Source organism: Rana temporaria, chromosome 3, assembly GCF_905171775.1.
Source record: "Rana temporaria chromosome 3, aRanTem1.1, whole genome shotgun sequence".
Taxonomy (NCBI): domain Eukaryota; kingdom Metazoa; phylum Chordata; class Amphibia; order Anura; family Ranidae; genus Rana; species Rana temporaria.
Window position 1 is genome coordinate 445,395,746 of NC_053491.1, and position 72,089 is coordinate 445,467,834.

At 48.1% G+C, this 72,089-nt stretch overlaps 1 protein-coding gene across 1 annotated transcript; it reads left to right on the forward strand.

Annotated features, from left to right (window-relative positions):
- The first annotated feature begins 12,787 nt into the window (after positions 1–12,787).
- Positions 12,788–26,786, forward strand: LOC120933355 (serine/arginine repetitive matrix protein 1-like). Its single transcript, XM_040346539.1, has 2 exons — positions 12,788–13,115; positions 24,644–26,786. The coding sequence occupies exon 2, from the start codon at positions 24,728–24,730 to the stop codon at positions 25,730–25,732; it is 1,005 nt and encodes a 334-aa protein (XP_040202473.1). The 5' UTR covers positions 12,788–13,115; positions 24,644–24,727; the 3' UTR covers positions 25,733–26,786.
- The last annotated feature ends 45,303 nt before the right edge of the window (positions 26,787–72,089 follow it).

Sequence of the window (72,089 nt, forward strand, 5' to 3'; positions counted from 1 at the left end):
GTAGACTTGATTAGCACCTCAACAGTCTATGTGTCCCCACATGAATGAATACTGTCCTATTGACCTGTTGGGGTCAGAATAAACCACTTGTAATATTTCAAGATATCCTGCAATACATGAATTATCATTACTGTCCCATCTCATGTAATTCATGATATAATTTCTCAGTCATCCTATGCCCCTATTGGACATAGGATGACCCTAGACCCAAGAGTCATTAGTGAAGCTGGCACAGGAGTACATTGCATCCTTCAAAAGTCTCTGGTTATCACGGGCCATTCCGTTACAGAAGTGAATGCCTATTCCTGGAAACGTGCAATGTCTGTGATCGCACTGTCATAGGACAGGCACAATCGATTAACATGGAAATCTGGTTTTGAGCAATGAAGGGATTTGCTGCAATTCACACTTGAGTGTAATGCATTCACGGCAATTTTGAGAGTTTTGCATGTTTTTTGAGTGTTTTTAAGAGTGACATGCCATACAAGGGGTTCTTTTGGATTAGGTTTGTGTGTTTTTTGGCCCCATAACTTTTTATTGTGGGAGCACCTGAGAAACCTGCATAACAGGTATTTTTGTACATTTTTTAGGTGCTCCATTTAACCTTTTTCTCTGCCACCAACACAATTTCCCGTATACACACGATCATTTTTCGGGTTGTAAAAAATTAAGTCTTTTTTTTTTTATGTCACTAAAAATGATCGTGTGTGGGCTTCAGAGCATTTTTCGGGTTCTGAAAAACGGGCAAAAAAAGATTCGAACATCCTCTATTTTTTCACGACGTTTTTAACGTTGTCGTATTTCGGGTTGTAAAAAATGGTCGTGTGTGGGCTTTAACGACGTGAAAAATCCGCGCATGCTCAGAAGCAAGTTATGAGACGGGAGCGCTCATTCTGGTAAAACTAGCGTTCGTAATGGAGTAAGCACATTCATCACGCTGTAACAGACAGAAAAACGTGAATCGTCTTTTACTAACACGGAATCAGCTAAAGCAGCCCCAAGGGTGGCGCCATCCGAATGGAACTTCCCCTTTATAGTCCTGTCGTACGTGTTATACGTCACCGTGCTTTGCTAGAGCATTTTTCACTATCGTGTGTAGGCAAGGCCGTTTTAATGATCAAGTTGAAAAAAACGTAGTTTTTTCTAGAGCCTGAAAAATTTAGTTTTTTACAACCCGAAAAATGATCGTGTGTACGCGGCATAAGGCTTACATCAGCAGCAGTGTATTAAACACACAGCCGCAACTGTGTTTACACCTGTCAAGCCGACTGTCGGCTTTCACTTCCACACACTCCCCAACTGACCATATATCCCGATCTCCATTGTCCAACCTGTGGGTCAGCATGGCCTCTGCCTGGGACCAGCACATCCATTCACTGAGCTCCCCTCCAGTAAATGAACACAGAAGCAGTGCTTGATCAGCTTCACTGGGGTCCCTAGGCGACATTAGGGATCTAATAAACTTCTAATGTCTCTTAATCACTTCAGCCCAGGAAAAATTGGCTGCCCAATGACCCGGACCATTTTTTTGTGATTCGGGACTGCGTCGCTTTAACTGACAATTGCGCGGTCGTGCGACGTGGCACCAAAACAAAATGGACGTCCTTTTTTCCCCACAAATAGAGCTTTCTTTTGGTGCTATTTGATCACCTCTGTGTTTTTTTGGGGTTTTTTTTGCGCTATAAACAAAAAAAGAGCGACAATTTTGAAAAAATAGTTTTTACTTTATGCTATAATATGTATCCCAAAATATATATATATATATATATATAAAATTCCCACAGTTTAGGCCGATTTGTATTCTTCTACATATTTTTGGTAAAAAAAAAATGCAATAAGCGTATATTAGTTGGTTTGCGCAAAAGTTATAGCGTCTACAAAATAGGGGATAGTTTTTATGGCATTTTTATTATTATTTTTTTTACTAGTAATTGCGGCGATCTGCGATTTTTACCGTGACTGCAATATTGCGGTGGACTCATCAGACACTTTTGACACTATTTTGGGACCATTGTCATTTATTGCTATAAAAATGCACTGATTACTGTGTAAATGACACTGGCAGGGAAGGGGTTAAACACTAGGGGGCGATGAAGGGGTTAAATGTGTCCTAGGGAGCAGGGCAGACATAATAGCATCATGGGCCCCTGGGCAAAGTAATGCTCTGGGGCCCCTACAATGACAGTGCAGGTAAACAGACATCAAGTAGGTAGGAGGCAGACTGCCTCCCCTGTACATCTGTCTTTCTCAGTGCCATCATGGTGCCCCAAATTTCGAGGCAGCGTGGGCTCAAGGACAAGCTGCTTTGGGCAAAGTACAGGGGGCCCCCATGCAGTTGGGGCCCCTGGGCAGTGCCCAGGTGTGCCCTCTCATTACTGTAAAGCCCCATACACACCATCAGATTATCTGCAGATTTTTGTCTTCAGATTTACCAAAACCATGTAGTACAAGGGCCTGCCTGATTGCATACAAATTGAAACTCTTAAGGTTTGACCTCCTATTAGATGGTTTTGGTAAATCTGAAGACAAAAATCTGCAGATAATCTGATGGTGTGTATGGGGCTTAAGACAGCCCTGCTAAGGAGTGATTCTAACTGTGGGGGGGGGGGCTGGGCTACAAGTGACACGACACTGATCACTGCTCCCAATCACAAGGAGCAGTTGATCACTGTCCTGTCACTAAGCAGAACAGGGAAATGCCTTGTTTACATAGACATCTCTCCGTTCTGCCTCTTCGTCCCGGGGGCACGGTCACGGAGCTAGCGGCGGGCACGTGTGCACCCGCTAGGCGGCATATTCAAAGCAACGTACACGTACGTTGCTTTGCCTGCCTGTGCCATTCTGCCGACGTATATAGTGGTGAGGCAGTGGCTAAAAGAGGACCTGTCACCAGAAATATGCCATAAAGATGAGTTAAAAAAAATGAAATAACAAACAAGAAAATTAAAAACATGAATGCATGCGTTCGGTGGACTAGATACATGCATGGAAATTGCATTACATTTTAAATATCGCCATGCACCCTGAACAATAATAATTCTAGGACCATCATTCAGGGCTACCTTACTGTAAAACTGATGAACTATAAGGACTTTTAAAATGTTGCCTGTAGCCATTTCAGAGGTGTGCAAAATTTGATGGATTGACATGTTTGGTATTTATTTACTCATTGCAACCTCATTGTTTTTATTTTACCATGAATTGGGTAAAATATTGTGTTTGTGGACAACAAAATTAACTTTTGTACATTTTTACTACAAATATGTCCACCACTTGCTCAATCTCAATGGATGTTACAGTAATTGTTAGATGAACAGAAGGAAGGATGGATGGTCGGATTACAGTAATGGAGGGAGCGATAGAAGGAAAGAATTAAGGAAAGAAGGATGGGTGGAAGGAACAAAGAAGGGACAGACAGATGGATGGTAGGAGGGAGGGAGGGATAGAAGGCAGGAAGGGAAGAAGGAAGGAAGAATGAACAGATGAATCAAGGAAGGGATGGAATGAAAGAAGGAAGGATTGAAGAAGGAAGAAGGGAGGATGGATGGAAGGATGGACAGATGCATGAAAGACAGGAAAGATGAAAATAAGGAAGGATGGTCAGATGGAGATAGCAAGAGAGGAAAGTTAGGAAGGAAGCAAAAAGAAAAGATGGACAGATGGATGGAAGGAAGGAATGGGGCATAGCTGAATGCACAAATGGATCGAAGGAAAGATGGGTGGAGGGAGGGATGGATATATGGATGGAGGCATGGCTGGACTGACAGACGGAGGCATGGATGGATGGATATTTGGATAGATAGATGGATGGATGTATATATGGATGGATGGAGGCATGGATGGATATATGGATGGATGGATAACGGGACGGATGGACTGAGGCATGGATGGACTGATGGGGGATGGATAAATGGATGGAGGGATGGATGGGTGGAAGGAGAAGGAGGGGTAATAGTGTAGTAGGAAGGAATTGAAGGGACAGGGGGAGGCTGGCATGGATGGATGGATATATGGAGGCATGGATGGATGGAAGGAGGGGTAGGTGGATGGATGGATGGCTGGGTAATGGGCTGGATGAAGAGAGGGGATGGGAGGGGTCATAGTAGGAGAAAGGGAAGTGTAGGGACATAGAGGAGGCTGGCATGGATGGATGGGTATCTGGAGGCATGGATGGATAGAGGGATGGATGGAAGGAGGAGTAGCTGCATGGATGGATGGATGGAGGGAGTAATATAAGTCATAGTAGGAGGAAGGGACATAGAGGAGGTTGGCACCTTGCACAGGACAGAGTAGTAGGGGATGGATGATGGGATGGAGGGAGGGGTAGATGGATAGAGGGGTGGATGGGATGGATGAAGGGAGGGAAGAGTCATAGTAGGAGGAAGGGAAGGGAAGGGACACAGAGGAGGATGGCACTGGATGGAGTAGTAGGGGATGGATGGAAGGATGGATAGAGGGAGAGGTAGGTGGATGGAGGGATGGATGGATGGAGGAGTAGGAGGAGTCATTGTAGAAGGATGGCACCTCGCACAGGACGGAGTAGTAGGGGATGGATGATTGGATGGATGGGAAGGATTTGATGGAGAGAGGGGTAGGTGGATGGATGATGGGATGGATGGATGGAGGAGTCATAGTAGAAGGAAGGGAAGGGACACACACGGAGGAGGCTGGCACCTCACACAGGACGGATTAGTATGGGGATGGATGATGGGATGGATGGGATGGAGGGAGGGGTAGGTGGATGGAGGGATGGATGGATGGGATGGATGGAGGAGTAGGAGGAGCCATAGTAGGAGGAAGGGAAGGGACACACACAGAGGAGGCTGGCACCTCGCACAGGACGGAGTACTATGGGGATGGATGATGGGATGGATGGGATGGAGGGAGGGGTAGATGGATGGAGGGGTGGATGGATGGGATGGATGATGGGATGGAGGGAGGGATGGATGGATGGAGGGGTAGGTGGATGGAGGAATGGATGGAGGAGTAGGAGGAGTCATAGTAGAAGGAAGGGAAGGGACACACACAGAGGAGGCTGGCACCTCGCACAGGACGGAGTAGTAGGGTATGGATGGATGGATGATGGGATGGATGGGATGGAGGGAGGGGTAGATGGATGGAGGGATGGGTGGATGGATGGAGGAGTAGGAGGAGTCATAGTAGGAGGAAGGGAAGGGACACACACAGAGGAGGCTGGCACCTCGCACAGGACGGAGTAGTAGGGTATGGATGGATGGATGATGGGATGGATGGGATGGAGGGAGGGGTAGATGGATGGAGGGATGGGTGGATGGATGGGATGGATGGAGGAGTAGGAGGAGTCATAGTAGGAGGAAGGGAAGGGACACACACAGAGGAGGCTGGCACCTCGCACAGGACGGAGTAGTAGGGGATGGATGATGGGATGGATGGGATGGAGGGTGGGGTAGGTGGATGGATGGGATGGATGGAGGAGTAGGAGGAGGCATAGTAGGAGTAAGGGAAGGGTCACACACAGAGGAGGCTGGCACCTCGCACAGGACGGAGTAGTAGGGGATGGATGGATGGATGATGGGATGGATGGGATGGAGGGAGGGGTAGATGGATGGAGGGATGGGTGGATGGATGGGATGGATGGAGAAGTAGGAGGAGTCATAGTAGGAGAAAGGGAAGGGACACACACAGAGGAGGCTGGCACCTCGCACAGGACGGAGTAGTAGGGTATGGATGGATGGATGATGGGATGGATGGGATGGAGGGAGGGGTAGATGGATGGAGGGATGGGTGAATGGATGGGATGGATGGAGGAGTAGGAGGAGTCATAGTAGGAGGAAGGGAAGGGACACACACATAGGAGGCTGGCACCTCGCACAGGACGGAGTAGTAGGGGATGGATGATGGGATGGATGGGATGGAGGGAGGGGTAGATGGATGGAGGGGTGGATGGATGGGATGGAGGGGTGGATGGATGGGATGGATGGGGAAGTAGGAGGAGTCATAGTAGGAGTAAGGGAAGGGTCACACACAGAGGAGGCTGGCACCTCGCACAGGACGGAGTAGTAGGGTATGGATGGATGGATGATGGGATGGATGGGATGGAGGGAGGGCTAGATGGATGGAGGGATGGGTGGATGGATGGGATGGATGGAGAAGTAGGAGGAGTCATAGTAGGAGGAAGGGAAGGGACACACACAGAGGAGGCTGGCACCTCGCACAGGACGGAGTAGTAGGGTATGGATGGATGGATGATGGGATGGATGGGATGGAGGGAGGGGTAGATGGATGGAGGGATGGGTGGATGGGATGGAGGGGTGGATGGATGGGATGGATGGAGGAGTAGGAGGAGTAGGATGGAGGGGTAGGTGGATGGAGGAATGGATGGAGGAGTAGGAGGAGTCATAGTAGAAGGAAGGGAAGGGACACACACAGAGGAGGCTGGCACCTCGCACAGGACGGAGTAGTAGGGTATGGATGGATGGATGATGGGATGGATGGGATGGAGGGAGGGGTAGATGGATGGAGGGATGGGTGGATGGATGGGATGGATGGAGGAGTAGGAGGAGTCATAGTAGGAGGAAGGGAAGGGACACACACAGAGGAGGCTGGCACCTCGCACAGGACGGAGTAGTAGGGTATGGATGGATGGATGATGGGATGGATGGGATGGAGGGAGGGGTAGATGGATGGAGGGATGGGTGGATGGATGGGATGGATGGAGGAGTAGGAGGAGTCATAGTAGGAGGAAGGGAAGGGACACACACAGAGGAGGCTGGCACCTCGCACAGGACGGAGTAGTAGGGGATGGATGGATGGATGATGGGATGGATGGGATGGATGGAGGGGTGGATGGATGGGATGGAGGGGTGGATGGATGGGGTGGATGGGGAAGTAGGAGGAGTCATAGTAGGAGGAAGGGAAGGGACACACACAGAGGAGGCTGGCACCTCGCACAGGACGGAGTAGTAGGGGATGGATGGATGATGGGATGGATGGGATGGAGGGAGGGGTAGATGGATGGAGGGATGGGTGGATGGATGGGATGGATGGAGGAGTAGGAGGAGTCATAGTAGGAGGAAGGGAAGGGACACACACAGAGGAGGCTGGCACCTCGCACAGGACGGAGTAGTAGGGTATGGATGGATGGATGATGGGATGGATGGGATGGAGGGAGGGGTGGATGGATGGGATGGATGGATGGAGAAGTAGGAGGAGTCACAGTAGGAGGAAGGGAAGAGACACACACAGAGGAGGCTGGCACCTCGCACAGGACGGAGTAGTAGGGTATGGATGGATGGATGATGGGATGGATGGGATGGAGGGAGGGGTAGGTGGATGGGATGGAGGGGTGGATGGATGGGATGGATGGATGGAGAAGTAGGAGGAGTCACAGTAGGAGGAAGGGAAGAGACACACACAGAGGAGGCTGGCACCTCGCACAGGACGGAGTAGTAGGGTATGGATGGATGGATGATGGGATGGATGGGATGGAGGGGTGGATGGATGGGATGGATGGATGGAGAAGTAGGAGGAGTCACAGTAGGAGGAAGGGAAGAGACACACACAGAGGAGGCTGGCACCTCGCACAGGACGGAGTAGTAGGGGATGGATGGATGATGGGATGGATGGGATGGAGGGAGGGATAGATGGATGGAGGGATGGGTGGATGGATGGGATGGAGGGGTGGATGGATGGGGAAGTAGGAGGAGTCATAGTAGGAGGAAGGGAAGGGACACACACAGAGGAGGCTGGCACCTCGCACAGGACGGAGTAGTAGGGTATGGATGGATGGATGATGGGATGGATGGGATGGAGGGAGGGGTAGATGGATGGAGGGATGGAGGGGTGGATGGATGGGATGGATGGAGGAGTGGGAGGAGTCATAGTAGGAGGAAGGGAAGAGACACACACAGAGGAGGCTGGCACCTCGCACAGGACGGAGTAGTAGGGTATGGATGGATGGATGATGGGATGGATGGGATGGAGGGAGGGGTAGATGGAGGGATGGAGGGGTGGATGGATGGGATGGATGGAGGAGTGGGAGGAGTCATAGTAGGAGGAAGGGAAGAGACACACACAGAGGAGGCTGGCACCTCGCACAGGACGGAGTAGTAGGGGATGGATGGATGGATGATGGGATGGATGGGATGGAGGGAGGGGTAGGTGGATGGATGGGTGGATGGATGGGATGGATGGAGGAGTGGGAGGAGTCATAGTAGGAGGAAGGGAAGAGACACACACAGAGGAGGCTGGCACCTCGCACAGGACGGAGTAGTAGGGGATGGATGGATGATGGGATGGATGGGATGGAGGGAGGGATAGATGGATGGAGGGATGGGTGGATGGATGGGATGGAGGGGTGGATGGATGGGGAAGTAGGAGGAGTCATAGTAGGAGGAAGGGAAGGGACACACACAGAGGAGGCTGGCACCTCGCACAGGACGGAGTAGTAGGGTATGGATGGATGGATGATGGGATGGATGGGATGGAGGGAGGGGTAGATGGATGGAGGGATGGATGGATGGGATGGATGATGGGATGGAGGGAGGGGTAGATGGATGGAGGGGTAGGTGGATGGATGGGATGGATGGAGAAGTAGGAGGAGTCATAGTAGGAGGAAGGGAAGGGACACACACAGAGGAGGCTGGCACCTCGCACAGGACGGAGTAGTAGGGTATGGATGGATGGATGATGGGATGGATGGGATGGAGGGAGGGGTAGATGGATGGAGGGATGGGTGGATGGATGGGATGGATGGAGAAGTAGGAGGAGTCATAGTAGGAGGAAGGGAAGGGACACACACAGAGGAGGCTGGCACCTCGCACAGGACGGAGTAGTAGGGTATGGATGGATGGATGATGGGATGGATGGGATGGAGGGAGGGGTAGATGGATGGAGGGGTGGATGGATGGGATGGAGGGGTGGATGGATGGGATGGATGGGGAAGTAGGAGGAGTCATAGTAGGAGGAAGGGAAGGAACACACACAGAGGAGGCTGGCACCTCGCACAGGACGGAGTAGTAGGGGATGGATGGATGGATGGATGGGATGGAGGGTGGGGTAGGTGGATGGATGGGATGGATGGAGGAGTAGGAGGAGTCATAGTAGGAGTAAGGGAAGGGTCACACACAGAGGAGGCTGGCACCTCGCACAGGACGGAGTAGTAGGGTATGGATGGATGGATGATGGGATGGATGGGATGGAGGGAGGGCTAGATGGATGGAGGGATGGGTGGATGGATGGGATGGATGGAGAAGTAGGAGGAGTCATAGTAGGAGGAAGGGAAGGGACACACACAGAGGAGGCTGGCACCTCGCACAGGACGGAGTAGTAGGGTATGGATGGATGGATGATGGGATGGATGGGATGGAGGGAGGGGTAGATGGATGGAGGGATGGGTGGATGGATGGGATGGATGGAGGAGTAGGAGGAGTCATAGTAGGAGGAAGGGAAGGGACACACACATAGGAGGCTGGCACCTCGCACAGGACGGAGTAGTAGGGGATGGATGGATGATGGGATGGATGGGATGGATGGATGGGATGGATGGGGAAGTAGGAGGAGTCATAGTAGAAGGAAGGGAAGGGACACACACAGAGGAGGCTGGCACCTCGCACAGGACGGAGTAGTAGGGGATGGATGGATGGATGATGGGATGGATGGGATGGAGGGAGGGTGGATGGATGGGATGGAGGGAGGGTGGATGGATGGGATGGAGGGATGGGTGGATGGATGGGATGGATGGAGAAGTAGGAGGAGTCATAGTAGGAGGAAGGGAAGGGACACACACAGAGGAGGCTGGCACCTCGCACAGGACGGAGTAGTAGGGGATGGATGGATGATGGGATGGATGGGATGGATGGATGGGATGGATGGGGAAGTAGGAGGAGTCATAGTAGAAGGAAGGGAAGGGACACACACAGAGGAGGCTGGCACCTCGCACAGGACGGAGTAGTAGGGGATGGATGGATGGATGATGGGATGGATGGGATGGAGGGAGGGTGGATGGATGGGATGGAGGGAGGGTGGATGGATGGGATGGAGGGATGGGTGGATGGATGGGATGGATGGAGAAGTAGGAGGAGTCATAGTAGGAGGAAGGGAAGGGACACACACAGAGGAGGCTGGCACCTCGCACAGGACGGAGTAGTAGGGTATGGATGGATGGATGATGGGATGGATGGGATGGAGGGAGGGGTAGATGGATGGAGGGATGGGTGGATGGGATGGAGGGGTGGATGGATGGGATGGATGGAGGAGTAGGAGGAGTAGGATGGAGGGGTAGGTGGATGGAGGAATGGATGGAGGAGTAGGAGGAGTCATAGTAGAAGGAAGGGAAGGGACACACACAGAGGAGGCTGGCACCTCGCACAGGACGGAGTAGTAGGGTATGGATGGATGGATGATGGGATGGATGGGATGGAGGGAGGGGTAGATGGATGGAGGGATGGGTGGATGGATGGGATGGATGGAGGAGTAGGAGGAGTCATAGTAGGAGGAAGGGAAGGGACACACACAGAGGAGGCTGGCACCTCGCACAGGACGGAGTAGTAGGGTATGGATGGATGGATGATGGGATGGATGGGATGGAGGGAGGGGTAGATGGATGGAGGGATGGGTGGATGGATGGGATGGATGGAGGAGTAGGAGGAGTCATAGTAGGAGGAAGGGAAGGGACACACACAGAGGAGGCTGGCACCTCGCACAGGACGGAGTAGTAGGGGATGGATGGATGGATGATGGGATGGATGGGATGGATGGAGGGGTGGATGGATGGGATGGAGGGGTGGATGGATGGGATGGATGGGGAAGTAGGAGGAGTCATAGTAGGAGGAAGGGAAGGGACACACACAGAGGAGGCTGGCACCTCGCACAGGACGGAGTAGTAGGGGATGGATGGATGATGGGATGGATGGGATGGAGGGAGGGGTAGATGGATGGAGGGATGGGTGGATGGATGGGATGGATGGAGGAGTAGGAGGAGTCATAGTAGGAGGAAGGGAAGGGACACACACAGAGGAGGCTGGCACCTCGCACAGGACGGAGTAGTAGGGTATGGATGGATGGATGATGGGATGGATGGGATGGAGGGAGGGGTAGGTGGATGGGATGGAGGGGTGGATGGATGGGATGGATGGATGGAGAAGTAGGAGGAGTCACAGTAGGAGGAAGGGAAGAGACACACACAGAGGAGGCTGGCACCTCGCACAGGACGGAGTAGTAGGGTATGGATGGATGGATGATGGGATGGATGGGATGGAGGGAGGGGTAGGTGGATGGGATGGAGGGGTGGATGGATGGGATGGATGGATGGAGAAGTAGGAGGAGTCACAGTAGGAGGAAGGGAAGAGACACACACAGAGGAGGCTGGCACCTCGCACAGGACGGAGTAGTAGGGTATGGATGGATGGATGATGGGATGGATGGGATGGAGGGAGGGGTAGGTGGATGGGATGGAGGGGTGGATGGATGGGATGGATGGATGGAGAAGTAGGAGGAGTCACAGTAGGAGGAAGGGAAGAGACACACACAGAGGAGGCTGGCACCTCGCACAGGACGGAGTAGTAGGGTATGGATGGATGGATGGATGGGATGGATGGGATGGAGGGAGGGGTAGGTGGATGGAGGGGTGGATGGATGGGATGGATGGAGGAGTAGGAGGAGTCATAGTAGGAGGAAGGGAAGGGACACACACAGAGGAGGCTGGCACCTCGCACAGGACGGAGTAGTAGGGTATGGATGGATGGATGATGGGATGGATGGGATGGAGGGAGGGGTAGGTGGATGGGATGGAGGGGTGGATGGATGGGATGGATGGATGGAGAAGTAGGAGGAGTCACAGTAGGAGGAAGGGAAGAGACACACACAGAGGAGGCTGGCACCTCGCACAGGACGGAGTAGTAGGGTATGGATGGATGGATGATGGGATGGATGGGATGGAGGGGTGGATGGATGGGATGGATGGATGGAGAAGTAGGAGGAGTCACAGTAGGAGGAAGGGAAGAGACAAACACAGAGGAGGCTGGCACCTCGCACAGGACGGAGTAGTAGGGGATGGATGGATGATGGGATGGATGGGATGGAGGGAGGGATAGATGGATGGAGGGATGGGTGGATGGATGGGATGGAGGGGTGGATGGATGGGGAAGTAGGAGGAGTCATAGTAGGAGGAAGGGAAGGGACACACACAGAGGAGGCTGGCACCTCGCACAGGACGGAGTAGTAGGGTATGGATGGATGGATGATGGGATGGATGGGATGGAGGGAGGGGTAGATGGATGGAGGGATGGAGGGGTGGATGGATGGGATGGATGGAGGAGTGGGAGGAGTCATAGTAGGAGGAAGGGAAGAGACACACACAGAGGAGGCTGGCACCTCGCACAGGACGGAGTAGTAGGGTATGGATGGATGGATGATGGGATGGATGGGATGGAGGGAGGGGTAGATGGATGGAGGGATGGAGGGGTGGATGGATGGGATGGATGGAGGAGTGGGAGGAGTCATAGTAGGAGGAAGGGAAGAGACACACACAGAGGAGGCTGGCACCTCGCACAGGACGGAGTAGTAGGGGATGGATGGATGGATGATGGGATGGATGGGATGGAGGGAGGGGTAGGTGGATGGAGGGATGGATGGGATGGATGGATGGAGGAGTGGGAGGAGTCATAGTAGGAGGAAGGGAAGAGACACACACAGAGGAGGCTGGCACCTCGCACAGGACGGAGTAGTAGGGGATGGATGGATGGGATGGAGGGAGGGGTAGGTGGATGGAGGGATGGGTGGATGGATGGGATGGATGGATGGAGAAGTAGGAGGAGTCATAGTAGGAGGAAGGGAAGGGACACACACAGAGGAGGCTGGCACCTCGCACAGGACGGAGTAGTAGGAGGGTGAAGTAAGGTGAACGCTTAGCCTGATGTGAACTCCGGGGCAGGCGGAGAAGACTCTCCTCTCTCTCTCTCTCTCTCTCTCTCTCTCTCTCTCTCCTCTCCTCTCTCTCCTCTCTCTGTATACACACAGTGTACAGTGTACAGTGCGGAGGGGACGGCGGACAGACAGCAGCATTACCGGTTATGGGAAGAGCCTGAGCCCGATCACCGGAGACCACCGGACACACCGGATACCTGGCCGGCACACAGGTACAGTATGAGGGGAGAGGAGGACCGGGGAAGGCGGCCGTTCCACGTCCTGGGCTGTGTGCTGCAGAGCTGACACTCTAATACAGAGCGATCAGGGCACAGGATCTACACAGTCATAGGGAGGTATAGGGGGCATGGTGCATTCTGAGCTGAAGAGCTCACACTCTAGGAAGCTTTGGGCAAGGGAAACATGCAGTCTTTCTAATCAGATTCTGGGAAATGAGAGACAGTACAGGGGTCTACTGGGCTGAAGAGCTGACACTCTAATTTAGAGAAAGGTTTTGCTGAAGAGAGTATAAGAGAGACAGTATTGTAGAGTCTACTGTCCTGAAGAGCTGACACTCTAATACAGAGGAAGGTTCACACGTTCAGGTCTTGTTTTGAGTAATGAAAACAGGAGATTAGAATAGCGGTCCTGAAGAGCTGACACTCTAATAGAAAAGAAGGTTCGCAAGCTCAGGTCTTTTGAATAAGGGAAACATAGGAGATTACAATAGAGGCAGTACTGTCCTGAAGAGCTGACACTCTAATACAGAAGGAAGGTTCACAAACTCAGGTCTTTTGAATAATGAAAACATAGGAGATTATAATAGAGGCAGTGCTGTCCTGAAGAGCTGACACTCTAATAGAGAAGAAGGTTCACAAGCTCAGGTCTATAAATAATGGAAACATAGGAGATTATAATAGAGGCAGTACTGTCCTGAAGAGCTGACACTCTAATACAAAGGAAGGTTCACAAGCTCAGGTCTTTTGAATAATGGATACATAGGAGATTATAATAGAGGCAGTACTGTCCTGAAGAGCTGACACTTGATTACAGAGGAAGGTTCACAAGCTCAGGTCTTTTGCATAATGAAAACATAGGAGATTATAATAGAGGCAGTGCTGTCCTGAAGAGCTGACACTCTAATACAGAAGGAAGGTTCACAAGCTCAGGTCTTTAAATAATGGAAACATAGGAGATTATAATAGAGGCAGTACTCTCCTGAAGAGCTGACACTCTAATAGAGAAGAAGGTTCACAAGCTCAGGTCTATAAATAATGGAAACATAGGAGATTATAATAGAGGCAGTGCTGTCCTGAAGAGCTGACACTCAAATAGAGAAGAAGGTTCACAAGCTCAGGTCTTTAAATAATGGAAACATAGGAGATTACAATAGAGGCAGTACTGTCCTGAAGAGCTGACACTCTAACACACAGGACGTTTTTGGCTGGGGACAGTCAGCACTTTCTTTTATCAGGCAGTGTACACATTGTATAATCCAGTGACATGACACAGTATGACAAGCAGCCCTGTATGGGTGTACTGGTCTGAGGAGCTTACACTTCACATAAAGCATACAGCCATGGAAAAGCTGGCATATGTAAATGCTGCCCAGCAGAGCTGACAGTTTAATCCACACAGACTGGCAAGTGGTCTTGGTCTTCTACAGACAAGCTCTCATGATTGCTTGGTGATCATATACAAAGGGTCTATAAGGAAATAGCCAGTTCTAATCCTGATCCCAAGAGCTGACACTCTTATTTACAAACCCACAGAAAAGGGAGAGGGGGGGGGGCATTGATGTTGCACTTGCGAATGCCAAGGCTTGTGCCAAGTTGGCATTGAATAACTTGCTACCTGATAGTGGCTATAGGCACAGCACTGAGAAAAAGAGTATGAGGAGATAAGAGTTCTTGCCTCAAGAGCTGCCAATCTAGGGCCAGATCCACGAAGCGCGGCGCTTCTCTCCGTCCGGCATAGTGTATCTCAGATACAGTACGCCGCCGTAACTTACTTTTTTTTTTTGTATCCTCAAAGATTTCCCGCCGTAAGTTACGGCGGCGTAGTGTAACTTAGGCGGCGTAAGGGAGCGCAATTCAAATGTATGTGATGGGGGCGTGTTTTATGTTAATACGTCGTGACCCAACGTAAATGACGTTTTGTGCGCATTCTCGAAATTAAACCGGAACAAGCCAATGCTTACGACGGTGACGTCATTCTACGCAAAGCCCTATTTGCGAACGACTTACGCAAACGACGTAACATTTTCAAAATTTGACGCGGGAACGACGGCCATACTTAACATAGGATACGCCTCATATAGCAGGGGAAAAAGCCAAACGACGTAAAAAAATGCCCCGGCCGGACGTACGTTCGTGGATCGCCGTATCTAGCTAATTTGCATACTCAACGCGGAATTCAACGGAAACGCCACCTAGCGGCCAGCGTAAATATACACCTACGATCCGACGGCGTACTAAGACGTACGCCAGTCGGATCGAGCCCAGATTCCGACGTATCTTGTTTTGTGGATACAAAACAAAGATACGACGCGGGAACTTTGAAATTACGCCGGCGTATCCATAGATACGCCGGCGTAATTTTTTTGAGGATCTGGCCCCTAGTATATAAAGAGACTAGATAGGAAGAATTTGATCCTGTGCAGACTCAGGGTAAAGCAGTATTGGTAGACTAGTGTTCTTAAGAGCTGACACTCTAATAGTGACAAACACAACACAGTGGCAGAAAATGCCTTGTGCCTGGCAGCTTATTGTCCTATGCACAGCACATTGTTACATTGTTATGTCACACACTGAGAGCAAAAAGGAAATGTTGAGAGTCAGAGCTTTGGGGCCACAGGATCTGAATCAGATCCTGTGATCAATAACACATGACCGACTGATACTTGAGAATCGATAGGACAGTGACGTGGCACGCAGGCATTTCGCGTTCACGCAACAGTGACGCAACTCTTGCAACCTTTAATGCTTAGAAACCAATCAATATGCTCTCTGACGAAGTCTGGCCAGCACAAGGTGAATTCTGATTGGTTCAGAGGATTTGCTGTATTTAGGAATGATCACTTACAGTACGAACACTTTTAGGCAGATTCAGAAAGAGTTAGGCCGGCTTATCTACAGATAAGCCGACCTAACTCTGAATCTGCGCCGACCTATGTTTAAGTGTATTCTCTAACAGAGATACGCTTAAACATATCTTGCTTGCGCCGTCCTATCTTAGATTTCAATTTTTCTGATGGCCGCTAGATGGCGATTCCATTGCGGCCGGCGTAGATTATGTAAATGAGGGGATACGCCGATTCACGAACGTACGCCAGGCCGACGCAGTACTTTTACGCCGTTTACGTAAGAGATAGGCCGCGTAAAGTTAGTGCTAGGCTCTAGTGGAATAGTAATGTTAAGTATGGCCGCCGTTCCCGCCGCGAAATTCAAAATTTTTTACGTCGTTTGCGTAAGTCGTCCGCGAATAGGGATTCACGTAGTTTACGTCCACGTCGAAATCAATAGGCCCGTACGGCGTACTTAGCCGCAATGCACACTGGGAAATGTAGTCGCCCGCCGCATGCGCAGTGACAAAAAATTATTATTATTATTATTATTTTTTATGTTTTTTTTTTTTTTTTTACAATATTATTATTATTATTATTATTTTTTATGTTTTTTTTTTTTACAGTTTTTTAGGAGCCCCGTTATTGGGGCTTTGGTGAAGTATCAAGGCTCTAAACATACCCCCGATGTCTCCCTTTTGAGACAGAGATTCCCTTTCTCTGCACCCTTCAGTAAATACAGGGCTAGATTCAAGTAGGGGCGCGCACAGTTACGGCGGCGCAGCGTATCGTATTTACGCTACGTCGCCGTAAGTTAGAGAGGCAAGTGCTGTATTCACAAAGCACTTGCCTTCTAAGTTACGGCGGCGTAGCGTAAATGGGGCCGGCGTAAGCGCGCGTAATTCAAATGTGGATGAGGGGGCGTGTTTTATGTTAATTATTGGTGACCCGACGTGATTGACGTTTTGGTATGCCGCAAGGACGTCATTGGTTTCGACGTGAACGTAAATTACGTCCAGCCCTATTCGCGAACGACTTAGGCCGGGTACTAACGAGCAAACATGTACGATGAAACCGGTCCGTCGGACCGTTTTCACCGTACATGTCTGCCCGAGGGCTTCTGTACGATGGTTGTACTAACCATCGTACAGAAGTCCGCGCGTAAACAATACGCGGGGCGTGGCCGCGTCGTCGCCGCGTCGATGAGGCGGCGATGACACGGCGACGTGGGCGGGCCTGCCATTTAAATGCTTCCACGCATGCGCCGAACTCATTTGACGCATGCGAGGGACGGCGGGCGCTCGGACATGTACGGTAGGTCTGTACTGACGACCGTACATATCCAAGCGGGCAGGATTCCAGCGGACGGTTTTAAAACATGTCCAGGAATATTTGTCTGCTGGGAAAAGGCCCGGCGGGCAAATGTTTGCTGGAATTCTGCCCGCTCGCGCCTACACACGACCAAACATGTATGCTGAAACTGGTCCGCGGACCAGTTTCAGCATACATGTTTGGTCGTGTGTACGGGGCCTTACACAAACGACGTAAAAAATTAAAATTTTGACGCGGGAACGACGGCCATACTTAACATTGCGTGCGCCTCCTAATAGCAGGAGTAACCTCACGCCGAAAAAGCCTAACGTAAACGACTTAAAAAAATAGCGTCGGGCGTACGTAAATTAGTGAATCGGCGTATCTAGGTCATTTGCATATTCTACGCCGAAAACTACGGAAGCGGCACCCAGCGGCCAGCGTAAATATGCACCCTAAGATACGACGGTGTAAGAGACTTACGCCAGTCGCATCTTAGGCCCCGTACACACCATAGAATCCATCCGCAGATAAATCCCAGCAAATGGGTTTCAGCGGATAGATCCTATGGTGTGTACACGCCAGCGGATCTTTTTCCGCGGAGAAATCTCCCCTGGGATGGATTTCCAGCAGATGGATATTTGCTGACATGCACAACAAATCCATCTGCTGAAGTCCATCCCAACGGATGGATCCGCTCGTCTGTACAGACTTACCGGATCCATCCGTCTAAAGGGATTCCCCGCACGCGTCGTAATGATTTGACGCATGCGTGGAATTCCTTATATGACAGCGTCGCGCCCGTCGCCGCGTCATAATCGCGGCGACGGCGCGACACGTCATCGCCAGAGGATTTCCGCGCGGATTTCAATGCGATGGTGAGTACACTCCATCGCATAGAAATCTGCGGAAATCTTTGAGAGGATTTATCAGTGGAAACGGTCCGCTGGACCGTATCCGCGGATAAATTCTCTCGTGTGTATGGGGCCTAAGGCTAATGTCGGCGTATCTTGCTTTCTGAATACAGAAAGAAGATACGCCGGCGCAGATTTGAATTTACGCTGGCGTAAATTCTCTCTGAATCTAGCCCACAGTTTACTATTCTTCAGTTAAGAATGAAGACAGGATCAATCAGTACAGATCACTAACTATGTTCAATCAAAAAAGGAAGGGGTTGGTTAAAAATTTACCAGCCCCTTCCCTGCTCCTGAGCTGGCATACGAGTTACGCCGGCGTATCTCCAGATACGCCGTCGTAACTCTGAGTCCGAGCCGTCGTATCTATGCGCCTGATTCTTAGGCCTCGTACAGACGACCGGATCTATCCGCTGGGATTGATCCGCGGATCAGTTCCAGCGGACAAATCCGGTCGTCTGTACGGCCTAGCGGATATTTATCCGCGGAGATTCGTCCGGCCGATCGATTTCAAGCGGATAGAAATTTCTTAGCATGCTAAGAAATCTATCCGCTTGAATCGTGTCCAGCGGATTGATCCGGTCGTCTGTACAGACTCACCGGATCAATCCGTCCGCTCCCCTCCCTCGCATGCTTCGTAAGGATTCGACGCATGCGTGGAAGTAGTTACCCTCCAGCGGCGACGGCGCGACACATCACCGCGGATGTTTATGGCGCGGATTTTGATCCGATGGTGTGTACAAGCCATCGGATCAAAATCCGGAGGAGGAATATCCGCTGGAAACGATCTGGCGGACCGTTTCCAGCGGATATCCCCTCGTCTGTACGAGGCCTTAGAATCAGTTACGCATAGATTTGTATTAGATCCGACCGGTGTAAGTCTCTTACGTCGTCGTATCTTAACTGCATATTTACGCTGACCGCTAGGGGCGTGTACGCCGATTTACGCCTAGAAATATGTAAATCAGCTAGATACGCGAATTCACGAATGTACGCCCGGCCGACGCAGTACAGATACGCCGTTTACGTTAGGCTTTTCCCGGCGTAAAGTTACCCCTGCTATATGTGGCGTACATGCGGCGTACCAATGTTAAGTATGGACGTCGTTCCCGCGTCGAATTTAATTTTTTTTACGTCGTTCGCGAATAAGGCTGGGCGTCATTTACGTTCACGTCGAAAGCATTGGCTTCTTGCGGGTTAATTTGGAGCATGCGCACTGGGATACTTTCACGGACGGCGCATTCGCCGTTCCTAAAAAGCGTCATTTACGTGGGGTCGCATAAAATTTACATAACACACGCCCACATCTTCCACATTTGAATTAGGCGGGCTTACGCTGGCCTATTTACGCTACGCCGCCGCAACTTTCGTTTGAGAATACGGCACTTGCATGTAAAAGTTGCGGAGGCGTAACGTAAATAGGATACGTTACGCCCGCACAAAGATACGCCATTCTACGTGAATCCGGGCCCAAGACTACTATAGAAGGGTGTTTACCTTTTCACTGTTTGCTGTTACTGGGAGTTGTATAAATATTTATGGTAATGTGTGTGTTATGATCATTGAGTTATTAATACTGTATAAGCAGTTTGTCTCCCACTCGTATCTAACCAGCGCGGTCACGTGCGTAGACCTGTGTAGCGAGGGCTTTCTGTACAAGTCTCTGCAAGTTCCTTTGCGTTTCTGCGTTTAGACACCTTGGGTTGAGTGTCTCTTAAGGCGAGATTGAACAGTTATGCTTTCCAAGAAAGTTACATGGCAATAACCGGATAATATTGAGCGTGCGGGCACATGGGCCAACCCTCCGAGGTGTGTGGGGCGCTGAGGGCACGTCTGTTATCAATGGATTCTGGAAGATATTTGAAGTCTGTTGACTGGTGTTTGTTGGAAACCTGAAGGTCTGCGAAGGTTCTCATTGATCCAAGTCTTGGTCTGTCTTGTAGTCAGTGTTGCCAACCTACCAGATTGAAATTTACCGACGCGACATCCGAAATTTACTGGCGCAGCCACGTTTTTACTGGCATTTCACAAAAGTTACTAAATTACATTTTTAGGTGCAAATTTCAGTATTTAGGCCACAAACAAGTACACTAGGCAAATAGCAATGTGATTTAAGGTAGATATTAAGGTAAAAAAATTTTTTTTTTTGTTATTTTCGATATAATAAGGGCAAATTATTTAGTCACATCACCCCCTGCCTCCATCCCCCTCTGCCACCAACACCCCCAATCTTCAGCCCCCCTCTGCGGTGCCACAATCTCCCCCTGCCTCCAATAACCCCCTGCCTCCATCGTCCTCTGCCTTCACCCCCCTCTGCGGTGCCACCAACAGCCCCTGTCTCCACCCCCCACCCTCTGCGGTGCCACCATCCCCCTCTGCGGTGCCACCAACGGCCCCTGTCTCCATCCCCCACCCTCTGCGGTGCCACCATCCCCCTCTGCGGTGCCACCAACACCCCCTGCCTCCAATCACCCCCTGCCACTAACACCCCCTGCCTCCAATCTCCCATTGCCCCCTGCCTCCATCCACCTCTGCGGTGCCACCAACACCCCCTGCCTCCAATCACACCCTGCCACTAACACCCCCTGCCTCCAATCTCCCATTGCCTCCATTGCCCCCTGCCTCCATCCCCCTCTGCGGTGCCACTGCAGCCACCATCACCCCCTGCCTCCAATCTCCATGCACAGTTCCAAGCCTGAACCGATCTCGGCTATTTTTACTGGCACATTCCCGCAACCACGGACATTTACGAACGGGGGAAAAAAGTGCCAGTTTTTACGAACTGTCAGTAAAAATACGGACGGGTTGGCAACACTGCTTGTAGTCACTCTCAGCTTGATTCATTCTGTATAATTAAAGATGTTATGAAGCTTCTCCAAGCCATTTCTTCAGTTGTAACACGTGCCGAGAAGATATCCCACCCCGTATCCAATCACCACTAAGTGCGTAGCTTTTGGTTTTCCAAGAACAGTACAGGAGGTGTGAAGGTTGTTACCCCCTGTCCTAGTTACATAATCATTGGTGTCAGGAAGTTCTTGGACGATCAATGCCTGCCTTGAAACATTCTATGATGATTGGATTAAAGTGACTGCGCTACCGGTGTCGATATAATGGGGTATCTCCCTTCAACTTCTTAGAACTGAAGAATTGACTTGGATACGCTACGAAACAGCTTTAACATTACAGAACAAGGCAAGTTGAAGGCTACTACTACTCAGGGCCGCTGTTAGAGGGGGGGCACTAGTCCTCCTGTAGGGGGCCCAGGTACACAGAGGGCCCGAGCAGCAGGGGGAATTGGTGTGGTCGGGCAGAGGATGCTCTGTGTGGTGCTCTGTAGCAGCTGAAAGCAGGTTTCTCTCCCTCCTGCCGGCTTTCAGCTCCTGCAGGGAGAGACACAGACACAGGGCATCATCCCTAGCTATGGTACTAGCTATGACTAAGCACTGATGCTACAATTTTTGCTGTGGCATGTTTATTTTGTGATCTATTTTAATAAAAGGAAAGTTTTTGGAGTGCGGCTGTCCAAGTTCCCTTCATATTTTTGCATTACCATTGCATTGCCGGCACCCATGGTTTGGATTCAGTGAGGAGGTTCTCTGATTACAATTGAGCGGTTAACTTTCCTTTCTATTAGGGCATCATCCCTATTCTGCTTTCTTCTGATCCCCCCCCCCCCATGTGCCCCTGTCACTGTGCTGCCCCCTCCCCCCTCCTGTGGCGCTGCCGGCTTCGCTATCCTGTAAAAAAAAAAAATCGTAAAAAAAAAATGTAAACATAATAAATAATTTTTAGAAATTGTCAAATAAAATTATTTTGAAAAAAAACTTTTTTAAGAAATTCCATAAAAAATTCAATACAACATACAATTAAAATGGCTAATTCACACACGTTCTCTGTTATGTTAGTGTCCACTAATAATGATTTTAGAGTATTTTTAGTGAAAATAGTGTGATATTTGCGCCGCTGTATGTGAATCCGGGCCATAGTGCTTTGCCCCTACACACGTACCTTGCTAGTTGACTATTGATTTAACAATTCTCTGTCTTAGTTCTGGCAAATAGGTATTTTGGAAAAATAAAGTATGTTAGCTGAATATATTAATGTACATTAAACAATTGACAAATAACATATTAAAGATAAACATGGTCTTCTAATGCTTAGCTAACCGTCTGTTGACATTGTGCTTATGCAACCCGTTTATTGCAGTGTGTCAGGCAGATAAGTACACAAATGTAACCACTTATCTTTAGTATAGTCGGGAAAGTTATGAAGGTTACCTATCAGGTTTTACTGCTGCTTTTGTTAGCATGGTGATACATTCTCTTTATATCCTGTCCTGGTGATAGGACAGGAAATGGGGGAAATCCCCCTAGTGGTGTCACAGAGAATTGCAAAAAATACAGTCAAAGGTTTTAAAGCTTACAAATCTATCCAAAACTAAAAAAAAAGTTTTGGTAGGATTTGGTGGGGAAATTAAAAACGTTATCTTTTTTTTTTTTTCTTAGGTCAGTCTTATTTTTTTAGTCTTATAGGGGCAGAGCCTCAAAGAAATTACGCGGCGTATCTCTTGATACGCCGCGTAATTTCGAATTTTGCGCGTCGTATCTTTGTTTTGGTATCCACAAAACAAGATACGACAGCATCTGTGTTAGATCCGACAGGCGTACGTCTTCGTACGCCGTCGGATCTTAGATGCAATTTTTCGGCGTCCGCTAGGTGGCGTTCACGTCGTAATCCGCGTCGAGTATGCAAATTAGCTATTTCCGACGATCCCCGAACGTACGACCGGCCGTCACATTTTTTTACGTCATTTCCGTTTGGCTTTTTCTGGCGTATAATTAAAGCTGCTATATGGTGGCGTACTCAATGTTAAGTATGGCCGTCGTTCCCGCGTCTAATTTTAAAAATTTTACGTCATTTGCATGAATGGGGCTTGACGCCATTTATGTTCATGTTGAAAACAATGACATCCTTGCGACGTCATTTGGAGCAATGTACCCTGGGAGTTTTTACGGACGGCGCATGCGCCGTTCATTCGGCGCGGGGACGCGCTTCATTTAAATGAAACACGCCCCCTACCCGCCCAATTTGAATTCCGCCGTGAGAGATACACTACGCCGCCGTAACTTACGGCGCAAATTCGTTGAGGATTCAAACTAAAGCCAGGTAAGTTACAGCGGCGTAGCGTATTTTACATCTTGCCGGGCGCAGTGTATGTATGTGGATCTGCCCCATAAAGTTCAGAGAACAAAAATGACATCACAATTCGTGGGAAAAATTAAACCATTACATAACAGACTCATTCATATCATACCTCCCAGCTTTATGAAATGGTATCGAGGGACACCTATCAGCAAATGTATGTAGGCATAGGACACACCCCCCTACCACGCCCCCTAAAAGTTGAATTATACAAAAAAAAATGATTAGTTAAACCCACAAGTACTTTTTTTTACCACTACTATTCGTTTATACTGGCTTTTGAAGTTTCCAATGCAGAAATTTAGAAATCGGATGAAAGGTTTAGCCCTTGAAAACACTTCCAAAATGAGGGACAATTGAGGAGGAAAGTGGGACTTTTTTCCAAATCAGGGACAGTCCCTCGAAATCAGAGACAGTTGTAAGCTATGGTCATATTGAGAACAATCCCAAAGCAAAACACTATAGAATTTTTTTTCTGCTTTCCCTGTTAATGATGATGGGCATCTGTAATAAGAACTGACATGGCAGACAGCTTCTGTAGTTCAGTATGGAGGAGGATTTCCAGATATGGAAATGATCATTCCCTGTTATCATTTGGGACATTTGTTCAATGAAGGGAGCAGTGACAAGTAACTGGTTTCTTGACATCAGAAGGATAGGTGAATGACCGCATGCTAATGTGTGGAAGATCCAAACATTTTATTCAGGTACTCCATCAGTAAGAGTACATGACAGCTACTTAAGGCAAGGAACAGACATTGACGTGTTTCACTCTACAAGAGCTTAATCATAGGAGTATGATTAAGCCCTTATAGCTTGAAACATGTCAATGTCTTTTCCTGCCTTGATTAGGTGTGATGTATATTCACTAATGAATTACCTCAATAAAATGGTTGGATCTTCCATACATTAGTGTGTGGTCATCCACCTATCCTTCTGAAGTTTCTGTGGTTACACCTTTTTGTGTGGATTTGGGGGCTAGAGTATAAGTGGACCAACCTGGAGCAGTGCCTTTGTATTGCTAGACTGGTTAGAAACCAGTGTTTTTTTAGTTTATTTAAATTATTAAACGATTTCGTTTTCTTTTAATGTTATATTATAGATATTTGTTCAGCATGCAGATTTTTACCTCTAGGTGTGGACGTTTGAAATATTACATTTTCATGTGTTTCATTGAGTCATGCCTTTAACAAAAGCAGAACAATGCCCATTAGTGATGCCTGCAATATCAGCAAATGACTAATTTCCTCTTTTTTTTTTCTCTGGACAGTTATCCTCTTCTGACCTCCAGACGCACACAATCCTGGCGCAGCTCAGTGACCTCTCCCCTCCAGCCCTCTCCCCTCACCCTAACATGAACGGGCCTATGACTTGTTCTGCCTCGGAGGACACTTCTGCTCACCAGGCCCCTCCTACACTGGAGCCTTATGGGCCTGCTCCGCAGAACCAGCAGGTTGATGATGATGCCTCCACTGGATCTCTTTTGTCCGGCTCTGGCCTCCTCCTTGCCCGTTCCCTCCTTGGTCGCCGAAGCTCTTCTTCTTCCCCCAGTTCTTCACCTTCTTCTTCTTCGAATCTTCGAAGGCGACGTGAGTTTACACCAGATGAAAGGAAAGATGACAATTATTGGGATAAACGACGCAAGAACAACGAGGCTGCCAAGCGTTCTAGGGAGAAGCGTCGCGCCGGTGATCTAGCCCTAGAGGGACGTGTGATTGCACTGCTTGAGGAGAATGCAAGGTTGAGGGCTGAGCTTCTTGCTCTCCGTTTCCGCTTTGGCCTGGTACGTGATCCATGTGAGGAACCTCGGGGAACTTATGCCCCACCATGTAATCTACACGAGCCACCTCCTCCTCCTAACCCTCCACCACCAATGCCGCACTCAGAAGACTCTGGCTTTTCCACCCCTAGTGTCGGAAGCCCGGTTTTCTTTGAGGACCGAGTCCCCGAACCAGAACCGCAACCATTACAGCCTACAAGTATAACTTATTATGGAGCTATGGGTGGAGAACCTGTAGAGAATCCTCAAAGAAGGCTTGAGACTCTTCCTGATCCTTACAGAAGCCTCCCACACAAGTTGCGGTTTAAGGCCTGTGCGCCGGGGGAGGATGGGTGTCATTCTGCACTGCCTATGGCAAGAGAAATAAACAGTTATGCTTCAGAAGTGGCCCCAGGGTTTGCCCAGCAGCCAATGCTCTGTCAACGGGGACGGTGGAATGGCCAGGGGCAAGATGGGATACCGGCACAAGCCACAGAGAGCCCCGACTTGAGATCCCAACTTGCCTCGCTTTCAGCTGAGGTGGCCCAGCTGAAGAAAATATTCTCTGAGCAAGCAATGACAAGGAACGGACCTGATTAGAACACTATTTTCCTCATGTTCTGGACTCCATCATCTAAGGAGAGAAGATTCTTAGCCGTACTCCTTACGGTGATTGACCTATATGGTGCTAGGGCTAGAAGGGTGGGAACGTTCTTCAGATGCTTTCATTTAGTCAAAAAGCATAACCTATTGCGACTAAATAAAAGCAGATATTAGAACGATATCTTGGTGTGTAGACAACATCCTTAGGTTTTTTTTATTTTTATATATATATTTTTTTTTTTACAAAACCACACAACAATTGTCCTCTATGTATCAGCTCCTCCCCAAAAGGAGACGTCACAATTTGCAAAAATAAGTTTTGGTGCTACAAAGAAACATCACTTGCCAAAGGACACTGAAGTAACACAGTCTTGTAATATACAATGGACCGGCTTGTTGTCTGCTAAGGAAAATGTAATGTAATACTGTCTGAAACAGAAAAAAAACAAAACTGTTGTTGTCCCGTCAAGTGTCTAACTGCCAAATAATTGTGACACTGCTTCCTGTTTGGTCACAATGATGACATTCTTTTTCATGATGTGTATATAGGGGTATTCTGTTTGTAACACAGTGTATACCTTTCTGTAGCATAAATCTCCTTTTTGTGTCTCACACTATCAACAGATGGCCAAGAGGAGAACTGGGCTGGGTGGCAAAAGGGGCATTACCCACCTATCCCCCAGGGGCAGTATAAATAACTTTTGTTGGGTTGGTGGACCTAAGTGGAGATACCCCCCCCCCCCCCAATTCAGGCCTCAATCAGAGCACGGTCTACAGTCAATGACAACGGCTGGGCATTATATACCTACCTGCCCCATCTTCAGACCTGGGATCTGGCAGAGAGAAGTCTTCCAGCAGCAAGAAAACAATGCTGGACAAATGCAAAGCCGTGAAATGTGCTGTGCCCATTTGTTAAAGGAAGCTCAATGATAAGGTTTACTTTCGATAATGGCCTGGTATTTTATTTCGTATTTTGTTGAGTCCATATCAATTTCACAGAGCACCACCTTTAAAATTGACCCCAACAATCCACGTTTTTTTTTAGCAGATTGAAAAAAAAACAACTAGGATATTTTGGATGGGATTTTTTAGTTGCAAACCATATAACTTTTAAATTATACAATATTTTTTTGAACAGGTTAATTAATTTTAACAGGTAACCCTTTACACAGATAGCTAGATTCAGAGAGACTTAGGCTGGATTTGCGTTGGCGCTAATTTAAGCGTATTCTGGTTACCAGATACGTTTAAATTAGGCTCAGATACGAGCGGCGTAAGTGTCTTACACCGTCGTATCCTAAAGTGTAATTTTTAGGCTGACCGCTAGGTGGCGCTTCCATTGCAGTCGATGTAGAATATGTAAATCACTAGATACGCCTATTCACGAACGTACGCCCGGCCCACGCAGTACAGATACGCCGTTTACGTAACGCATTATCAGGCCTAAAGTTATTCCATCAAATAGCTGGAATAGTAATGTTAAATATGGCCGCCGTTCCCGCGTCGAAATTTGAAAATTTTACGTCGTTTGCGTAAGTCGTCCGTGAATAGGGTTTTACGTCCACGTCGAAATCAATAGAACCGTGCGGCGTACTTTGCCGCAATGCACACTGGGATATGTAGGCGGACGGCGCATGCGCCGTTCGTAAAATACGTCAATCGCATCAGGTCAAGCCCCATTAACATAAAACACGCCCCCTTAGCTAAATTTGAATTAGGCGCCATTACGCCCGCCCGATTTACGCTACGCCGCCGTAACTTAGCAGGCAAGTACTTTGTGAATCATGTACTTGCCTCGCTAACTTACGGCGGCGTAGTGTAAACACGATACGCTACGCCGCGGCAAAGTTAGGACGCCCTCTCTGAATCTAGCTAATAGTCTTCTACATGTTTCGCCCTCCTGGCTTCATCAGGAAATATGTGCAGCGGATACTGGAAAGTATGAATCCCTCAAGATCCAAATATACATCACATGATATGTGTCAAGATGGAAAGACACGAAGAAAAAAAGGGGTTAACTTGATTCACACCGCAATCCTCTTGTGGGCACATTCGTGGACAAAACAAAGAGGCGGTATACAGACCGTGGTATTTAAACAGTAATAAAGTCAGTCACCAGGGGGCGCTGCAACAATACTATTGGGTATGGTTCAATTCAGAAGAGGCAAATCTCAAGAGCATGCGGGTAAACAGATGAATTTGTTTCCTCACTAAACAAGCTGGTCAAGCTCTATTGCTGACCTCACGTGTGTTGCAGTGGCTCCCTTCTGTGCTCCCATCCATCCAAAATATCCTAGCTGGTTTTCCCCAATGTCTAAGGGATGATGGCGCCACTTATCTTTTCTCTTCCCATCCACAATATGACTGTACTACATTTTTATCAGATGTATATAAAAATGTGTGCTGCAAACCTTGTTCACAAAGACAACAGCTACCTGTCACCATAACCAACAATCACCTTGGCACAGCGGCACACATTATGGTGTATTTATACAAAATTTTCATAGCTATTAATCCTGTGATACTGCATGAACATTAGTTCTGTGAAAACAATGGCAAAAAAAAACATTATTAGGCTATTTTCTTTCCAATTAAATGTTATTCATTCATATGCAATAGACTGTATCAGGAAAATACCACATTATGGGCGCTAGATGGAGCTGTTGACCAGACTTCTTTACTATAATTGTTAGCACCATCTAGTGGCCAAAATGTGGTATTTTTCTGCTTCACTCTATTCTGTATGAAAAAAAAAAATTGACCCGGAGAGACAATAACCTGATGAAATTTGTTTTTCCCCTATTTGACACAGAACGCATGCACATGCAGTTTCACATGTTCTTCAATTTTTTAAAAAAAATACACCCCACTATATAATGCACTTTTAGCCCACAGGAAGCTATATACCATGAAAGGGCCAATTGGCTGTGTTTGCCTCCCCAAGCCAAAAGTTCCCAGTCCTCCCCTGGTTTATCTCATTATATCACAATGAATTTGATGCCGACCATGTGTTTCTCTGATAGGCAAAAATGTATTTGTTGGGTTGATTATGTTACTGGTATGAAGGTGAAATTTGTAATGTGCGTGAAACCTTTAGGTATGTCCATATAAAAGTGCCATGTTCTTCTTGCCATTCTAGGGTGGATTTCCACTAAAGGCTCTCATGTGTTGGGTTGCCATTGGATTAACCACAGAGTACAAATAGAGTTAAAGCTGAACTCCTGGCAACACGCTACAAAACATATATGGGAGCTGTTTTACTTGCCAAAGAATTTGCATCTCTGCTCATCCGATCCTGAGATTTACACAGCTCTGCTGGCAAGGAAGGAGATCTGTAAAGTAACACTTACAGGTCTTGTCCCTCCCTTAACCCCTGACCGGACACTGAAAGCAGATACAGCATACAGTGGAGCCTTGGTTTACGAGTCACGCGGTTAACGAGCGTTTTGAATAACGAGCAACTTTCATTTTTAAATCCTGACTTTGGTTTGCGAGTGTTGTCTCCCAAAACTAGCAGAATTCAGGCTAATGGGGTGTGTAGTACCGCATTTGGCCAGAGGTGCGGGGGCGCCGGTGACACTCGGTTCGGAGCTGTTCGGAAATACTCAGAAACACTGCGTTCCTGGGTTTCCGAGATCAGCCGAGCTGTCCCGAGTATTTCCGAAGCTTTCCAGCGCCCCCCCACCTCTGGCCACGTGCGGTATTGCATGCCGTAGAAGTCAATGCGGAATGAATTATCTTAATTTCCATTGACTTCTATGGGAAAACTCGCTTTGATATGCGAGCGCTTTGGACTCCAAGCATTCTCCTGGAACGGATTATGCTCGTAATCCAAGGTTCTACTGTACTGATGAACTCATCTCAGTCACTCTGTATTCTCGTACTATCAGCTCTCTCCTTGCTAGCACTTGAGCAAACCAGCACAACTGATTGGCTCCTTGTGCTGTTTAATTCTTCCCTAGTCTGAGCTCTGCTCGACAGGGTCTACAAGAGGCTAATACCAAGTCAAACTTAGGTACTTACTTACACGGCTTGGGTTTAATTTTTTTTTTTAATAATGCACAGGAACTGTATTATTGTTTCTTTTATATTTCACCTGGAGATCAGCTTTGGTGTATTTTTAAGAATAAGGGGTGGAAGTCAAGGCATGTTTATAAAAACCGTTGTAGGTACTTGTCCAGTGGAGTCTGCCTCCTTTCCTCAATTCTAATGTGATTAATTTGCATCTACAGTATTTGACCATTGCTTCGCTTCTTTCTCTTCCCAGATATACACTTGGTGTCATTTTTATATCTAACTAACCCGTGTTTTTCATGCATTCCCCTCTGGTGTCTCCCTTTCGATCTCTTCTCAACTCTTCCCTAGGTCATCCATTATTTTTTCCCCAAAGTGGCTTTCGTGTTCATTGGTAGACTATTTCTATTGAAGCTGTTTTCAGTATCCACCATACTCGTATCTCCCCACCTATCTTAGCTTCCATAGTATCTCTAGGTATCCAACTTCTGCTTAATTCACAACCATTACTGTAACAGTCGTATATCTGTGACTTTTAAAGCTTTTTGAGCCTTTATGCCTAAGGCCTACCGTAAAGAGTCTAAAACTGAATGTTCTGTCGAACGAAAAACGAAAATGGCGCATACGATTGTGCCATCATTTGTTTCATTTTACTAAAGAAAATCCAGCATGTTGGATCAGGCACTTTTGATTTCGGAAACCAAAATCGCATGTTGCAGCTGGCACACTAATGATGCGAAAACCAAACTACCCGATGATCAACAAGAATTTTGTTTCGTCTGTGTCCTGCTTAAGACTCTTACTGGGTAACTACCATCAATTGGATTCAAGTTCTACACTAATCAATAAAGCTATCTCTTCTACTCATTTCCAACGCCTTTCTTCAACTCCCACGTGCCTCACCTCTACCCGTTGCCCATGCCTTTCTTTCTGTGCCTTACCCAACACTTAGAGCCGGTTCACACTGGGGCGACTCGTCAGGCGACTCAGCCGCCTGACAAGTCGCGTCCCATTCTATTCAATAGAACCGTTCTAATAGGAGCGACGCAAGTCGCTCCGACTTAGAAAAAGGTTCTTGTACGACTCGGGGCGACTTGCATTGATTTCTATACAGAAGTCATTTTGCAAGTCGCCTCTGAAGTGGTTTTCAGGATGCCTTGCCGAGTCGCCCCTGAAGTCGTGCCGCCCCAGTGTGAACCGGCTCTTATTCCTTTCACTACACTCCTCTTGTCCTTCTGCAACCATTTTCTTTTCACCAATCCTTAAAGTAGAAGTCAAGGCCATTTTTTTTATTATTAGTAGCAACTTTTAACCCCTTACCAACGTGCCTTACCATTCGCAGGATGTGAAGCCAGAATTCCTGATGTAAATGGCAGTAAATTTTTTCGTCCTAATCTACGTACATTTTCTTATGGTCTGCAATGGTGACACCACGATTCATAACTGCCACTTCTGGTATCCACAAGGATCAGAGTATGCAATGCAGTTTGAACCCTCCAGAGCAGCCTTTCCCAACCCTTCTAATATGGAGGAGCCCGTTAAAAAACTTTCCAGTCTCAGGGAACCCCTATTGATAATTACTTTATCTACAGCTCATGGCACATTAGTATGATGGTCACTGGTTTCTAAATGAACTTCAACTGATGTGTGGCCACACTGGTGGTCATTGGGAATAAACAAAATTAACTTCTACTGGTGTGTGGCCACACTGGTGGTCATTGGGAAGAAACCAAATGAACTTCTACTGGTGTGTGGCCACACTGGTAGTCATTGGGATGAAACCAAATGAACTTCTACTGGTGTGTGGCCACACTGGTAGTCATTGGGAAGAAACCAAATGAACTTATTTTGGTGTGTGGCCACACTGGTGGTCATTGGGAAGAAACCAAATGAACTTCTACTGGTGTGTGGCCACACTGGTGGTCATTGGGAAGAAACAAAATTAACTTCTACTGGTGTGTGGCCACACTGGTGGTCATTGGGAAGAAACACAATTAACTTCTACTGGTGTGTGGCCACACTGGTGGTCATTGGGAAGAAACCAAATTAACTTTTACTGTTGTGTGGCCACACTGGTGGTCATTGGGAAGAAACCAAATTAACTTCTAATGGTGTGTGGCCACACTGGTGGTCATTGGGAGGAAACAAAATTAACTTCTACTGGTGTGTAGACACACTGGTGGTCATTGGGAAGAAACCAAATTAACTTATACTGGTGTGTGGCCACACTGGTGGCCATTGGGAAGAAACCAAATTAACGTCTACTGGGGTATGGCCGTACTGGTGGTCATTGGGAAGAAACCAAATTAACTTTTACTGTTGTGTGGCCACACTGGTGGTCATTGGGAAAAAAAACACAAATGAACATTTGCTGATGTGTGGCCACACTGGAAGAAAGCTCTACTAGTTCAAGGAACCCTTAACCTTTCGAGGAACCCAAAAGTTTTTATGGAACCCAAGTTGAGAAAGGCTGCTACAGAGACATTAACGCCCAACCTTCTCACCACCCAACCCTGGCTATGGCTGACAATCATAGTTCCTCCCAGTGTCGTGCTTTGTGTTTTCTAGCGCTTGTGTCCTCCTGGGGTCGTGTAGCTACACACTTGAACCTCTGAAGTATTTGAAATGGGAAGCAGGACAGTGCGATCAATTGACCTGGTTATAAAAGGACAATTTTATGGTACTTTCACAATTAAATTTCATTAACGCAGTTTTTTATGCAAGCACTTGGGGCTTTCCTACTGAACTTCTTCTTTATCATGGAACCTTGACTTGCATTTTAACAAGTTTACTCCTTGTCATTGTAGGCCTTGATTTTCTAAAAGTTTTACTTCCTTGTCTCCAGAGTTGCATGACCCCGTGAACTTTGGTTGTGCTGCCCCTTTATCCACAGACCTTTGTGACCACACAGTTCCTTGGACCTTATATAACAGAAAAACATGTGATGTCCATGTAATCAGATATTCATTTTTGTTGTGCCATCCTTTGTAGGCCCACATATGAAAGAAAATTACACTAGAGAGAGCCTGTACCCCACCCCGTGAAACTTTGCCCCCTTGGGCTAGAGCCATTTACACAGATTCGGGCCTACTTGTGTTTGTATTCTTGTTCGGTGTGAATATTTTCTTTTTCCTCATCATTTTCCTTGTTCTTTCACCATTCCTTCTACTCCCATGATTATCACCATACTTTGGACTTTAGTGGACCTAGCATGAAATATATATATTTTTGTAAGTGCCTGCATTCTCAAGTAAGATGTGTAACACTTCCAGGTATTTATTTCCTCTCACAGAGATCACAGTACTCCCCCTAACAATCTCGTTATCGCCTTTTCTCTCCATAAGGATGGAGCCATTTTGTTTAGGCTTCAGCAGGGTTGCCAGCACACAGATGAGAGGACACCGTGCTAAAATTCTTGGTGTCTGTGAAGTTCAGCCATTGTGGCAGCTTCACACTTTGTGTCAGGAATTTATTACTACAGAGTTGTAAAGTTACTGTAAGGTCCACTTTAGCTCCCCTTTTCAATCATCCTGAGATATCCTCACTTTTTCCTAGTTCTAGACTATAGGGCTACCTAAGAAACCGAACCCAGTTTACTCACTCCCCCTACACCCTTTTACTCATTCTCCGTACACCCCAATTTACAATTTCTTAATTCCTAAATTCTGAAAGTGATCTTTGTAAATAAATGAATTGTTTTAAGATAAAGGAATCAGTTGTTTTATTTTCTTTGCCATTGGAATGGTATGTAAAAGTATATGACAAGCGTTCCATCGGTCAATTTTTGACCCGTGATTAGACGGATCAAAAAATGACTGCAATGTATCCCTATGGGGAGTCGGATGTCAGCAGATTTTGGTTCGTTCAGGTTTGAAGGGCCAAATGCAAGAAGTTCTCATCCAGCTCTGGTTTTGCAGACTTGATCGGATGTGGGTGGATATAGGTAGACCCACATCTGCTTACATCCAGCCCATAGGGATCACAAGGGTCTGTTTTTCCTCTATCAAAAGATGGAGGGAAAAAAAACGAAATGAATAAGGGTGAAAAATATGTAACAACCGTTTCAGATGCTATCTGACTCAGCAGGGGATCATAACCGAGAACCAAGCATGCCAACATGAATAGGGCTTTATAAATTTTCTATATACCGTATTTATCGGGGTATAGCGCGCTCCCGCGTATAGCGCGCACCCCTAAAGTTGCTCGAATTCCTGTGGAAAAAAAGATGTTTTGTTCTTACAGTTTTGGTGTCTTGCGCAGCGTCCATCGGCGGCCTCGTCGGGTCCGGCGTCCGTCTGCGGCTTCGGGTGTCCTCTTCGACGGGTCCGGCGTCCTTCTGCGGTGTCCTCGCGTCCTCCCCGCTCGTTTCCCACGCCGAGTTTGAATACTGCGCCGACATATACCGAGCGCAGTACACTCGTGTATCGTCGGGCAGGCTCGGCAACTGTCGCGCTGACGTCCTGTACGCGTACAGGACGTCAGTGCGAGAGGCGCCGAGACTGCCCGAAGATACACGAGTGTACTGCGCTCGGTATATGCCGGCGCAGTATTCAAACTCGTGGCGGGTATAGGCGTATATCGCGCACCCACGATTTTGCCCTGATTTTCAGGGCAAAATAGTGCGCGGTATACGCCGATAAATACGGTAAATATCTATGTAGGCATCAGTGGCAGAAAAATCAAAATGTAGGATTATATGTACCCATGTAAGAGGTTCTGGTCCTGTGCACACCGCTGTGAGTGATGGCCAGCTCGTCTTGGCTCCAAACGTCAGTGTAAAACAAAGGATGTATCCATAGGCGTGCGCAAGGGGTGTGCCTGGGCACACCCTAATCCTGGGGTTGGCAACCTGTCAATGGTGGACAGGTGAAAGGTAAACGGCAATCCTTCCTTGCCGACTCTCAGAACCCGGACATGAGAGGTAGCGGGGGTGGAATTTAGTGGAACCGATCTGTATTTTCCTCCTGCAGCAGCTGAAAGTAGGCTTCTCCTCCTCTCCCTTTTGTCAACATTCAGCTGCCACAGAAGCAAAATATAGGGGTGGTACTAATATATGCCACCCCTCCTTTCCCTCTTCCTTATGTTGCCCACGTCCTCCATGTGCTCCCTTGCTCCCCCTTCCTCCCATTGTTTCAGGATGGAGAGCGGGGAAGAGGCCGGAAAATATGTCAAACTCATATGTGTTGGAGCTTTGGGGTGCACATCCTAATGCAATAGGCTGCACACACCTATGGATGTATCCCATGAGCCACACATCAAAGAAAACCTGCTGTAAAGCGTGTGGCAGTCTCAGCCTGGGCTCCCACCAGGTCATGCTCTCAACACGTTTCACTCCACCTCTAGGAGCATAATCATTGGGAACATGATTAAGCTCTAAGGGGTGGAGCGAAACACGTTGGGAATGTGGCCTGATGGGAGCCCAGGCTGAGACTGCCACACACTTTACTATAGAGGGTTTGCTTTGATGTACGGGTCATGGGATACATCCTTTAATTTACATTGGCGGAAAAAAACATCAATGCAAATTTGCACTGGGGCTTCTAAGGAGTAGTGTATCCTAAGCCAATCTACTGCCTGCACTACTAGAATTTGTAAAATCCATCCTACAATTCAGGTAAGTAGGAAGGGCGCATGTGGTTGGACTAATGCTGCCACTTCTCTCAACAGTACAGGAAGCCAGCTAATACCTCCTTATAGAAACACAAAGTGCACAGGCAGGGGTGTATTTAGGTTTTGTGCTGCCCTAGGCCTGGTGAAGCTCGCGCACCCCCTACTTTATATATGACGCACCCTTCCTTTTTAAGACTCGTCCTGTCATTTTCATGGGATGAGGACAGAGGGATAGGGTGGGATGAGCACAGGGGGACAGGGTGGGATGAGCACAGGGGGACAGGGTGGGATGAGGACAGGGGGACAGGGTGGGATGAGCACAGGGGGACAGGGTGGGATGAGGACAGGGGGACAGGGTGGGATGAGCACAGGGGGACAGGGTGGGATGAGCACAGTGGGATGAGCACAGGGGGACAGGGTGGGATGAGCACAGGGGGACAGGGTGGGATGAGCACAGAGGGACAGGGTGGAATGAGCACAGAGGGACAGGGTGGGATGAGCACAGGGGGACAGGGTGGGATGAGGACAGGTGGAAAGGGTGGGATAAGCACAGGGGGACAGGGTGGGATGAGCACAGGGGGACAGGGTGGGATGAGCACAGGGGGACAGGGTGGGATGAGGACAGGGGGACAGGGTGGGATGAGGACAGGGGGACAGGGTGGGATGAGCACAGGGGGACAGGGTGGGATGAGCACAGGGGGACAGGGTGGGATGAGCACAGGTGGGCAGGGTGGGATGAGGACAGGGTGGGATGAGCACAGGGTGGGATGAGCACAGGGGGCTTTTTCGCCGCCCCCCGCAAAGTGCCGCCCTAGGCCTGGGCCTTGTCGGCCTAGGCCATAATACATTTCTGTGCACAGGTGGCCTGTGTTCCCTCCAGTAATGGACGTGCACTGAGCATTCCTGCCTCCTGATTGTGGTAGTGCAAAGAATTACTTCACCAGAGCTAATGATTGGCCAACCAGCTGTGGAGTGGACGGCACTAGATGGGATTAATCTCAGGCATTCAGTCCACCTAAAGAGACACTGCCCCTTGCTCATTCAGTGTCTTTGCAAAGGGAGCCCCCAGAACCACTGACACCTTGCCATTGCTCCCCCACCAATCCATCATCCACTGCGGGTGGCAAAAAGATAGCATGTGGCTTCCCCCTATGTGATAGTGTTTGGGTCTAATAGCCAATTGTTAGGCTCAAGTACCGACATGTGACGTGTCTGACAGCATCCTTCACTGAGGAAGTTAGTGCCAGCTGCGTTGTTATTTGGCCGGGCAAAAGCCTGATCGTGTTTACGCAGCATTAGAGAGGGTTTCTAGGAATAAAGGACTCGCCGCTCCAGGTGATGAAAACTCCAATCGAGTGCTAGCCCCGGCCACCTCCGTGGGTATATTAAAGTAAATTATTTGGATGATTCCAAATGCCATATATTAGTCACCAGGGGACACCAACACACAATATTTTAGACGCGTTTCACACAGTACACTTGTGCTTAATCATTACCATTAGAGAGGGTTTCAATGGTGACAACAGTGGTCCATGCTTGGGCAATGTATGTTGAAATGCCCAGTCCCCATTGAAGGTGCCCATGACAGCATGATAAGGCAATAATAGCACAATGTGGAGACATATAGCTGTTGTCACTCTGTAACAGGAAGTGGTTGTCTGTAACAGGAAGTGGTTGTCTGTAACAGGAAGTGGTTGAACAAGAACCTTCATGGCATAATTACCAGGTATCCTTTTAATGAAAAATGCAGATTTAAAGTGATTGAAGGGTACAGTTTGAAATGATATCAGTACTTTATGGCTTATATGAGATTTCACTGATTGGGTCTACATCTACTTTAAATCAGGAGTTGTCTTATCCCTCAAGGGCTGTAGTGTCCTCGTCATTTTCAGTTCTGCTCAGTTACCATGGATATTACATGCTTGTCACGCTCTCCATATTGTATAATAAATAGCTGGAAGATCCAAATGCAAAAAGACTGGCACCTTTCTGATGACCTTGTGGTAAGGGTGGAGACATGAACTAGTGTAGGAAGGAGTAAGCAGCCGGCAGCTGATTTAACTCAATGGTTCCCTGCCAAATGTTAATCAATGTTTAACTAAACCCAATCACTAAAATCTCATATAAGCTTTGACGTGTTACAACATCATAATACATATTACAATAATAATAATAATCATAATAATAAATTATAATAAAATAGAATTCAAATAAAGTGTTACAATATCGTAATAATATTTTTTTTTTCCTTAAACAAAATCTTTTATTGAACAAAAGAAAAAATACATACAATAGTCCATCGTGATGAACGTCAAACATAATAAAACAGTGGGGTGGATTCAGAAAGCAATTGCGTCTGCGTATCCATAGATACGCAGCGCAATTGCTAATTTGCGCCGGCGTATCGACTTTTCTGTATTTAGAAAGCTCGATACGCCGACTGCAGCCTAAGATATGACTGGCATAAGGCTCTTATGCGTCGTATCGCAGGCTGCATTCTTACGATGGCCGCTAGGTGGTGTTCCCGTAGTGGTCAGCGTAGAGTATGCAAATTGCATACTCACGCCGATTCACAACCGTACGCGCGCCCTGCGTTCGCATTTTACGTCATTTGCGTTCGTCGGTTTCTGCGTAAGGCTGCTCATGCTATTAGCAGGGGCAGCCAATGCTAAGTATACCCGTCGTTCCCGCGTCGCGATTTTTAAAAATTACGTTGTTTGCGTAAGTGAATCGTGAATGGCGCTGGACGCCATTTACGTTCACGTTGAAGCAAATGACGTCCTTGCGACGTCATTTACCGCAATGCACGTCGGGAAAGTTTCCCGACGGAGCATGCGCACTACGTTCGGCGCGGGAACGCGCCTAATTTAAATGATCCACGCCCCCTACGGGATCATTTAAATTACGCGCGCTTACACCAGCCAGTTTTACGGAGTGCCCGCGCAAATTACGGAGCTACTGCTTCGTGAATGAAGCGTAGCGCACGTAATTTACGGAGGCGTAGCGTAAAACCGGTACGCTGCGCCTCCGTAGTAGTGCGCGCCCCTACCTGAATCCACCCCAGTATTACTCATACAAAGCATACAGCGGCATCCCTTATTATTGTATATATTAATACGAGACATTAGTACCAGTGCCATTTAAAGTTGGTCATATCCATGCAATATACCTGTTGTGCCATGATTAGCTCCCATAATAATACATTGAAATTAAAAATACATAGGGCTAGATTCAGGTAGACCGCCGTAAGTTTGTACGGGCGTAGCGTATGTTATTTACGCTACGCCGCCGCAATTTAGAGAGGCAAGTGCAGTATTCACAAAGCACTTGCTCCGTAAGTTGCGGCGGCGTAGCGTAAATCTGCCGGCGTAAGCGCGTCGAATTTAAATTGTCAAGAGGTGGGCGTGTTTTACGTAAATAAAACATGACCCCACGTAAATGACGTTTCTCACGAACGGCGCATGCGCCGTCCGTGAACGTATCCCAGTGCGCATGCTCCTAATCACGTCGCAAATAGTCAATGCTTTCGACGTGAAAGTAATTTACGCAAAGCCCTATTCGCAAACGACTTACGCAAACTACGTAAACGACGCAAAAATCGACGCTGTCCCGACGTCCATACTTAACATCGGTTGCTCCTCATATAGCAGGAGCAACCTTACGCCGGAAAAAGCCTTACGCAAACGACGTAAAAAAATCCGCTGGGCGCACGTACGTTTCTGAATCGGCGTATCCAGCTCATTTGCATATTCTATGCTGAAACCGACGGAAGAACCACCTAGCGGCCAGCGTAAATATGCACCCTAAGATACGACGGCGTAGGAGACTTACGCCAGTCGGATCTTAGCCTAATTTCGGCGTATCTTGCTTTCTGAATACAGAAAGAAGATACGCCGGCGCAGCTTTGAATTTACGCGGCGTATCAATAGATACGCCGACATAAATTCTTTATGAATCTAGCCCATAGTTTTTCTACTGATACACCGGCGTAATTCGAATTTCCCGCCGGCGTATCATTGTTTTGTATTCGCAAAACATGATACGCCGGAATTAGGCTAGGATCCGACTGGTGTAAGTCACTTACACCGTCGGATCCTAACTGCAATACAACGCTGACCGCTAGGTGGTGTTTACGTTCAGGTCTCATTTGACTATGCAAATGAGCCTGATACGCCGATTCCCGAACGAATTTGCGTTGCGTACTCGTCGTTTACGTCGTTTGCGTAAGCGTAAGGTTACCCCTGCTATATGAGGGGTAACCTTACGCCAGTCCGCCGTATGCCATGTTAAGTATGGCGTCGGGTCCGCGGCGTCTTTTTCCGTCGGTTACGTCGTTTTCCTAAGTCGTTCTTGAATACGACTTTACGTCAATGACGCTCACGTCGGCGTCATTGCCATTTTCCGTCGTGAGCTGGAGCATACGCACTGGGCTATTTTTTTAGCCCGGCGCAATGCGCAGTTCAATCGGCGCGGGGGTGCGCTTAATTTGAATACAAGCCGCCCCCTTTGAATTACGCGGCCATACGCCGGGCCAATTACACTACGCCGCCGCAAATTACGGAGCAAGTGCTTGGAGAATACGGCACTTGCTCCAGTAAGTTGCGGCGGCGTGGTGTAAATGGCTTACGCTACGCCGCCGCAGATTCTACGAGAATCTGGCCCCATAGACAATACAAACGTACAATAGCACAGCCAACATCTGTCTTACAACACGGCCAGGACCCGCGCAGGGGTCGCAAGGTAGCAGTACAGAACCAAGATACGTTAGAGCATTTGCGACTACCATAATAAACCATAAATCAATTAGGTGGTCTGGCTCAAGCTCCAGGGGTAGGATGATAGTTAACTAGCTCACCTAAGTTGTTGTGCTAACAGGAGACGGTTCAACAAGACTTCAAGGGATGTTATCAGAAATCAAAGAAGCCTCCAAATCTGCTGCCGCAGTGGAGGGTTCTGCCAACCATTTAGACCAGACCCTGTCATATTTTTAAAAATACATCATTATTTAATAAATAATAACAATATCATAAAAAAATAATAATATAAATGTTACATTATGGTACCAATAAATTTATATTTATATTTTATTGTGTTTTCATAAGGCATAACAAAAGCCATAATAATAGTATCGTTCATATTTGTACAATACAATGAAAAGAATAAATTACAAAAAATAAAAAACAAGCAATTATATCTATACTTCTGTCGCTAAGTATAGAGGGCCATATTCTTGTACATATCCGGCGGCGTAACGTATGTCCTTTACGTTACTCCGCCGCAAGTTTAAGTGGCAAGTGCCTGATTCACAAACCACTTACCTGTAAACTTGCGGCGGCGGCGCGTAAAGTCCACCCGCGTAAGCCATCCTAATTCAAATGATCCTGGCAGGGGGGTGGATCATTTAAATTAGGCGCGCTCCCGCGCCGATCGTAATGCGCATGCTCCGTCGGGTAAATTACCCGACGTGCATTGCGCTAAATGACGTTTCACGGACGTCATTTGTTTTGACTGTAACGTAAATGGCGTCCAGCGCCATTCACGGACGGCTTACGCAAACGACGTTAATTTTTGAAATTTCGACGCGGGATCGACGGCCATACTTAACATTGAGTACGCCACCTAGGGGGCATCTTTATCTTTACGCCGCGTATCGCTTACGGGAACGACGTTAAAACACTACGGCGGGCAAGCGTACGTTAGAGAATCGGCGTGACTAGTCATTTGCATATTCTACGCTGACCGCCACCTAGCGGTCAGCGTAAATATTGCAGCCTAAGATACAACGGCGCAAGCCGTCGTATCTTAGGCATGTTTAAGTGTATCTCAGTTTGAGAATACACTTAAACATAGGAAACGGACTTACGTAGGCGTATCTGCTGATACGCCTACGTAACTTGTTTAAGAATATGGCCCATAGAACCGAATCTAAGGAGTATTCCTCAGTGCGACATTTCAGTTATCATTACAATTTAGTGATGTAATTCTAGCTATTAACAATCATATATAAATTTATATTTAAAAAAAATACAAGGCATAAGGAAAATGTATCTGAACTGTTGTTGTCAGCACATAGCAAAATATCAACAAAATGACAGCATTAACATATAATAATCAGCGCTCAGCCTGTTGGATCTCTCACCGATCCTTATTGACCTTTACACAGTGGCCCGGATTCAGGTAGATTTGCCCCTTTCTTGCGGAGGCGCAGGGCAACGTTTTTGCCCTGCGCCCCCGCAAATTTACTGCGCTACCCGCGATTCACGGAGCAGTAGCTCCGTAAATTGCGTGTGCGCTGTGTAAATTTGCCCTGCGTAAGGGCGCCTAATGTAAATGATCCCGTAGGAGGCGGGAATCATTTAAATTAGGCGTGCTCCCGCGCCGAGCGTAGAGCGCATGCTCCGTCGGGAAACTTTCCCGACGTGCATTGCGGCAAATGACGTCGCAAGGACGTCATTTGCTTCAAAGTGAACGTGAATGGCGTCCAGCGCCATTCACGAATCACTTACGCAAATTACGTAAAAATCGAACGTCGCGACGCGGGAACGTCGGGTATACTTTAGCATTGGCTGCCCCTGCTATTAGAAGGGGCAGCCTTACGCTAAACACGCCGTACGGAAACAACGTAAATTGCGTACGCAGGGCTCGCGCAACATTGTGAATCGGTGTTAGTATGCAATTTGCATACTATACACTGAGCACAATGGGAGCGCCCCCTAGCGGCCATCGCAAGAATGCAGCCTAATATATGCGTGGCATAAGAGCCTTATGCCACGCAGATTTTAGGCTGCAGTCGGCGTTACGATGTTCCTGAATCAGGAGCATTCGTAACGCCGGGGCAAGTAAGCAATTGCGCTGTGTAACCTATGGTTACACAGGCGCAATTGCTACTTGAATCTGGGCCAGTGATTCCTGGGTCCATCGTGTGTATATATAAGGATCGGTAAGAGAGATCAAGCAGGCTGAGCGGTGATTATTATATGTCAATGCTGTCATTTTGTTGATCTTTTGTAATTGAGTTTTTAGGGGGGGATTATGGAAATAAATATTATTAACAGTATTACCCCATAAGGTCTGTTTCCATTCCTTGAGATTGGTGAAAGATCGCAAACTAACGAGATTTGTGGAGGATACAGATAAGATCAAAGGCCTATGTTCTGTGAGGATCTGGTGAGTGCACATTTTGAGGGGAGCGGTACTCACGAGGTGTGGTTATAGGCTATGGTATATCTGATATCCCTACTATCCTCAAAGGACATTTAGGTGGATTCAGAAAGACTTAGGCTGGCGTATCAGTAGATACGCCAGCCTAAGTCTGAATGTGCGCCGGCGCAAATTTAAGCGTATTCTGGAAACCAGATATGTTTAAATTAGGCTCAGATACGAGCGGCGTAAGTGTCTTACACCGTTGTATCCTAAAGTGTAATTTTTAGGCTGACCGATAGGTGGCGCTTCCATTGCGGTCGGCGTAGAATATGTAAATCACTAGATACGCCTATTCACGAACGTACGCCCGGCCGACGCAGTACAGATACGCTGTTTACGTAACGCATTATCAGGCCTAAAGTTATTCCATCAAATAGCTGAAATAGTAATGTTAAGTATGGCCGTCATTCCCGCGTCGAAATTCGAAAATTTTACGTCGTTTGTGTAAGTCGTCTGTGAATAGGGATTTACGTCATTTACGTCCACGTCGAAAACCAATAGGACCGTGCGGCGTACTTTGCCGCAATGCACACTGGGATATGTAGGCGGACGGTGCATGCGCCGTTCGTAAAATACGTCAATCACGTCAGGTCACCCCCCATTAGCATAAAACACGCCCCCTCAGCCGAATTTGAATTATGCACGCTTACGCCCGCCCGATTTACGTTTCGCCGCTGTAACTTAGCAGGCAAGTACTTTGTGAATCATGTACTTGCCTCGCTAACTTACGGCGGCGTAGTGTAAATGCCATACGCTACGCCGCCGCAACTATGCGCCCGCCTACCTGAATCCACCTAATTGAGTGGAAGAAGTGTTTTCGGACTTTATATTAGTTTTAGCATATAAGTTTATATTATTATTATGGAAAGCTAATATAAAGACACAGTTCACATACTTATACTATAAATATTCAAATACTTCTTTTTTTTTTTCAACAATACATAATTGAATTACAAAATGTTTTTTTCCTTCAATTATTTTTAGGCTTAAAGTGTTAGTTCAACTTTTTATAAAAATGTAAACAGTTATGTAACACCGTACACCCTCTCCACTACAAGCGCCCACTGTACTTACCTCCAGGGATGCTGAATTGTCAGATCCCTTGCAGTCAGTCCAGTGGTCCGAGAAATCCCTACTCCTTTCCCTCTTCTCTATGCAGTGCTTTTAGGATGGATCAGAATGATTCTGATGTGTCCTAAAATGCACTGATGAGGCTGCACTGATGGGCACTGATGAGGCTGTACTGTTGGGCACTGATGAGGCTGCACAGTTGAGCACTGATGAGGCTGCACTGATGGGCACTGATGAGGCTGCACTGGTGGGCACTGATGAGGTTGCACTGTTGGGCACTGATGAGGCTGCACTGATGGGCACTCATGAGGCTGCACTGTTGGGCACTGATGAGACTCAAGGCCGTTTGAAGGAATTTGGGGGCCCCAAGCAAAATTTCTGCTTTGTAAATTTTTGCAAAAAGCTTTAATACGTATTACTTTTTTTTTTTTTTTAAAGTGTATTTTCTGCGTGTATTTGAGAGAGGAGCCGGACTGCAGGAGTTGGGAGTAGGTAGGCCTCACCCAGAGGCAATCTGCCACCTTTCTCCATGCCCCGGGTGGCAATGGTGGGTGTGTGAGGGGGTCCTCCCACACAGCCCGCCCTACCTGCTCCGCTTTGAAGCCCAACGGGGCAGAGGGACTCCCTATAAGGGAGTGAGAGGATCTAGCTCGCTCAACCAGCCCCGTTAGTCCTTCGCCTCTCTTTTTAGAGACCGCGTGGTCAAAGTGCGTGCATGTTAACCCAATTTCGAGTGCGTGTAAGTGTGGTGGTTTTTGTGGGAGGGGTGGGCGTACTAAGCGCAGGCTTACCTCGCATAGCACACCCACCGGGAGTCGGGCTGAGACCACCAAAATCAATTCACATGTAGCTGAGGCCGGGATCCGAACCCCTAGCTGCAGAGGTGAATGGCTTGTCAGCGCAGTGCCAATCGCGTTGAGCCACCGCAGCTCCCTTTAATACGTATTACTTGATTCAAAAAAGAAGCAATAAGATGGAAACGGGATGGTAAAGAAAGAAAAAAAAAAAAATGGAAAGAAAGCTATGGTAATAGTTTATGATACATATCATCCAGCCAGGTAGGGTTATGGTCAGCAAGCTACCATATTTTTCATACAAAATGGGTGATGACTGCCTCCCCCCTTACCCCTCCATGTTCTTTTTACCCCCCTCCCTACCGCGTACCATGCGGCAGGAGACTCAGTTTGCTGTTCCCGGCCGCGGACTGAAAGGAAGTTAGCACTCAGTGTGTGCACTTCCTGTCAGTCCGCCCGGAAACAGGAAACTGAATCTCCTGTACTGCGCGGTACCCGGCCAGACTGCAGGAGGAGGGATTCAGGAAGAGGAGCTCGGCCACGCTACAGGCTGCAGCATTTATAGGAAGCGGCAGTGTGGCAAGGGCCCGCCCTGCTAGGGCCCTAGGCCAGCTCGGGGCCCCAAGCAATTGCTTGTTTTGCCTGTCCTGTCGCGACAGGCCTGATGAGGCTGCACTGATGAGGCTGCACTGATGGGTACGATGAGGCTGCACTGGTAGGCACTAATGAGGCTGCATCGATCGCCACTGATTGGCACCTTCTCTTATAAACAGCACCCGCAGCACACCACAACTCATATACCACGCATTGTGGTATGCTGCTTTTTGAGAACAGGGTGACATTTTTTCATGCGTTGTGGTACACTGGCAGCACATGTGCATCAATGCACCGCACTGGAATGCTTTAGTACATACAAGCTCCTAAGGAATCCAAAAAATATCTGCCACTTTATTTTTGAAAAGCTGACAATTGTCTGTACAAAGACAGTGTCTGTTTCTAGACTTATATAACTGTTGTCAAACTCCACCGTGTTATGTAATGATAACATTCCCTGAGAGAATCGCCTACAAATTGCATCAGCACTTCTTACATAAAGCCACTGACAATAACCCAATTACTTGGAGCAAAGAGAGTAACCTAGTAATAATGGAAAAGTGACCCAACGCCATTATATAAATACTCCCTGACCTACATACTGTATGTTGTATAACTGGAGAAAAGTGTGCCAACTCCAATGTTTTCATTTTTCCCCGAACAAGGGCGATGAAATGCGGAATCTGATTACTTGTAACAAGAGCCGTCCATAAGTCAGACATTTGTGGAGCTGTCATAAAAAATCAGCACAGCGTTGTTTAAATAAATTGTTTTAATGCCATAAATAACAACTGCTTCATTTTGTTACCCTGTCTGGTGTAGACCTGACCAATGAGATTCTCTTATTTGCTCTCGTTTGGTCTGCTAATTATGATATTGAAAGTATTTTTTATTTTATCTCTTCATTAAAGAGGAACTTCCCTGCAGTCTCCATTCTGTCCCCCTGTCCCTCTTCTGTGCGCTTATACAGATGTGCTTCCAGTCTCTGCCAGCTCTCAAATACCTTAAAGAACTCAGCAGTACTTCTGCACACACTCAGGGTGTTTACTGCGCATGCGCACAGGGCTGCGAGTTCTGATGTATGGGCCATCTATTTGCCAGTGGCATTTTGTGCACATGCCATAAGCATGCGCAGGGTGTGCCTGGGCATACCCTAATCACTCTGTGCAGTGCCCAATCCCATACTGCCCAGGCTTCACCCCCATGTTGGTTGGTGCCAGGTGTGCTTGGGCATACCCTAATCACTCTGTGCAGTGCTGACTCCCATACTGCCCAGGCTTCACCCCCATGTTGGGGGTGCCAGGTGTGCCTGGGCATACCCGAATAACTGTGGAGTGTGCAGTGCTGACTCCCATACTGCCAGGCTTCACTCCATGTTGGGGGTGCCAGGTGTGCCTGGGCATACCCTAATCACTGTGCAGTGCTCACTCCCATACTGCCAGGCTTCACCCTATGTTGGGGGTGCCAGGTGTGCCTGGGCATACCCTAATCACTCTGTGCAGTGCCCAATCCCATACTGCCCAGGTTTCACACCCATGTTGGTTGGTGCCAGGTGTGCTTGGGCATACCATAATCACTCTGTGCAGTGCTGACTCTCATACTGCCCAGGCTTCACCCCCATGTTGGGGGTGCCAGGTGTGCCTGGGCATACCCTAATCACTGTGGAGTGTGCAGTGCTGACTCCCATACTGCCAGGCTTCACCCCCATGTTGGGGGTGCCAGGTGTGCCTGGGCATACCCTAATCACTGTGCAGTGCTGACTCCCATACTGCCAGGCTTCACCCTATGTTGGGGGTGCCAGGTGTGCCTGGGCATACCCTAATCACTCTGTGCAGTGCCGACTGCTATACTGCATAGGCTTCACCCCCATGTTGGGGGTGCCAGATGCAGCTTGGGCATACACTAATCACTCTGTGCAGTGACGACACCCATACTGCCCAGGCTTCACCCCCACGTTGCCCCCCGCAGTGCTGCTGGCTTCTCTCCTCTTCCCTTGGCTGCTTCAGGGGATGTTTCAGGGTAGGGAGGGGGTGAAAGGGCTAGTAAATACAGTGGAACCTTGGATCACAAGCATAATCCATTCCAGGAGAATGCTTGTAATCCAAAGCACTCGCATATCAAAGCTAGTTTCCCCATAGAAGTCAGTGGGGTGGATTTAGGTAGGGGCGCGCACTACTACGGAGGCGCAGCGTACCGTTTTTATGCTACGCCTCCTTAAATTACCTGCGCTACGCTTCATTCACGAAGCAGTAGCTCCGTAATTTGCGTGTGCGCTCCGGAAAACTGCCCGGGCGTAAGCGCGCGTAATTTAAATGATCCCGTAGGGGGCGTGGATCATTTAAATTAGGCGCGTTCCCACGCCGAACGTAGTGCGCATGCTCCGTCGGGAAACTTTCCCGACGTGCATTGCGGTAAATGACGTCGCAAGGACGTCATTTGCTTCAACGTGAACGTAAATGGCGTCCAGTGCCATTCACGATTCACTTACGCAAACGACGTCATTTTCAAAAATCGCGACGCGGGAACGACGGGTATACTTAGCATTGGCTGCTCCTGCTAATAGCATGAGCAGCCTTAAACAGAAACAGACGAACGCAAACGACGTAAAATGCGAACGCCAGGCGCGCGTACGGTTGTGAATCGGCGTGAGTATTCAATTTGCATACTCTACGCTGACCACTACGGGAACGCCACCTAGCGGCCAGCGTAAGAATGCAGCCTACGATACGACGGCATAAGAGCCTTATGCCAGTCATATCTTAGGCTGCAGTCGGCGTATCGAGCTTTCTGAATCAGGAGAAGTCGATACGCCGGCGCAACTAAGCAATTACGCTGCATATCTATGGATACGCAGACGCAATTGCTTTCTGAATCTACCCCAGGGTGTTTACATGCGCACAGTGCTGCAAGTTCTGATGTATGGGCCATCTATTTGCCAGTGACATTTTGTGCACATGCCATAAGCGTGCGCAGGTGTGCCTGGGCATACCCTAATCACTCTGTGCAGTGCCCAATCCCATACTGCCCAGGCTTCACCCCCATGTTGGTTGGTGCCAGGTGTGCCTGGGCATACCCTAATCACTCTGTGCAGTGCTGACTCCCATACTGCGAGGCTTCACCCCCATGTTGGTTGGTGCCAGGTGTGCCTGGGCATACCCTAATCACTGTGCAGTGCTGACTCCCATACTGCCAGGCTTCACCCCCATGTTGGGGGTGCCAGGTGTGCCTGGGCATACCCTAATCCCTGTGCAGTGCTGACTCCCATACTGCCAGGCTTCACCCTATGTTGGGGGTGCCAGGTGTGCCTGGGCATACCCTAATCACTCTGTGCAGTGCCGACTGCTATACTGCACAGGCTTCACCCCCATGTTGCCCCCCGCAGTGCTGCTGGCTTCTCTCCTCTTCCCTTAGCTGCTTCAGGGGATGTTTCAGGGTAGGGAGCGGGTGAAAGGGCTAGTAAATACAGTGGAACCTTGGATCACAAGCATAATCCATTCCAGGAGAATGCTTGTAATCCAAAGCACTCGCATATCAAAGCAAGTTTCCCCATAGGAGTCAATGGAAACAAAGATAATTTGTTCTGTGTTGACTTCTATGGCATGCAATACCTCATGTGGCCAGAGGTGGGTGGGGGCTGGAGAGCCTCGGAAATACTTGGGGACAGCTCGGCTAATCTCGAAAAAGGCTCGGAAACACTTGTGAACTGAGTATTTCCGAGTATTTCCGAGTGATTCCGAGTATATTCGAACGGCTCCGAACCTTTCCAAGTGTCACTGGTGCCTCCGCAACTCTGGCCAAATGCGGTACTGCACACCCCATTAGCTTGAATTCTGCCACAACACTCACACTTTTTTTTTAAGTTGCTCGTCTTTCAAAATGCTCGTTAATCACATTACTCGTAAACCAAGATTCCACTTGTATGTCATTTACTGGCCCCTTCCTTTTCTAAATGAGCACAGTGAATACACTCATTCACTGTGTTCATTCGTAACTCTAGCATAGTAAACGGTGTCTACTATGCTTCAGTTTGTGAATGAACAGGAAGACGCTCAGCACAGAGCACTTCCCATTCATTCACTCCCCAGTGTAGCTGAGGCTGCAGAGAAAGGTGTGTGTGTTTAAAATTTGGGGTACATCGCTTGTTTAGCAAAAAAATATAAATAAATCCAGTGGTGATTAAATACCACCAAAAAAAAGCTCTATCTTTCTCAAACAAATAATAAACATTTCATATGGGTACGGTGTTGCATAAGCGTGCAACTGTCATTTAAAGTGCGACACCACTGAAAGCTGAAAATTGGGCTGGGCAGGAAGTGGGTGAAACTGCCCGGTATTAAAATGGTTAAGTTACAACTGACTAATAACTTGCAGTCGTAGACTCACCACTAAGCTGCAATCACCTGCTAACAGCTTACAGTCACAGACCCCCACACCTGCTGCTGTGCAAAGTGCCCAGGCCCCCTTAAGCAGAGCCCTACATAGCCCAGTAGCCTGTATTGTACTCCAGAGTGCTGACATTGTCCCCACCCTTACATCTAACTATGTATCTTCTTCCGGCTACATTGGGGCCTTTTAAGAACGTTGGCGCGCAGAGTTTTGAGAATTTATCAATAAATTGGTTATAGCGGCAATGTATCACGGATGTTGAATTTAATGAAAGAGGGAACTCCTTTAAAGAAGATGAATACTGAGAAGGGGCAGGCCGTATCACGGTATATATGTGGCTCCTAGCTGCTGTATCTGGGCCTGCCCCTTCTCAGTATTCATCTTCTTCAAAGGAGTTCCCTCTTACATTAAATTCAACATCTGTGATACATTGCCACCATACCCAATTTATTGAAAAATTCTCAAACCTCTGCGCGCCAACATTCTTAAATGGCCCCAACGTAGCCGGAAGAAGATCCATCACAAACACTTGCTCAAATTACTCTATCCTGAGGACAGATGTGTTTAACTATTATCCAGTATCTTTCAGGCCTAAACCTAGCCCCTTTGGTTGAGAGCTGTTTTTCCTTTATTTCCCCTCAGTAATTTTGCTTTTAACACATCTCTTAGGATGACAACGCTCACTCCTCCACTGTATCTATGGATTGTGATGGCTGTCCCCCAGTATGAACCCATAGCCATGCCTACCTTTGTTCATCTCCATCACATGGAGGATAAAGAGATTAGTAGTCAACAGAATTAAGATAAATTCAGCTTGCAGGAATTGACAAGGACACTGCGTTTCTGGCAGGATCAACAGGTATTTTCTGTATACAAAAATTATTTTCTGTACTTGCTGAAAATCTTCTTAAGCCCTGTACACACGATCGGACCTTTGTCCGACCAAAATCACATCGGAATTCCGACAGAATTCCATCGGAGTAAAAGAGAACATGTTCTCTATCTAAACTCTGATGGAATTCATCGGAATTTCTGATGGAATTACTCCGATGGGGCATACAGTCAGTCCGTCTGACTTTTTCCATCGGAAATTCCGATCGTGTGTATGGGGCTTTAGCCTGTAAAAGGAAAATGAATGCCGTCACCAGCCCACCACATCTAAGGACTGGTAAGCTGCAATGTATATACATTTTGTTCTGTGGTTTTGGTTATCCTTTAAGCTGCCCACAGAGATCAGTTTGGCATTCATTTGTGATCCAACTTCGTCTTGATGTCTGGTGGCACCGCCGCTCCCCTGGTCACATAAGCCTTTTCTGTTTAGGCAAAGGAGCTGAGGAGGGGGGTGCGGCTTTATAGGACGCAAACAGTCTTGGCACTGATATACTTTGGAAGAAACAATAGCGATTGAACAAAGTTTTCTAACCTGTCTGACTGCCTAATCCTCCGTGACTGTCTAGGGTCCCCATAGACCTGAGATTGGCTCCCCATCCACCCAAAACTGACCAACTAGAGAGATTGTCATCTGATGTCTCTGATCTCCCTAAAGCTGCAGTTAAGTGTCCGTTACCAATAAAGAACTCAGCAGAATAAAACACTTAATTAGACATTTTGCAAACACATGTGAAGCCACAGCGCCTTCTTTACAAATCATGGAACTTGTATTTAAACACAACTTGTGAAAGTATGGCAAAGTTGGGAATTTGACTTGATTCCACCCTCTTATATTTCCTGTACAGCCCAACTCTGACTGGCATTGGGAGCGGCAGGACTCTAATGCCACGTACACACGATCGGAATTTCCGACTAGAAAACCGTGGATTTTTTTCCGACGGAATGTTGTATCAAACTTGTGTTGCCTACATACGGTCACACAAATGTTTGCTGAAATTCCGTCCGTCAAGAACGCGGTGACGTACACAACTATGACGAGCCGAGAAAAATGAAGTTCAATGATTCCGAGCATGCGTAGGATTGATTCCGAGCATGCATGTTTTTTTGTGCGTTGGAATTGCATACAGACGTTCAGAATTTCCGACAAGAACCTTTCCCGTCGGAAAATTTGAGAACCACCTCTCAAATTTTTGTTGTCGGAAATTCCGACAGAAAAAGTCCAATCGGGCCTACACATGGTCGGAATTTTCCGACCAAAAGCTCACATCAAACTTTTCTTATCAGAAATTTCTGATCGTGTGTACGCGGCATAAGCCAATCAGGAGTGCTGCATTTACATGTGCTGAGAAGATGCCCTAACCAGTGTGCTGCTGCTCCATCACAGCCTAATTTCAGACTGGGGGCAGGGAGGAGACCAAGTTATACTGCTTTAGCCCTTTCACAGTCACCGGCGTATCTATGCCATACGCCAGCAGCACTGGGAAAGGGGGGGGGTGGGATTTATACTGATGCCGTGACATTTTCTACTCCCACTGGCCACAATCTGCCCCCCACCCCTAAAGTATGAAGGACAGTAAACTGGCCCTTTGTATAGAAAGTTTGGAGACCCCTGGCTTATGTCATCATTTTACTGAATTTATTTCATGCAACTTTTAAAGGGGAAATTCACGTAAAGAAATATTTTCCACGCTGCACATTATAGGCACAGTAAAATCCCTACGCTTGCTCTTCTTTACACCAGCTGTTTGAACTTCTATTAGAAATTTCCTTTTGGTGACGGCTTCCTTTAACAAGTCCTAAGCGAAATTGAAGCAGTGTGTCAGACCGCATGCTGTTCACTAGAGGGCGCTGCATTCTCACTGAACTCCATGAGCCAGACATCTCTGCTCCACCAGCATTCTCACCATAAAAATGTTCAGTATGCTGATGAAACTATTTGACAAGTTCACATCCCAGATATTTACGTGACATGTTTGTTGCTGTGTGTGCCTGAAAATGTGGGCGTTGTCAAACCACTACAGTCTGCAGCAGCTGACGCTTCTATAAAATGATTTGACCTAAAAAAAAAAAGAAACAGTAAAAATAGAGTGTAATAAAAACAGATGCAGTGCTATTTAAAGAGGTACTCAAAACAACGGATTAAAAAAAGTACCAATTACCTTTAAAAGTCGGTCTTAACCCCAGCTGAAGCACTGTGTCATTAACCACTTAAGACCCGGACCAATATGCAGGTTAAGGACCTTGCCCCTTTTTGCGATTCGGCACTGTGTCGCTTTAACTGACAATTGCACGGTCGTGCGACGTGGCTCCCAAACAAAATTGACGTCCTTTTTTCCCCACAAATAGAGCTTTCTTTTGGTGGTATTTAATCACCTCTGCGGTTTTTATTTTTTGCGCTATAAACCAGTTTGTCTATAGAGGGCGCTGGAGCGCCGCCCCCTCTGGCTCTCACCGCCACTGAGTCTAATAACATAGATTCATGCATTGCACGAATCTATGTTATTGTCACCGCTGCCGCTGTTCTATTCAGATGGCCGGACATGAGGTACCGACCATCTGAATAACGGCAGCTGGTTGGCTGTATGGAAGTGCCTATCAGAGCCAGCCTCGGGTCCCCGGAAGCTTATCCTCGGAACATGCGGGGGGTGAGTTCCTTGGATAAGACTGACAGGCGTCTCAGCCAATCAGGTTGGCCGGTTCTGGCTACCGGTAACCTGATTGGCTGAAGCGTCATCGAGGGCGGGAGAAGACATCGAGGGTCGAGGATGTGGATGGCTGACTCCAGTAAAGGTAAGTGTCGTGCGGGGGGGGGGGGGGGGCACAGTGGCGACGAAGGGCACAGTGACGTCAATGGGCACAGTGGCGACAATAGGCACAGTGGGGACAACTGGCACAGCGGCATGAATGGGCACAGTGGCGACAATTAAAGGGCACAGTGACATCAATAGGCACAGTGGCGACAATAGGCACAGTGGGGACAATGGGCACAGTGGGGACAATTGGCACAGCGGCATGAATGGGCACAGTGGTGACAATTAAAGGGCACAGTGACATCAATGGGCACAGTGGCAACAATTAAAGGGCACAGTGGTGACAATTGGCACAGTGGTGACAATTGATGGCACAGTGGCTGTGTTTGATGGCATGGCACAGTGGCTGCGTTTGATGGCATGGCACAGTGGTGACAATTGATGGCACAGTGGCTGTGTTTAATGGCATGGCACAGTGGTGACAATTGATGGCACAGTGGCTGCGTTTGATGGCATGGCACAGTGGTGACAATTGATGGCACAGTGGTTGCGTTTAATGGCATGGCACAGTGGCTGCGTTTAATGGCATGGCACAGTGGTGCGAATTGATGGCACAGTGACTGCATTTGATGGCATGGAACAGTGGCTGCGTTTGATGGCACAGTGGCTGCGTTTGATGGCATGGAACAGTGGTGACAATTGATGGCACAGTGGCTGCGTTTGATGGCATAGTGACTGCATTTGATGGCATGGCACAGTGGCTGCGTTTGATGGCACAGTGGCTGCGTTTGATGGCATGGCACAGTGGTGACAATTGATAGCACAGTGGCTGCATTTGATGGGCACAGTGAGGCTGCAATTCTTTTTTCTGTTTGCGCCCCCCAAAAATTTTGAGCACCAGCCGCCACTGCTATAAACAAAAATAGAGCGACAATTTTGGAAAAAAATGCAATATTTTTTACTCTTTGCTATAATAAATACCCCCAAAAAAGATATAAAGAAAAATTTTCCTCAGTTTAGGCCGATACGTATTCTTCTACCTATTTTTGGTAAAAAAAAATTATAGCGTTTACAAAATAGGGGACAGTTTTGTGGCATTTTTTTTAATAATTTATTTTTAACTACTAATGGCGGCGATCAGCGATTTTTTTCGTGACTGCGACATTATGGCGGACACATCGGACAATTTTGACACATTTTTGGGACAATTGTCATATTCACAGCAAAAGGAGCTATAAAAATGCATTGATTACTGTGAAAATGACAATTGCAGTTTAGGAGTTAACCAATAGGGGGTGCTGTAGGGGTTAAGTGTGACCTCATACGTGTTTCTAAGTGTAGGGGGCGGGGCTGGACGTGTGACATCATTGATCGCCTTTCCCTATATCAGGGAACAGACGATCAATGACACTGCCACCGTAAAGAACGGGGAAGGTGTGTTTACACACACCTCTGCCCGTTCTTCAGCTCCTGTGACCGATCGCGGGACACCGGCGGCGATCGGGTCCGCGGGTCTCGCGGCTGCGGTCACGGAGCTTCGACATGTACGTGCCTGTGCCCAGCCGTGCCATTCTGCCAACGTATATATGACAACAGTGGACTATGGCTGAGCAATGTGTTTCAACATAACTGCTTGTCATGTCATGTGACAAGGTGACAACTCAGGAGAGTCATTGGGAAGCAGTTGTCACCCCATCAGAAGAAGTGCCTGAAATGGACCAATATGGCAGGATCACCAGGTATCATTTTCATGAGAGCTGTAGATAAGCCGTTGCAGCCTTCTTCATTCAGAAATGAGTGTTAAATAATATTTTTTAGATATTTATATAACTATAAAATAATAAAATGATTTTATTTTATGGTTAATCATGATAATTTTTTATTAAAAGACACCGTCACTCACTCCCTTGATGTAATGGAGCTTTCAGGTATGAAGGAGCAAGTGGCCTCCTCCATAGAGGAGAGATGTACAGTTCCTTGAAAAAGTATTCATACCCCTTTAACCACTTCAGTCCCGGACCATTTGGCTGCCAAATGATCGGACCACTTTTTGCAATTCGGCACTGCGTCGCTTTAACTGACAATTGCGCGGTCGTGCGACGTGGCTCCCAAACAAAATTGGCGTTCTTTTTTCCCCACAAATAGAGCTTTCCTTTGGTGGTATTTGATCACCTCTGCGGTTTTTATTTTTTGCGTTGTAAACAAAAATAGAGCGACAATTTTGAAAAAAAGCTAAATTTTTTACTTTTTGCTATAATAAATATCCCCCAAAAATTTATAAAACATTTATTTTTCCTCAGTTTAGGCCGATACGTATTCTTCTACCTATTTTTGGTAAAAAAAAAAAAAAAACGCAATAAGCGTTTATCGCTTGGTTTGTGCAAAAGTTATAGGCCCAGATTATGGTAGATTTGCGTAAAAATGCGGCGGCGTAACGTATCTCATTTACGTTACGCCGCCGCAAGTTTTACAGGCAAGTGCTTTATTCACAAAGAACTTGCCTGTAAAGTTGCGGCGGCGTAGCGTAAATCCTCTGGCGCAAGCCCACCTAATTCAAATGATCCGGGTAGGGGGCGTGGATCATTTATGCGCCGTCCCTAAAATTTACCGACGTGCATTGCGCGAAATGACGTCGCAAGGACGTCATTGGTTTAGACGTTAACGTAAATGGCGTCCAGCGCCAGCGCCATTCACGGACGACTTACGCAAACGATGTAAATTTTTAAATTTCGACGTGGGAACGACGGCCATACTTAACATTGGTTGCCCCTCATATAGCAGGGGCAACTTTACGCCGCGCAAACCTAACGTAAACATCGTAACTTCACTGCGTCGACCGCGCCTACGTTCGGGAATTCGCGTATTTTGCTAATTTGCATACTCGATCGGGAAAACGACAGAGGCGACACCTAGCGGCGAAAAAAAATATTGCATTTAAGATCCGACAGCGTAAGAGCCTTACGCCTGTCGGATCTAATGGTTATCTATGCGTAACTGATTCTAAGGCCTTGTACTCACGGCAGGACATGTCCGATGAAAACGGTCTGCAGACCGTTTCCATCGGACATGTCTGGCCGGGGACTGCCCGGGGACTTCTGTTCGATGGCTATACACACCATCGAACAGAAGTCCGCGCGTAAACAATACGCGGGGCGTGTCTGCGGTGTCGCCAAGTCGATGACGCGGTGTCGCCGCGACAATGACGCAGCGACGTGGGCGGCCTGCCTTTAAAATGCTTCCACGCATGCGACGAAGTCATTCGACGCATGCGAGGGATGGCGGGCGGCAGGACATGTACGGTAGGTCTGTACAGACGACCGTACATGACCGGCCGGACAGGTTTCCAGCGGACTGTTTTAAAGCAAGTCCAGGAAACAGTTGTCCGCTGGAAACCTGTCCGATCCGCCCGAAAATGGTCCGCTCAGGCCAACACACGGCCAAACATGTCTGCTGAAACTGGTCTGCGGACCAGTTTCAGCAGATATGTTTGGTCGTGAGTACGGGGCCTAAGAATCAGGCGCATAGATACAACGGCACAGATTAGGACTTACGACGGCGCACATAGCGTTGCGCCGTCGTAAGCCCTTTCAGAATCTTAGCGTCTACAAAATAGGGGGTAGATTTATGGAATTTTTATTATTATTATTTTTTTACTAGTTATGGCGGCAATTAGTGATTTTTTATCGTGACTGCGACATTATGGCGGACACATCGGACACTTTTGATGCTGTTTTGGGACCATTTATACAGCGATCAGTGCTATAAAAATGCACTGATTACTGTGTAAATGACACTGGCAGTGAATAGGTTAACCAGTAGGGGGCGGGGAAGGGTGTTCTAGGGAGTGATTCTAACTGTGTGGGGGTGGGGCTTACTGTGACACGACACTGATCACTGCTCCCGATGAGAGGGAGCAGTAGATCAGTGTCCTGTCACTAGGCAGAACAGGGAGATGCCTTGTGACACGATCACAGGACGCCGGAAGACCTCGAGTCTGCGGGTCCCGTGGGCACGGTCAGTGAGATACGTTGCTTTGCCTGCCCGTGCCATTCTGCCGACGTATAAGTGCGTGAGGCAGACGGCAACCAGGAAATACAAAAATGAAAAATAAAATTAAGCTTTTTGGCATTCCAACAACACGTGCAGCAACATATTTTTTTATGTGTTTGGGTATAGATACTCTTTAATCACAGGAAGGATATCTTCATGGGTCATACTGTTTCCCACTTGTTGGGTGAGTAGAAGGAAGTCATTCATTTAAGCTAAGGACTTCCCTTAAAGGGTAAGTGACTATGCAAATTGTGTTGGAACCATTAGTCACCAACATTTATACTTGAAAAGCAAGGACAGGGTTCAGGTTCACTGAGTTGATGGCCATTTTTTAAGTTTTTTATATTTTAATTGAAAATATTAAAGCGGAGCTCCACCCTAAAGTGGAACTCCCGCTGATCGGAACCCTCCCCCCCTCCGGTGTCACATTTGACACCTTTCAAGGGGGAGGGGGTGCAGATACCTGTCTAAAGACAGGTATTTGTACCCACTTCCGGCCACACAGTCTCAGGCAGACTGCGGGCATGACGTCACCCCCCCCCCCCCCCGTTGTGTTCTGGAAACACTCGGCTCCCAGTACACAGCGGGAGCCAATCAGCAGCCGTAGCGAGTCTCGCGCATGCGCCGTAGGGAACCGGGCAGTGAAGCCGGAGCGCTTCACTTCCTGGTTCCCTCACCGAGGATGGCGGGGGGGGCAGCAGAGTGGCTCTAGTTCACACCATGCAGTGAGTTTCCGGTGCAGTAATTGACCAGAAGCTGACTGCATGGTGTGAACTAGAGCCAACTAGAGCCATTGGAATACATGGAAAACACTGTGCATGCATTTTTAGTGCAGAAAAAAAGCACACGAAACTGTACGGAACTGCGTCTGGTGTAAATTGGCCCTAAAGTCTTATAGCTAGATTCAGATACAGTTACGCCGGCGTATCAGTAGATACGCTGTCGTAACTCTGAATCTACGTCGTCGTAAATGTAAGCGTATTCTGGAAACCAGATACGCTTAAATTAGGCTAAGATACGAGCGGGGTAAGTCTCCTACGCCGTTGTATCTTAGGGTGCATATTTACGATGGGCGCTAGGTGGCTCTTCCGTTGAGTTTGGCGTAGAATATGTAAATGAGCTAGATACGCCGATTCAGAAACGTACGTGCGCCCGGTGCATTTTTTTTACGTTGTTTACGTAAGGCTTTTTCCGACGTAAAGTTAGTCGAACAAATAGCTGGCCTAGCCAATGTTAAGTATGGCCGTCGTTCCCGCGTAGAAATTTGAAATTTTTACGTTGTTTGCGTAAGTCGTCCGTGAATGGGGCTGGGTGTAATTTACGTTCACGTCGAAACCAATACGTCCTTGCGGCGTACTTTGGAGCAATGCACACTGGGATATGTCCACGAACGGCACATGCGCCGTTCGTTAAAAACGTCAATCACGTCGGGTCACTAGTCATTTACATAAAACAAGCCCCCCTGTTCCACATTTGAATTAGGCGCGCTTAGGCCGGCCCATTTACGCTACGCCGCCGTAACTTAGGAGGCAAGTGCTTTGTGAATACAGCACTTGCCTCTCTGACTTACGGCGGCGTAGCGTATATGCGATACGCTACACCGCCTCAACATTAAGCCAGTCTCTCTGAATCCAGCTATTAGAAAACAAAGTAAAGGGAAAAAGCAAAGAGGGGGGGGGAGAGAGGTCAGCCAGGAAAAGGTTAATAAACTGACTAGAACTGAATCCATCGGTCCCACTTTCTGTCTTAGTGTTGGTATGGAGAGTACAGGTGAGTTTGTCTTTGACCAGTTTATGCTTCACATAGTCAAATTGTACAACTGACTTCATAATAATAATAATAATAATAATAGAAAGAATAAGTTTCACAGATTTCTTTTGAACTTCATCAGGTAGCTTATGGAAAAGGGGATCTGCAAATATTTACTCCCGTCACTGAATAAATAAGGTTTAACATTCTAATCCAGAATCTAGTCACTATAGAATACATAGTACCCAGTTGCCCACAACGTCGTAAGCATAAGCAGGCAGACGACGCACTAATAAAACATATATACCATTAAACACTATATTACCTGTAAGTTTAAATCGATGGTTTATGCAATTCAATGTAGTGCCTGTAATTTGCAATATGTTGGGTGTACTATACGCCCGTTGAGATTTAGAATCGTGAACATGCGAATGACACTACTAATACTAATGCCAAAAATATTTCTAATGTATCAAAACATTTCCGAGAAGTACACCGCGGCAATCTTGACACTTTTTCTTTTCTTTTTCTAAAAAAAAAACCCCAAGAGGAGGTGATACTCATCGTATTTTGCTTAAACGTGACGTATGGTGGATCCATACCCTTAATACTAGAAAACCATAGGGCTTGAATGATAGGATGGACATCATTTTTTTTTTAACATTATTTTTATTGTTTTGTTATTAGTTATTTTAATTAGTTTGAATAATGTTCTAAACGTTCATGATATGTCTTTCATATGCCTACTGTGTCTCTTCTTTCTTTTTTCTCCATGTGTTTTTAATTGATTTTATTGTTTCTAATTAGGATATACCCGCCCCTCTTTTGAGCGCTTGTTTTGCTATAAATATCAGTTTTAAATAAAATATGTGTGCTCTGATGAAGGCTCCATAGCCGAAACACGTCAGCATATAACCTGTACTTGTGTACCCATGTAACAAATAAGGTACTCTTATTTAAGAGCATCCGAGTTGCCAACCTTCCTGATTTAAGACGACACAGTAGGTTGCATTTGGGCACTACAAGTGGGAGACCAGATACCAGCACAAAAGAGTCTTGTAATTTGTATGGATTATCACTTGTCACTTCGCCTGCCACCAGATGCAGATTGTCACTTATTACGTCGTTTGCCACCAGATGCGGATTGTCACTTGCCACGTCGCCTGCCACCAGATGCGGATTGTCACTTGCCATGTCGCCTGCCACCAGATGTGGATTGTCACTTGCCATGTCGCCTGCCACCAGATGCGGATTGTCACTTGCTACGTTGCCTGCCACCAGATGTGGATTGTCACTTGCTACGTTTCCTGCCACCAGATGCGGATTGTCACTTGCTACGTTTCCTGCCACCAGATGCGGATTGTCACTTGCTACGTTGCCTGCCACCAGATGCGGATTGTCACTTGCTACGTTGCCTGCCACCAGATGTGGATTGTCACTTGCCATGTCGCCTGCCACCAGATGCGGATTGTCACTTGCTACGTTGCCTGCCACCAGATGCGGATTGTCACTTCCTACGTTGCCTGCCACCAGATGCGGATTGTCACCTGCCACGTTGCCTGTCACCAGATGCGGATTGTCACTCGCCACGTCGCCTGCCACCAGATGCGGATTGTCACTTGCCATGTCGCCTGCCACCAGATGCGGATTGTCACTTGCTACGTTGCCTGCCACCAGATGTGGATTGTCACTTGCTACGTTGCCTGCCACCAGATGTGGATTGTCACTTGCTACGTTTCCTGCCACCAGATGCGGATTGTCACTTGCTACGTTGCCTGCCACCAGATGCGGATTGTCACTTGCTACGTTGCCTGCCACCAGATGTGGATTGTCACTTGCCATGTCGCCTGCCACCAGATGCGGATTGTCACTTGCTACGTTGCCTGCCACCAGATGCGGATTGTCACTTCCTACGTTGCCTGCCACCAGATGCGGATTGTCACCTGCCACGTTGCCTGTCACCAGATGCGGATTGTCACTCGTCACGTCGTTTGCCACCAGATGCAGATTGTCACTTGCCATGTCGTTTGCCACCAGATGCAGATTGTCACTTGCTACGTTGCCTGCCACCAGATGCGTATTGTCACTTTCTACGTTGCCTGCCACCAGATGCAAATTGTCACTTGCCATGTCGTCTGCCACCAGATGTGGATTGTCACTTGCCACGTCACTTGCCACCAGATGCGGATTGTCACTTGCTACGTTGCCTGCCACCAGATGCGGATTGTCACTTGCCACGTCGCCTGCCACCAGATGCGGATTGTCACTTGCCACGTCACCTGCCACCAGATGCGGATTGTCACTCGTCACGTCGTTTGCCACCAGATGCAGATTGTCACCTGCCACGTCGCCTTCCACCAGATGCGAATTGTCACTTGCTACGTTGCCTGCCACCAGATGCAAATTGTCACTTGCTACGTCGCCTGCCACCAGATGCGGATTGTCACTTGCCATGTCGCCTGCCACCAGATGCGGATTGTCACTTGCCATGTCGCCTGCCACCAGATGCGGATTGTCACTTGCTACGTTGCCTGCCACCACATGCAGATTGTCACTTGCTATGTCGCCTGCCACCAGATGCGGATTGTCACTCGTCACGTCGTTTGCCACCACATGCAGATTGTCACTTGCCATGTTGCCTGCCACCAGATGCGGATTGTCACTATCCTGCCACCAGCTGAAGTTTCCCACTGTTGCCTGCCACCAAAAAATACCAGATGCAGCTTGTCACTTTTTTAAATGTAAAATCAATTAGGTGGCAGGCAACAGTGACAGCAGAGAAAGAGGCTTCTGGCAGCCTCTGCCCAGCTTTTCAGCGTCTGAGCGAGAAATTGGCACATGCGCATTTGCTGGGCCCCAGGGTGAGGGCGGGCAGTGAGAGATGATGTAATCACTTTGCTGCCCATGGCAGCCCAGTATGGGTGGACCTGCGGTGATGATGAAGGGCGGGCAGTGATTATGGTGACCACATTTCCAAACTAACATTCAGGGACACCCTCTCTTCCCAAAAATCAGCTTGTGCTGTAACGAATCACAGCACAGTGACTGGACGCAAGAGGCGGGATTTATGATTTCTCCAATCACAAGCAGGGGGACAGGATTGTGCTCCTCCAGGCATTCCCGGCCAGGACAAGTACTGTCAGTGAGTAAAGCGGTGATGTGGCGGTCTTTTTTGGGGGCATCAGATTGGCCCGGGCGGTGGCTGTGTCAGTTTCATCCTGGGACACTGTATTGTCCTGGAATAAATGTGCCCGGGACAGACCTGCAAAATGCGGGACTGTCCCGGGCAATCCGGAACACGTGGTCACCCTAGCGTTGATAGATAATGCCGCTTGCACGCCTATCTGGCTTGCCCGCCCGCTACATTCGCGGCCCGGCTGCAAAGAGGACATGGCCCAGTGGCTGAGGACCCCCGATGTACAGTATTAGTTTTGCAATGTTACTGATAGGTCCACAATAAGTATTATAACATTTCAGTTGTATTCTGTGTAGAGTAGTAAGAGTAGATGATGTTTGTATGAAGTATACTTGGTGTAGGTTGACAAAGGTTTAGACTCTTTTACACGCTCTTGTGAATCAGTCTGGTGGTGTAACATCAGATCTGTTCTAGTGACTCACATTTTACACGTAACCACTCTTACATCTTCCCATGACTCATTGTTGGATAATGAAAGTAGCTAAAACCAGACTTTAACTTGCAGGGACTTGACCAGGGCTGGCCCAAGACATTGTGTTGCATGGGTCCAAGAATTAAATGCTGCTCCCCCCCCCCAAAAAAATCACGCCCACCAAAAGGCCCACATATCCATTATTTTATATCATGACAATTAAAACTAAAATTAAATGTTTTAGGAAGTTAGATCTACATGCAACAGCTGTGGTGGTGGGGGGTTCCGTCCAATGCAGCTGTGGTGGTGGTGGGGGGTTCCGTCCAATGCAGCTGTGGTGGTGGTGGGGGGTTCCGTCAGAGCCAGGGGTGGTGGAGGGTCCAGACAGAGGCAGTAGTGGTGGTTGTGGGGGGTTCCGTCAGAGGCAGCGGTGGTGAAGGGTTCAGACAGAGGCAGTAGTGGTGGGGGGGGGGTTCAGACAGAGGCAGAGATGGTGGTGGGGGTAGGGTTGCCACTTTTTCCTCAAGCCAAACCGGAACACTTTAGTGGCACACAGCAAAAAAAAACATTTTTTTTGCAAACACTATGGGATTGTAACAGACCTGGGACACCTTTGGGCGCTCCAAAGTGAATAGTAATGTGGCATGCATAGAGCTCCCTCACCCTCCTATCAGGCCCTGTTCTGAGCCACATTCCTGTCTGAATATTGTATCCGGGTTTCAGGCGGACTGAAACCTGGACACATGATTCAAAACCCAGAACTGTCCGGGTTAATCCCGGACAGGTGGCAACCCTAGGTGGGGAGGGTTCAGTCAGAGGCAGCGGCGGTGGGGGGGTTCAGACAGAGGCAGCGGTGGTGGGGGGGTTCAGACAGAGGCAGCGGTGGTGGGGGGGTTCAGACAGAGGCAATGGTGATGGTGGTGGTGGTGGGGGTTCAGTCAGAGGCAGATGTGGTGGGGGTGGGGGGGTTCAGTCAGAGGCAGATGTGGTGGGGGATGTTCAGACAGAGGCAGAGGTGGTGGGGGGGGGGCACTGGTTTCAGTCAGAGGCAGATGTGGTGGGGGATGTTCAGACAGAGGCAGAGGTGGTGTGGGGGGTTTCAGTCAGAGGCAGATGTAGTGGTGGGGTGGTTCAGACAGAGGCAGCGGTGGTGGGGGAGTTCAGACAGAGGCAATGGTGATGGTGGTGGTGGTGGGGGTTCAGTCAGAGGCAGATGTGGTGGGGGGGGGGGGTTCAGACAGAGGCAGATGTGGTGGGGGATGTTCAGACAGAGGCAGAGGTGATGTGGGGGGGGGGGGTTCAGTCAGAGGCAGATGTGGTGGGGGGGGGGTTCAGACAGAGGTGGTGTGGGGGGGGGGGGGGGTTCAGTCAGAGGCAGATGTAGTGGTGGGGGGGTTCAGTCAGAGGCAGATGTGGTGGGGGATGTTCAGACAGAGGCAGAGGTGGTGTGAGGGGGGGTTCAGTCAGAGGCAGATGTAGTGGTGGGGGGGTTCAGTCAGAGGCAGATGTGGTGGTGGGGAGAGGGGGGGTTCAGTCAGAGGCAGATGTGGTGGTGGGGAGAGGGGGGGTTCAGTCAGAGGCAGATGTGGTGGTGGGGGTTCAGTCAGAGGCAGATGTGGTGGGGGACGTTCAGACAGAGGCAGAGGTGGTGTGTGGGGGGGGGGGGGGGGGTTTCAGTCAGAGGCAGATGTAGTGGTGGGGGGTTCAGTCAGAGGCAGATGTAGTGGTGGGGGTTCAGTCAGAGGCAGATGTGGTGGTGGGGGGTTCAGTCAGAGGCAGATGTGGTGGTGGGGGGTTCAGTCAGAGGCAGATGTGGTGGTGGGGGGTTCAGTCAGAGGCAGATGTGGTGGTGGGGGGTTCAGTCAGAGGCAGATGTGGTGGTGGGGGGTTCAGTCAGAGGCAGATGTGGTGGTGGGGAGAGGGGGGGTTCAGTCAGAGGCAAATGTGGTGGGGGATGTTCAGACAGAGGCAGAGGTGGTGGTGGGGAGGGGACTACAACTCCCATAAACATCAGCGGCGGACGACGGCCGTCACGTGACGTCCCTAGCCCGACTACCTCGAGGCAGCGGCTTTGAGACTGACAGACAAGTGGCGCGTCAGTCGGACAGCCACGTTTCCGGGCGGGAGTTCTGCCACTGTCTTGGGCATCAGTGTGCCGCCCCTCTGGTCCAATGGTCCCTCCAGACCCATGGTAGGGCCAGCCCTGGACTTGACGTTACAGTAAGGTAAAAGTAAGGGCAAAACTTCATTGCTATATGCAAACATAATGTGTAAAAAAATAAAAAAAATACTGATCACTTTCCCAGAGTAGTACAGTGTTACTATGGTAACATTATATTACTCTGGTCAAAGTGTGTTAAAAAAAATCATAAAAAAAAATAAAAAAGTATATATTAAAAAAATTGTTTTTTTTTTTATCCAGACTGTCACAAGTCAGTGTTGCTGATTACCACTACACCCATTATATGACGATGCTGTACTGCACTGGTGACAATATGTAATAAAAAAAAAATTTTTTTTTTAAATTTTCCAAAAGATTATGACAAAATTTGACAACTTCAAAAAACTCCCAATGCCTCTTACGAAATACCTTGGACTGTCTACATTCCAAAAAGGGTCACTAATTTGGGTTATTTTCAGACAGAGGCAGAATATATTTTGGCCTAAATTCATGAAGAAAGATTATTTGTTTGCAAAATTTGAAAACAGAAACAAAGAAAAACATGGACTTTTTTTTTCCAAATGGTTGATATTTTTTCGTTTATTTAGCAAAAAAAAAAAAAAGAGCCCAGTGGTGATTAAATACCACTAAAATACATTTTAGGGCGTAAAAGTGCACGGTAGGCAAGTGGTTAAAGTAGTTGTATTGCCCGCTTGGTGATTTTTACCTACAGGTAAGCCTATAATAAGGCTTACCTGTAGGTAAAATGAATATCTCCTAAACCTGTACGGTTTTTCAGATTTTCACCCTGCATGCGGCCGCTGACATAAGCGGTGCATACGCTCTGAGGCCCAGATTCTCAAAGGGCTTACGACGGCGCAACACCATGTACGCCGTCGTAAGTCCTAATCTGGGCCGTCGTATCTATGCGACTGATTCTTAGAATCAGTTACGCATAGATATCACTTAGATCCGACAGGTGTAAGGCTCTTACGCCGTCGGATCTTAAATGCAATTTTTTTTTGACGCTAGATGTCGCCTCCGTCGTTTTCCCCGTCGAGTATGCAAATTAGCTAGATACGCGAATTCCCGAACGTACGCGCGGTCGACGCAGTGAAGTTACAACGTTTACGTTAAGTTTGCGCGGCGTAAAGTTGCCCCTGCTATATGAGGGGCAACCAATGTTAAGTTTGGCCGTCGTTCCCGCGTCGAAATTTATAAATTTACGTGGTTTGCGTAAGTCGTCCGTGAATGGGGCTGGACGCCATTTACGTTCACGTCGAAACCAATGACGTCCTTGCGACGTCATTTGGAGCAATGCACCCTGGGATATTTTCCGGACGGCGCATGCGCAGTACGTTCGGCGCGGGAACGCGCTTAATTTAAATGCTCCACGCCCCCTACCCGGCTAATTTGAATTAGGCGGGCTTGCGCCGGGTGATTTACGCTACGCCGCCGCAACTTTACAGGCAAGTTCTTTGTGAATAAAGCACTTGCCTGTAAAACTTGCGGCGGCGTAACGTAAATGAGATACGTTACGCCCGCGGAGTTTTACGCCCATCTACGAGAATCTGGGCCTGAATGTCCTGCGGATCGTCCCGCAACTTGTCATAACAGAGGACTCCTGTGGGCATGCCTCTCACAGCGCCAGAGCACGCAAACCCAGAAGAAACGCAGAAGGAGCATGTCAGCCCCCACAGCAGTGACCGGAGCGTGCTGCGGGAGCTTCGTTCTAAGTTAAGTATTTCATAATGTGCTAGTATGTGATGCATACTAGCATAATTATGCTATTGTCTTGCAGGTTTTTATTTTCAGCGGTTTACTACTGCTATAAGGAGAATAGCACACATTCCTGAAGGGGCTTGGTCATTTGGTCGGTTAAAAATGACATTCCTGTAGTATTAGGTCAGTTAAGGTAAAACCATCCCTATATGGCCCTTTAAAGTGGTTGTAAAGTCAGAAGGTTTTTTATCTTAATGCATTCTGAAATTCTTCTGTATGCATTAGCCCCCCTCAGCCCCCTAATACTTACCTGAGCCCATAGGTGTGCACAGCCTATGGCATTAGGGTGTGCATACCAAAGCTCAAACACACATGCGTGTGTAATATACCGTATATGGCAGTGGGCAAGTCAATAGGGCTTTGTCAGCAGGGCAGAGATTGGTGTCAGTGGCCCGGATTCAAGTAGATTTGCGCATTTTTTACGGAGGCGCAGGGCAACGTTTTTGCCCTGCGCCCCCGCAAATTTACTGCGCTGCCCTTGATTCACGGAGCAGTAGCCCCGTAAATTGCGTGGGCGCGCCGGCGTAAGCGCGCAATTTAAATGATCCCGTAGGGGGCGGGAATCATTTAAATTAGGCGCGTTCCCTCGCCGAGCGTAGAGCGCATGCTCCGTCGGGAAACTTTCCCGACGTGCATTGCGGCAAATGACGTCGCAAGGACGTCATTTGCTTCAAAGTGAACGTGAATGGCGTCCAGCGCCATTCACGATTCACTTACGCAAACTACGTAAATTTCAAATTTTGCGACGCGGGAACGACGGGTATATGTAACATTGGCTGCCCCTGCTAATAGCAGGGGCAGCCATACGCGAAAACCGCCATACGGAAACGACGTAAATTGCGTACGCAGGGCTCGCGCAACGTTGTGAATCGGCGTTAGTATGCAATTTGCATACTATACGCTGAGCACAACAGGAACGCCACCTAGCGGCCATCGCAAGAATGCAGCCTAAGATATGCGGGCATAAGAGCCTTATGCCGCGCATATCTTAGGCTGCAGTCGGCGTAACGAGGTTCCTGAATCAGGACCATTCGTTACGCCGGGGCAAGTAAGCAATTGCGCTGTGTAACTTATGGTTACACAGGCGCAATTGCTTCTTGAATCCAGGCCAGTGTCTTTATTTGTATTATTATTATTATTATTATTATTTTACAATTTTATTTTTATTATTTATATTTTTTAATATATATATATATATATATATATATATATATATATATATATATATATATATATATATATATATAATATATATATATATATTTTTAGGAGCCCTGTTGGGGGGCTTTGGTGAAATATCAGTGGTCTAAACAGACCCCTGATGTCTAACTATTGAGACAGAGAAAGGGACTGAGGACAGAGATTCCCCAGTCCCTTTCTCTGCAGCCAGGCAGCAGGGGGAATCTGCACCTTACACCCTTACACCCTATGTGCGCACACCTATGCCTGAGCCCATCCCGATCCAGCAATGTTGCAGGAGAGTCTCGGCCATCGGGGACTCTCCCTTCTGACTGGCTGAGGCACAGCAGCGCCATTGGCTCCTGCTGATGTCAAGTTAAGTCACTTAGCCAATCAGGAGAGAGAGGGGGTGTGGCTGAACCGCAGCTCCATGTCTGATTGGACACATGGGACTGAGGCTCGGCTTGGGTGCCCCCATAGCAAGCTGCTTGCTGTTGTGACATTCGACAGACGGGAGGGGCCAGGAGTGCCGGAAAGGGACCCGAGAAGAGGAGGATCTTGGCTGCTCTGTGCAAAACCATTTCACAGAGCAGGTAAGTATAACACTGGATTTAATAACTATATATTTCACATAACACTTTTGGTCATCAATATGTAATTTAGCACTTGCTTTTTCACCTCAGAAGTGTGATTTACCCATTGAGATCATGCAGGTGACGGGCAGTGCCGCCCACCCCTTTTATTAAAATTCTATTGAGGTAAGTATAAGATGTTTGTTATTTAAAAAGAAAAAACAAGACTTTAGTATCACTTTAACAGTGAAACCTCGGATTGCGAGTGACGCAATTAAGGAGCGTTTCGAAATACAAGCACAGTTTAATTTTTAAATCCTGACTCAGTTTGCGAGTGTTGTCTCGCAAGACGAGCAGGATTCAAGCCACAGCGGTGTGCAGTACCACATTTGGCCTGAAGTGGGGGGAGGGGGGCGTCGTAGCCGAGCGGAGCCGTTCGGAAATACTCAGTTCCCGAGCCTTTCCAAGGTTTTCCGAGTTGTTCCCAAGCCTTTTCCGAGGCCCTCCACCTCTGGCACATGCGGTATTGCATGCCATAGAAGTCAATGCTGAACTAATTATTTTCGCTTCCATTGACTTTAATGGGGAAACTCGCTTTGATATGCGAGTGCTTTGGATTATGGCCTCCTACTTGGAGGTTAGGTCCACAATAAGTATTATAGCTTTTCAGTAGAGTTGAGCGAACCCGAACTGAATAATTGGAAAAAGTTTGGGTCCGAGATCGGAGTTCGGGGGGAAAAAATGCACGGAGGTCCCCGCAAATTCAATAACCAGATCCTTTAGGTCTGGTATGGATATTCAGGGGAACCCCGCCGTCAATTTAAAAAAAAATTACGTGCGGTTCCCCCTAAATATCCATAACCAGACCCTTATCCGAGCACGTTGACCTGGCCGGCCGCAGAAAAGAGGGGGGGACAGAGTGCGGCCCCCCCCCTCTCCTGAACCGCACCAGGCCACATGCCCTCAACATGTCTCATCCCCACAACCCTTGCCCGGTGGTTGTGGGGGTATGCGGGCGGGAGGCTTATCAGAATCTGGAAGACCCCTTTAACAAAGGGGACCCCCAGATCCTGACCCCCCCCTGTGTGAAATGGTAATGGGGTACACTGTACCCCTTCCATTTCACGAAGGAAGTGTAAAGTCTTGTAAAAGTCCGTGTCCCATTGACTACAATGGGGTTCAGAGTTCAGGTTTTTTTTTTAAGTTCGGGTTCGGACCCGAACCCGAACATCCAGGTGTCCGCTCAACTCTACTTTTCAGTTCTTTTCTGTGTAGAGTAGTAAGAGTAGATGATGTTTGTATGAAGTATACTTGGTGTAGGTTGACAAAGGCTTAGACTCCTTTACACGCTCTGGTGGTGTAACATCAGATCTGTTCTAGTGACTCACATTTTACACGTAACCACTCTTACATCTTCCCATGACTCATTGTTGGATAATGAAAGTAGTAAAAACCAGACCATAACTCGCAGTACCTTGACGGTAAAGTTAAAGTAAGGGCACAACTTTGTGAATAGAATGGTGAGGGGTTAAAACCCCGGTAAGGTTTTTATTGCTGCCCGTGTCCCTGCCTGTTACTGACCACCAAAGTCACTGGTAAAGAAAGTGAACATAAATCCAAAAATTGCAATTGCCTTCCAGAACAGTAATAAAAGAGGAATTTTCCAACGGGGGGAATATTTTCCTGGGAAAACTGTCTAAAAGGGGATTTCTCTCACTTTGGAAAGATACAGTATCCTCTCACTTCCTGTTGAGTCTACAGGACAGGAAGTGAAAGAAAATGGCTCTTATGAGACAAAAAAAAGGAACTTACAGAGGTTTTAACCTCCCCCTACACTATCCAAAAAAATAAAATGTTGTAGCTTAAAGCGGAGGTTCAGACAAAAAGTGAACCTCCACTTTTTGGATCCCTTCCCCCTCCGGTGTCACATTTGGCACCTTTCAGGGGGGGGAGGGGGATGTAGATACCTGTCTAAAACAGGTATTTGCACCACTTCCGGGTTCTGACTCCAACAGGAGTCCCGCCCCCTTCGCGTCACCCGCCCGCTGTCTTCTGGGAAACACTGTTCCAAGCCGGAGAGAGCGGGGACCAGTGACGGTGCGCCACGATACTCGCGCATGCGCAGTAGGGAATCGTGCAGTGAAGCCGTCAGGCTTGGATCCCTCCCCCCTCCGGTGTCACATTTGGCACCTTTCGGGGGGGGGAGGGGGGTGCAGATACCTGTATAAAACAGGTATTTGCACCACTTCCGGGGTTCTGACTCCCACAGGAGTCCCGCCCCTTCACGTCACCCGCCCGCTGTCTTCTGGGAAACACTGTTCCCAGCCGGAGAGAGCAGGGACCAGTGACGGCGCGCCGCGATACTCGCGCATGCGCAGTAGGGAATCGTGCAGTGAAGCCGTCAGGCTTGGATCCCTCCCCCCTCCGGTGTCACATTTGGCACCTTTCGGGGGGGGAGGGGGGTGCAGATACCTGTATAAAACAGGTATTTGCACCACTTCCGGGGTTCTGACTCCCACAGGAGTCCCGCCCCTTCACGTCACCCGCCCGCTGTCTTCTGGGAAACACTGTTCCCAGCCGGAGAGAGCAGGGACCAGTGACGGCGCGCCGCGATACTCGCGCATGCGCAGTAGGGAATCGTGCAGTGAAGCCGTCAGGCTTGGATCCCTCCCCCCTCCGGTGTCACATTTGGCACCTTTCGGGGGGGGAGGGGGGTGCAGATACCTGTATAAAACAGGTATTTGCACCACTTCCGGGGTTCTGACTCCCACAGGAGTCCCGCCCCTTCACGTCACCCGCCAGCTGTCTTCTGGGAAAAACTGTTCCCAGCCGGAGAGAGCGGGGACCAGTGACGGCGCGCCGCGATACTCGCGCATGCGCGGTAGGAAATCGTGCAGTGAAGCCGGAAGGCTTCACTGCCTGATTCCCTCACCGAGGATGGCAGGGGAAGCAGCCGAGGACCGAGCGATTGCTCCACCTCGTCTGCTGACATCGCGGGCGTGCTGGACAGGTAAGTGTCCATTTTTTAAAAGTCAGCAGCTGCAGTATTTGTAGCTGCTGGCTTTAAAAAAGAAAATCGGGCGGACCTCCGATTTAAAGTGGAGTCCCCCCCCCCCCAGCAAAAAATTAAAAGTCAGCACTTACACATACTGTAGCTGCTGACTTTAAAATATGAAGACACTTACCTGTCCTGGGATCCAGCAATGTCCTGCAGCCCCACCCCCAATACTTTCTTGAGCCCATTACATTCAGTAATGTGCATGTGTGCCTCAGCTCTCTGGAGACTCTGCCTCCTCATTGGCTGAGGCCGCATTGGAAGCCATTGTCTCCCACTGTGGTCAATCACAGCCACTGAGCCAATCAGGAGAGAGAGGCACAGCTCTGTGTGCGAATGGACATGCAGAGCCGCAGGTCGGGAGCGGGCCTGCTCGGGTGCCCCCATAGCAAGCTGTTTGCTCTTAGGGTACTTGGCAGAAAGGAGGGGCCAGGAGTGCAGGTGAGGGGCCGAAGAAGAGGAGGATCTGGGCTGCTCTGTGCAAAGTCGCTGCACAGAGCAGGTACAGTGCCTTGAAAAAGTATTCTTACCCCTTGAAATTTTCCACATGTTACGTCCAAAAACATAAATGTATTTTATTGGGATTTTATGTGATAAACCAACACAAAGTGGCACATAATTGTGAAGTGGAAGGAAAATTATAAATTATTTTCAATTTTTTACAAATAAATATGTGAAAAGTGTGATGTGTATCTCTGCTGTGCCATGCAGTCATTTGGCGGCCATCGAGTGTAACAAAGCCCCGCCTCCTCCTCGTCCTCATCCGTGATGGACAGAACACTGACTCACTGCTGGGAAACTGAATCAGTGTTCCGTCAATCACGGACGAGGACGAGGAGGAGGCGGGGCTTTGTTACACTCGATGGCCGCCGGTTGCAGTTAAGA

Coding starts and splice junctions, on each gene's coding strand:
- LOC120933355 (XM_040346539.1), top strand. CDS start 24,728: ATGAACGGGCCTATGACTTGTTCTGCCTCGGAGGACACTTCTGCTCAC.